Source organism: Solanum lycopersicum, chromosome 7 (assembly GCF_036512215.1).
Source record: "Solanum lycopersicum chromosome 7, SLM_r2.1".
Taxonomy (NCBI): domain Eukaryota; kingdom Viridiplantae; phylum Streptophyta; class Magnoliopsida; order Solanales; family Solanaceae; genus Solanum; species Solanum lycopersicum.
In genome coordinates, this window is record NC_090806.1 from 60,330,793 (window position 1) to 60,402,881 (window position 72,089).

At 32.8% G+C, this 72,089-nt stretch overlaps 5 protein-coding genes, 1 long non-coding RNA gene and 1 pseudogene across 6 annotated transcripts; 5 read left to right on the forward strand and 2 right to left on the reverse strand.

Annotated features, from left to right (window-relative positions):
- Positions 1–2,625: 2,625 nt before the first annotated feature.
- Positions 2,626–25,672, reverse strand: LOC101245183 (rRNA (cytosine-C(5))-methyltransferase NOP2C). The gene is made up of 13 exons (XM_004243560.5): positions 25,539–25,672; positions 25,344–25,462; positions 24,193–24,553; positions 22,494–22,641; positions 20,757–20,894; positions 19,245–19,307; positions 18,123–18,244; positions 14,410–14,611; positions 13,721–13,932; positions 5,621–5,721; positions 3,957–4,038; positions 3,805–3,866; positions 2,626–2,993 (listed from the first exon to the last, which is right to left on the reverse strand). Exons 1-13 carry the CDS (start codon positions 25,614–25,616, stop codon positions 2,846–2,848), a joined length of 1,836 nt encoding a protein of 611 aa, XP_004243608.2. The 5' UTR covers positions 25,617–25,672; the 3' UTR covers positions 2,626–2,845.
- A 2,203-nt stretch (positions 25,673–27,875) lies between these two features.
- Positions 27,876–30,296, forward strand: LOC101244683 (2-alkenal reductase (NADP(+)-dependent)-like; annotated as a pseudogene).
- Positions 30,297–32,647: 2,351 nt separating this feature from the next.
- LOC104648421 (uncharacterized) lies at positions 32,648–35,696 on the forward strand. The gene is made up of 3 exons (XR_742427.4): positions 32,648–34,083; positions 34,186–34,333; positions 35,490–35,696. It is a non-coding gene; the product is annotated as an uncharacterized lncRNA (long non-coding RNA).
- Positions 35,697–40,054: 4,358 nt separating this feature from the next.
- Positions 40,055–41,805, forward strand: LOC101244392 (2-alkenal reductase (NADP(+)-dependent)-like). The gene is made up of 6 exons (NM_001322071.1): positions 40,055–40,401; positions 40,489–40,669; positions 40,752–40,918; positions 41,018–41,100; positions 41,183–41,309; positions 41,388–41,805. The coding sequence occupies exons 1-6, from the start codon at positions 40,180–40,182 to the stop codon at positions 41,640–41,642; spliced, it is 1,035 nt and encodes a 344-aa protein (NP_001309000.1). The 5' UTR covers positions 40,055–40,179; the 3' UTR covers positions 41,643–41,805.
- Positions 41,806–51,015: 9,210 nt separating this feature from the next.
- On the forward strand, positions 51,016–53,279 carry LOC101244095 (aspartyl protease family protein 2). Its single transcript, XM_004243557.4, has one exon. It carries the CDS (start codon positions 51,419–51,421, stop codon positions 53,066–53,068), a length of 1,650 nt encoding a protein of 549 aa, XP_004243605.1. The 5' UTR covers positions 51,016–51,418; the 3' UTR covers positions 53,069–53,279.
- Positions 53,280–54,016: 737 nt separating this feature from the next.
- On the reverse strand, positions 54,017–56,227 carry LOC101267139 (probable glycosyltransferase At5g03795). Its single transcript, XM_004243834.4, has 4 exons — positions 55,751–56,227; positions 55,409–55,641; positions 54,976–55,327; positions 54,017–54,844 (listed from the first exon to the last, which is right to left on the reverse strand). The coding sequence occupies exons 1-4, from the start codon at positions 56,033–56,035 to the stop codon at positions 54,188–54,190; spliced, it is 1,527 nt and encodes a 508-aa protein (XP_004243882.1). The 5' UTR covers positions 56,036–56,227; the 3' UTR covers positions 54,017–54,187.
- An 11,861-nt stretch (positions 56,228–68,088) lies between these two features.
- On the forward strand, positions 68,089–69,201 carry LOC138337542 (uncharacterized mitochondrial protein AtMg00810-like). The gene is made up of 2 exons (XM_069287458.1): positions 68,089–68,238; positions 68,371–69,201. Exons 1-2 carry the CDS (start codon positions 68,089–68,091, stop codon positions 69,199–69,201), a joined length of 981 nt encoding a protein of 326 aa, XP_069143559.1.
- The last annotated feature ends 2,888 nt before the right edge of the window (positions 69,202–72,089 follow it).

A 72,089-nucleotide genomic window follows, 5' to 3' on the forward strand; every position in this document is an offset into this window, starting at 1 on the left:
GTGCAGGGGGAGAAACCAATGTGTGAGCTCATTAAATCCTTATACAGTTTGAAACAAGCACCTAGACAGTGGAATGTAAAACTCACAGAGGCACTACTTAATCTTGGCTTTGGTCAAAGCCATTTAGATTACTCACTGTTTATAAAAAGGACTGGTGAATCTTTGGTGGTAATTTTGGTATATGTAGATGACATGATGATTACTGGAAATGATCTTAGCTTGATAAAGGATACAAAAGGAATACTACTGAATACTTTCAAGATGAAAGATTTAGGAGATCTAAGATACTTTCTTGGAATTGAGTTTGCTAGGTCACAAGAAGGTATTGTAATGCATCTAAGAAAATACACTTTAGAAATCATTTCTGAAGTAGGACTTGGTGCTAAACCAGTTGGTACACCACTAGATCCATATGTTAAACTAACTACTAAAGAGTATGATGATATGAATGGAAAAGATAAAGAAGACAAGTTACTGGAGGATGCAACAATGTACAAAAGATTAGTGGGCAAGTTATTATATCTGAATGTTACAAGACCAGATATTGCATTTGCTGCTCAAACACTCAGTCAATTTCTTCATCAACCAAAACAATCTCATTTAAATGCTGCACTCAAAGTTGTAAGATACATAAAAAAATCAAGCAGGACAAGGAGTACTACTGTCTAGTAAAAGCTCCAAACAGTTAAAGGTTTACTGTGATGCAGATTGGGGAGCTTGTTTACACACTAGAAGATCAGTTTCAGGTTTTATGGTGAAGATGGAAGAATCATTGATCTCTTGGAAATCAAAGAAACAGGCCACAGTCTCTAGAAGCTCAGCTGAAGCTGAGTATAGAAGTATGGCCAGTGGTATAGCTAAGATTACATGGATAGTTAAGTTGTTTAAAGAATTGGGAGCTAAGATTCAAACTCCAGTCAGTGTTTACAGTGACAGTAAATCAGCAATACAAATTGCTGCTAATCCAGTGTTACATGAAAGAACAAAACACATTGAATTGGATTGTCATTTCATACGTGAGAAGATTCAGCAAGGATTAGTCGAAACAAAGTATCTACATACAAAGGAGCAAGAAGCTGATATGCTAACTAAAGGATTAGGAAAATCTCAACATGAATACTTGTTATCCAAGTTTGGAGTAATGAACTTGTTCATGCCTTCAAACTTGAGGGGAGTATTAAAGAAGGCATTACTTGAATAAGAGGGTATATTTGTAATTAGTAACAAATTAGTTAGGAGTTAGTTAAAGTTGTTATTATATTCTTTATATATGTATGTATATATATAGATAGGTATGTAGATGAAAGTTAGTTAGTTCCGTTTTTCAATTTTCTTGTAGCTTTCAGTTCTGGGAATCTTCCAGAATACTTGAATATACTTCTCCTTCTTCTTCATGCTTCCAATCTGCATTCATGAACACTTCTCGATATGCTCTTTTGGAATAAAGAATAGAACAACATTTGTCTCTTAGCTTAGACCGTAAAGAAAAGAAATCAGAGAGAAATCAAGAAGAAAGAAAAGAAAGGGAAAGAATAACCCAAAAGTGTATAGAACAAAATATCGTTATAACGAGAAAATACCCTCACTTTTGTTTTAAATAACTAAAAAGTGAAATTTGTTCAACTTTTGCTGCGAAATGTGCAATATGATTACATTGTGGTCGTGCTGCCTCTTCATGCTTCTATATAGTAAAAATATAATGTCCTCCTCCAAAATGGTATTTAGTACTTGGTCTGACAAAATACATTCTTACTTCTTACTTGTCCCACCTACTTAGTAATTCTTATATTGAGAAAAAACTCTTCATTAAAATAGATTCGAATTTATCATCCTCATAAAATATTTATACTAACAACCATTTTTTTTTTACGATATTATTTCTTTAACATTCTATTGAACTCTTTTTTTTTTCAAGAATCATAATTCTCATTGAATATCATAATAATTTGAGATCTAAGTGAGATCAACATACATACCTATGGCTTGATTTTGAAAAGTCCAATCCATAGATTTGTCACATATATTCTTAATATGTAATGTTAGATTAATTTATATGTTATTACATAACAAAATGTGTTCTACTATGATATATTTTACAAATTAAAGAATTATTTTTCTGACTAATTATCTATAGAATATGATCAGTCACTAGTATACACTTAGGAATTGAATGTTTGATTGATCACTCAATTTATAATAATTGATCATTTTATTCGTCTTCCAAGAAGTAAACTAATTTTGTCTAGTTAGCTTCTATAGTCATTTTAGCTTGAACCACATAGTTAATGACGTAAAAGTTATAACTTTTAAGAAAATAAACGAAAAATAATACATGAATTAGTTTAGGATCCAACCCAATTTTCAACCGACAAAATCATTGATCAAAATTGGTAAAACATTTTTTTGCAATCATTGAGGTGTCATATGGAAATCATTGATGCTTTAGGGTTAAAGATAAAATTCAAACAGTAGTATCAGTACATGACTTGCGTGAACTCTAAGGTTAGGAAATGAGTCGATTTAGGATATGTTTTCCTAAATAAACTCAAGTACTAAAAAAGACCAATGGAACATCACATACATGGCCTTCCACAATCTAGGCTATGTAAAAATTGATACTCCAGCTAAATAAACAAATAATTAAAGAGAGGTTAAAAATAAAATCAGTACAGGGGTAAAATAAAATAAAATCATGACCAATATGCAAGGTTGAAATATCTTTAATACTCTATCTTGCATTCACAGTTACATTAACTAATTCTGCAACCCACATTCCAGCATGTTGTTGACAACAAGGAGAGGCCTGAACTAATATCATCGAAGTTAATGTAATTTCACTGCCGAATCACCTGTTCCCAGACTTCGCGTCACATTCAACTCGGATATTTTTGGGTCCAACACTGAACTTAGCTATGAAAAATCCTATTGTATCAAGGTCGGATGATGGATCAAATCTCTGAACAAGATCTTCTTCACCGGGCTTTAACCATTCCCTGGAGAATTTAGAAGCAAGAGAGATCAATACCGTCACTAGTGATTAATGCAATACTGGTACAGAAACAGCATCTAACAATGATGTTTATAGGAAGCACTTCTTAGAATGGAGATAAAAATACACTACCTTTCAAATAAATGTACATACTTAGCGAAAATTCTGTTTCTAGATTTGATCTCCTTCAGCCATTAGTCTTTGCAGTTAAAATTTAGAAAAATAGAGATAACTCAAAGGTTCTCTCTTGATCTTTTTGTTGTTAGCTTTTTATGGGCGTGCACACACTTCATTTATTTATTTTTTTGATAACTGTGGTGTCTGGGGCCACGTTGACTAATTCCACGGGATACCTGCTACCTCCCACCAACAAGTACCAAGTAACTACGTCTGCCAAAGGTAGGACAGATGGAAGAATACAGACAAATGTTGACAAATAGAAACTGTACGAAAGCAAGAAACAATTAGACACACTCTCCTATACCATCCAAAAATTTGAATTGTAACTCATCCTATACCATCAAGCAAAGGAAAGAGTGCCTCGCTCACAGAACCAAGACACCAATTTCTCCATTGACAGGACAAGTTCAAAAGAAATCGACCTTCAAGCTTCATCATATTTATTTTAGAAATTACTCAATAGACACTAACACGTCCATCTTATAAGAACATATGAAATCAACGGCAGAACGGAAAAAATAAGCTTAACACAGCTAAAGCACCTGTCACAGGTATAAACTATTTATTCAGCTTTTCAACACACAATTGACAAAATATTTTGCCAAGTAAATACTATGAAATCGCAAGATGCTTACTCAACAAATCCATCAGACAATTGACAACTACCAGTAAGGCCAGGTCCTCCAATTTTTGGATGCTGAAAGACATACAAGGGTTAGAAAAATATGTCAGTGCTAAGCTATAAAAATTTATTCTTTTACATGAATATGCAAGCTTTTAAGCTAACCTGAGATGCCAACGAGAGAAACTCATATTTGTCCAATGCATATCGAACCAATGCTTCATTCTCACCAGGGTTTATCGTACATCTGAAGTTGGAACAAGCACCATCAGTTGTTCATGCTATTAAACATGACAAAGTATTGAAGTTGGAACAACTAACATCCATTGTCCATGCTATTAAACATATGACTAAGTATTGGAAGAGTCAGTCGACCAATCTGCTGAAACATGTGACCATCTCATGAAAAAGTTCAAGTTTTAGGAAAGAGAACATTTCAATTTACTTAATTATATTATGTCTTAACACACTCCATAAAGTTTAACATAATTAAAACGTGTGACATTAAATGGTTGTCTTGAATACAGTGTTGTCAAAGGCTAAAACATTAAAAAGTATTCCAGGTCCATTGATCTTTAAGTGCAACGGAAATCGGAAATGTGGGCTTTAGTAAAGAAAAGGTAAATATATATATATAGTGTTCCCTTAACAATTAATATATCTTTCTGCTAATCATATAATTGTTTAGTATCACTCTATTCAAGATAGAAATTATGCACAATGAGGAGCATGCCATAGTGCCTTAAACTGAACCGCAGCCTAAGAGAAGTGAAGCGACGCGCCTAGCCTGAGCTTCAGGTCTTAAGCACGCCTAAAATGAGCCTTTGATAACACACCTTGAATAATGAGCAAAAGAATAGGAGGAATAGGGAGGTACTGCTGTCAGAAACTAAGAGTGCCATTCACTAATACATGCAATACCACACTCAAGATTTCTCTAGATAATAAGAGTCTTCTCTTTTGGAGATGGAGGAAAAAGAAGTAGCAACACAATCTGCATGTTCCGTTCACAGAGACTTTAGCTTCTAGTTAATAATCCATGGGATGACTATCACACAACTAGACATTCTTTCAATCTCTTCCATGCAGGATTCAGAAAGAAGAGTGAAAATCTTGTATTAGATTCATGCATCACATTCAGAATATCTGTGAATTTGATTCCTTATATTATAACTTCTTCTGTCCTAATTATTAATTTGTACGATGAATTCCACACTTCAATGTCTCATTGAAATCTAGTCTGTGTTCATGTATTTAAAACTAGGACATAAGTCCACCTTAATGTCTCATTCAAATCTACTGTGTTCATGTATTTCACACTAGGACACAAGTCCACCTTAAAGTCTCATTGAAATATGGTATGTGCTCTGCATTTGAACATCAGGACATGAGTCCACATATTGGAAGGCATTTTATGCAACAACTCCCCCATGGATTTTGTATAAACAACCATATCTAGAGTAAAGGAAAACTAAGAATCTTGTTATCCATATGCATTTGGATCACAGGCCACATCAATACTTTACAAAGCCACAATCTCCAACATGAAAGAATTAGGATCTGGTGCTAAGTCATTCATGGAACAAAGGAATAATGTTGAGAAGACTGCATAACAGGGAGTTAGACATTTGAACAATCTAAAAGGAGAGAAGTTAAGATTAAGATAAAGAGATGTTAGCTGGTATATAGGTCACTCAGTAAGAAAAAGGACAGATGGAATGATAATTCTGAATGAACAAAAGCAGTGATGAAATGTGCTATAATGATCTCAATAAGGAAATTTGTCTCAAGTTTTATTAAAGAAAGTCCAGATGCATGTTTGTACTTACGTGGAATAGACAATGACTCCACCTGGACGAACAAGCTGGACAGCTTGGTCAAACATTCGTCTCTGATATTTGGCATTACTCCTCAAGGAATCAACTGTGTCCTGGATATAACAAAGAGAAACATCTTATAAATTAGTTGTCCTGCATATAACAATGGAATTCTCTTCTCAATTTTATTTTTTTTTGAAAATGGTAATGGTGTATTCTTCAGATTAACAATGTACGAGTATACACTTTAGAGTAGTTGTGTTGAAATATGAAGCATGAAATAGGAATAAACTTATTTTGATCAGAATCGGTGTAGATGATCAGAACATCGCCCCCCAACCCATCAGAAACCTCTGGACAAGCAAAAAAAACTTTCAATTTCATTGTCAAATAGAAAATAGGATGTCAAAGAATATCTGCATGACATTGGATTAATGAATTTTTTACCTAAAGAAGGTATCACTGATCCACTTTCATGTCTAAATTGCTTGACACGATATCACATCCCAAGAAGATAAAAGGTTTGACGAGCTATTACTTGAGAGTTACTCATCTTTTACGACTAATTATTCAGATAGACATGGAATATGAAAGGAAAGAGGGGAATTTAAAGGTACTAATCCACCCTTTATAAAATTTATGGAATGCATTTTCAACATTACTAATTTCAAAAAAAAAATACGGGGAATGCATCATTTGGATTGGGTACCTAAAGAAAAGGAAATGCATGGATGCCCTAATACGGAGAGGCTGGCTATGGATGGTTTCAAGAGAAGTAGAGGTAAATGAAAGAAGTATTGGGGTCAGGTGATTAGAGTGGACATGCGCGATTGTAACTTGCCAACGACATGACCTTAGATAGGAGGGTGTGGAGGAACTGAATTAGGTTAGTAGGTAGAATGTGTTGTCTTGTTGTCCGTTCATATTAGTAGTCATACTACTACAATGTAGTTTCTTGTCCTTCGATTTCAATTACTATTTGTTGAATTTCTACTTCGATTATCGTATTGTTTTGTGGTAGTTTTTGTTCAGCTACTAGTTGTTGCTTTGTATTATTTGTTGATTCTTGTACTTGAAGTACCGCGGTTTCACGATATTTTTAATGTTTTTTCCTTAAGTTTAATGTGTGTCCAAAAGCCTTTTTGTATTGATTTTTATATAAGTTTCTCCTTATTTGCAGGAAATCTGTTCAAAGATGAAATCGGAAGTTTTTCAGCGAGAAATGCAGAAGAGACCACCTACAGAGCTTATGACGGTCCGTCAAGTCTGTGACGGTCCGTAGGTGGCATCGTAGTGAGGAGAGAAGCTGCTAAAGGAAGATGGGGAAGTCTGACCTAGTGTGGGATTACGGAAGTCCATGACGGACCGTCATAGCCACGACGGTCCGTCCTACTGGTTCGTCGTAATGATCAGAGAGTAGTCCAGTACCCAAATTCCAAGAAGTTAAAGTATTATTGAACGGAGACCCTCGATGGACCGTCGTGCTTGGAACTGTCCCTCATACCTGTTCGTTGAGGGTAATGAAGAAACCAGCAGAAGAATTTGTGAAGTATGGGACGACGGAGGCCATGACGGCCCGTCGTGACCACTACGGTCCGTCACGAGGTCCGTCGCACAGATGCGTTTGGACAGATTTTCAGTAATTAGAATCCTTCTTTTATTAGGTTTTTGTTTTTATTATAAATAGTTTGAAAAACCTCGTTTTTTGGGTTAGACTTTTCGATAATTTTTAGTTCTCTTGTTCAAGTATTGAAGAATTAATTTCAGTAATTGATACATTTTTTCTGAAATTGATTGTTGGTGTTTTTGTTGATTAATCAAGTGAATTTCTGGATTTTATTTTTTCTCATTAAAGTAAGTGCACGAATTCTTATATTAAATATATGAATAGTGTGATTGTGACCATGGATAACTAAACTTCATAACTAAGGTTATGCAAACTGCTGGTGAAAGATTGTAAATTTTATTTTGATGAATCCTGTCTTAAAGCATTCGTCGAGCTAAAAGAAAAATTGGTGTCTGTACCTATCATTATTTCTCCGGATTGGAACATTCCATTTGATGTGATGTGCGATGCTAGTAGGGTTGCTCTTGGTGTGGTATTGGGACAAAGAAGGAACTAAATCCTTCACCCCATTTACTATGCTAGTAAAGCCCTAAATGAAGCCCAGAAGAACTACACAGTGACTGAGCAAGAACTCCTTGCAGTAGTCTTTGCTCTTGAAAAATTTCGCTCCTATTTGCTAGGTACTACAGTTATAGTGCATACTGACCATTCAGCATTGAGATATTTGATGGCAAAAAAGGATAAAATACCGAGGTTGATTCGTTGGGTATTACTACTACAAGAATTTGACTTTGAGGTAAGGGATAGAAAAGGGATCAAAAATCAAGTTGCCGATCACTTGTCCCGTCTAGAAGATGAAGCTATGAGATAGTTAGGGGATAAGACTGATATTGATGATACTTTCCCCGATGAGCATGTATTGGCTGCCTCACAAGACTTGATTCCATGGTTCGCATATTTTGCGAACTATTTGGCTAGCTATATTGTTCCATCGAACTTGTCCTTTCATCAAAGAAAAAAGTTCATGTACGATGTGAAGAAATTCTTTTGGGATGAACCGTACTTATATAGGAGTTGTGCCGATGGACTTATTCGGCGTTGTGCCAGAAGTGGAGATGTTGAGTGTTTTAGAGGCATGCTATACCTCACCCTTTGGTGGACATCATAGTGGTATCCGAACCGCTCATAAAATATTACAATGTGGTTACTATTGGCCAATTATTCATCAAGATGCTCATGTGTTTGCCAAACCATGTGATAGATGCCAAAGAAATGGGAAAGCATGTATAGATGCCAAAGCATGTGATAGATGCCGACTATTCATCAAGATGCTCTTTGGGCCAACCAGACAGCGTATAAGACTCTCATAGGTATGTCTTCATACCAACTTGTATATGGGAAAGCTTGTCATCTTCCGGATGAATTAGAGCATAAAGCCATGTGGGCTATGAAGAAGTTGAAAATGGATTGGAACAAAGTTGTAGAACAACGGTTAACTGTGTTGAATTTCGCCTGAAAGCTTATGAAAGCTCAGCCCTCTACAAAGAAAAGATGAAGAAGTACCATGACCTAAAAATTGAAAAACGAGAGTTTATGGTTGGGGATTTGGTGCTTTTATACAATTCTAGGTTGCGCTCGTTTCCGAGCAAGCTCAAGTCCAAATGGACTGCCCTTACTTGATTATCCAACTATTCCCTCATGGAGCAGCTGAGTTGGAAACCAAGGAGGGTGTGCGGTTTAAGGTGAATGGACAACAAATAAAAATCTAGATTGGGCATGCTGAATCGGCGAATGAAGTGATCGAGGCATACCATCTTGATGAAGTCTGAGTAATCAAGTGTCTTCAGTCGTGCCTCTACGTTAAATCAGGCGCTGGTTGGGAGGCAACCCAATACGTATCCTCTAACCCAACTATAGTTTTCTTTCTAGTAATGGTAGCATTTTCTTCTAATGAGTTTTAAATTTGCAGGTAGCACATCACCAGGAAATTCTGCAGAGAATCACTCCGCAACATTCACTGACGGATACATCGACGGACCGTCGCATGAATCCGTCGTGCCAGGTACGTTTTTCATTTATTTTCAAAATTAGGGCATCCGCAACGGAACACATGACGGACCGTCGCGGGGACTCGTTGCATCATTAACCAGCAACCCGACCCGACCCGGTTGGGGAATTTTAGAAGTTTTCAACCTTTTAAACTCCCTACCCCTTCATTTAAACCGTTTTTTCCCTCTTTCTCCTATTTCCTCCCTTTTCAACTTTATGCCTTTCTCAATCAACTGATCCACGTCACTTCACAAAATCCCCAAATCTCCTTTCTACTGATCGGAGTCTGATGTTGTGTTTCTCCTCTTGATAGCTGAGTATCTCACTTGCTTGTTTTTCTCCTCTTCTCAAGTATGTGTCTCTGATCTCTACCCATTTACACTGCATTTACACTTACCGTGTTGAAGAGAGTGTGGATATCTGGCATGGTAAGGAGACATCCCGTAAGGACCCACCTCTCAGGTGGGTCCTTACGGGAAAAACAAAAATGCAGCGTAAATGGGTAGAGATCAGAGACACATACTTGAGAAGAGGAGAAAAACAAGCAAGTGAGACACTCAGCTATCAAGAGCAAAAACACAGCATCAGACTCCGACCAGTAGAAAGGAGATTTGGGGATTTGGTGAAGTGATGGGGATCAGTTGATTGAGAAAGGCATAAAGTTGGAAAGGGAGGAAAATGGAGAAAGAGGGAAAAAACGGTTTAAATGAAGGGGTGGGGAGTTTAAAAGGTTGAAAACTTTTAAAATTCCCCAGCCGGGTCGGGTTGCTGGTTAATGACTCAACAAGTCCCCGACGATGGTCCATCGCAGATGCGACGGTCCTCATGGGTTCCATCGCGGATGCCCTAATTTTGAAAATAAATGAAAAACGTACCTGGCACGACGAATTCATGCGACGGTCCGTCGTAAGCGTGACGATCCGTCTATATATCCGTCAGTGAATGTTGCAGAGTGATTTTCTGCAGAATTTCCTAGTGATGTGCTACCTGCAAATTTAAAACTCATTAGTAGAAAATGCTAACATTACTAGAAAGAAAACTATAGTTGGGTTAGAGGATACGTATTGGGTTGCCTCCCGACCAGCGCCTGATTTAACGTAGCGGCACGACTGAAGATACTTGATTACTCAGACTTCATCAAGATGGTATGCCTCGATCACTTCATTCGCCGATTCAGCATGCCCAATATAGATTTTTATTTGTTGTCCATTCACCTTAAACCGCACACCCTCCTTGGTTTCCAACTCAGCTGCTCCATGAGGGAATAGTTGGGTAATCAAGTAAGGGCAGTCAATTTAGACTTGAGCTTGCTCGGAAACAAGCGCAACTTAGAATTGTATAAAAGCACCAAATCCCCAACCATAAACTCTCGTTTTTCAATTTTTAGGTCATGGTACTTCTTCATCTTCTCTTGGTAGAGGGCTGAGCTTTCATAAGCTTTCAGGCGAAATTCAACACAGTTAACCATTGTTCTGCAGCTTTGTTCCAATCCATTTTCAACTTCTTCATAGCCCACATGGCTTAATGCTCTAATTCAATCGGAAGATGACAAGTTTTCCCATATACAAGTTGGTATAGGGACATACCTATGGGAGTCTTATACGCTGTCTGGTGGCCCAAAGAGCATCATCAAGCCTCCTTGATCAATTCGTTCTACTAGCGTTCACTGTTTTTGACAATATCTGTTTGATCTCTCTATTTGACACTTCAACTTGCCCACTAGTTTGAGGATGATTAGGAGTGGCCACATTATGGCGAACCCCATATTTCTCCAATAATTCCTTGAACAATTTGTTGCAAAAGTAGGATCCCCCATAACTAATAATTGCCCTTGGGGTACCAAATCGAGAGAATGCACTCTTCCCTTCATTGTTTGCGAGGGCAATAGCTTCCACCCATTTAGATACATAATCAACCGCTACTAAAATATACTTCATTCCATGAGAACTCACAAAAGTACCCATAAAGTCAATAACTCAAACATCAAATAACTCAATCACAAGAATGAGGTTTAGAGGAAGCTCTTGCTTTCTTGAAATGTCGTCATCTCCTTTGCATCTATCACATGCTTTGGCAAACTCATGAGCATCTTGATGAATAGTTGGCCAATAGTAACCACATTGTAATATCTTACGAGCGGTTCGGATACCACTATGATGTCCACCAAAGGGTGAGGAATGGCATGCCTCTAAAACACTCAACATCTCAACTTCTGGTACAACGCCGAATAAGCCCATCGGCGCAGCTCCTATATAAGTATGGTTCATCCCAAAAGAATTTCTTCATATCGTACATGAACTTTTTTCGTTGATGAAAGCACAAGTCTAATGGAACAATATCGCTAGCCAGATAGTTCGCAAAATTTGCGAACCATGGAATCAAGTCTTGTGAGGCTGCCAATACATGCTCATCGGGGAAAGTAGCATCAATATCAGTCTTATCCCTTAACTCTCTCATAGCTTCATCTTCTAGACGGGACAAGTGATCGGCAACTTGATTTTTGATCCCTTTTCTATCCCTTACCTCAAAGTCAAATTCTTGTAGCAGTAATACCCAACGAATCAACCTCGGTTTTGCATCCTTCTTTGCCATCAAATATCTCAATGCGAATGGTCAGTATGCACTATAATTCTAGTACCTAGCAAATAGAAGCGAAATTTTTCAAGAGCAAAGACTACTGCAAGGAGTTCTTGCTCAGTCACTGTGTAGTTCTTCTGGGCTTCATTTAGGGCTTTACTAGCATAGTAAATGGGGTGAAGGATTTAGTTCCTTCTTTGTCCCAATACCACACCAAGAGCAACCCCACTAGCATCGCACACCACCTCAAATGGAATGTTCCAATCCGGAGAAATAATGATAGGTGCAGACACCAATTTTTCTTTTAGCTCGCCGAATGCTTTAATACAGGATTCATCAAAATAAAATTTACAATCTTTCTCCAGCAGTTTGCACAACCCTAGTTATGGAGTTTAGTTATCCATGGTCACAATCACACTATTCATATATTTAATATAAGAATTCATGCACTTACTTTAATGAGAAAAAATAAAATTCAGAAATTCACTTGATTAATCAACAAAAACACCAACAATCAATTTCAGAAAAAATGTATCAATTACTGAAATTAATTCTTCAATACTTGAACAAGAGAACTAAAAATTATCAAAAAAAACTAAAAATTATCAAAAAGTCTAACCCCAAAAACGAGGTTTTTTTTAACTATTTATAATAAAAACAAAAACCTAATAAAAGAAGGATTCTAATTACTGAAAATCTGTCCAAACGCGTCTGAGTCGACGAACCTCGTGACGGACCATAGTGGTCACGACGGGCCGTCATGGCCTCCGTCGTCCCATACTTCACAAATTCTTCTGCTGCTTTCTCATTACCCTCAACGAACAGGTATGACGGACAGTTCCAAGCATGGCGGTCCGTCGAGGGTCTCCGTTCCATAATACTTTAACTTCTTGGAATTTGGGTACTGGACTACTCTCTGATCATTACGACGAACCAGCGGGACGGACCGTCGTAGCTATGACGGTCCGTCATGGACTTCCGTAATCCCACACTAGGTCAGACTTCCCCATCTTTCTTCAGCACCTTCTCTCCTAACTACGATGCCACCTACGGACCGTCATAAGCTCCGTAGGTTTTGTTACTTCCTTTTTTGGACTGCTTTGGACTATATTTCCTTGAGCCGAGAAAATAGCCTCCCCAACTCTGAGGTAGGGGTAAGGTCTACGTAGACTCTAACCTCCCTAGACCCCACTTTATGGGACAACACTGGGTATGTTGTATGTCTACTGGGAGAAAATGTTTATGCCATGTAGCCCATATTTTTAGTTTATTACTCGGTTTAGCCCATATTTGTGTATAAGCACCTTTCATAGACTACTAAACACATTTCTTTTTAAAATGGAAAAAATAAGTCTATGAAAGGTGATTATACCAAAATATGAGTTGATATATCATGTATAATGTTTCCTAGGTATAATGTTGTATTGGGCTACATGGTGTAACATTTTATGTCGGGTTGTATCTTTTTGAAAACTTTCCCATACAAAATATCATTAAAAATCTTGTGTCTTTCCTGATCTCATCTTGTGGTTTCTCTTCATCTCCCACTTCCTTTCATAATCGTCTTCCACACTAACACCCATTCTCAATTACTAAACACAAGCAATAGTGCTCGTCTATTAAAAGAGAATAGCGTAAGCCATTTTTCGCTCTATATATCATACAATAGTCCATAAAAGGACTGAGAGGAAAGATACACATCAACTTTTATCTTCTTTTTTCCGTCTACTTTTATATGACTATCTCCATGCACCTTGTAACCATTCCTACATAAGCAGAACATGCTATTTCATCCAAACCCAATAAAAAGAAATGGTGGAGAAACTTTTAGCATAGCAAAAAGAGCATGAATACTAGTTTGAATGAAGAAAAGAGGAGCAAGAATTCTTGGAAATGAGACAATTCAGAAACTATCTTACCTCTCCAGCAAAGAGACGAGGTCTTAAACCTAATGCAGAGCAAGGAGCATCAAGCAGCACACGATCAAAGCTATTGGGAGAAAACCCTTTAGACTTTTCAACCCTCCCACCAGCAGTGTGATTCCTTCCTGGCCCATTTTTTAGTTGCCTAATACGTTTTCGTAGTTCAGCTTTACTAGGGTACTGACCATCCTTCAGCTGCAAATCATTGACTGAGAGATTTGTTTAGTTACTCTAGTTAACTGGAACTTTCAGTAAACATTTTTAAACTGAATTTACAGAATATGATCTTGTAAAAATGTTCTTTAATTAAGAGCATCCTGATCTTGTAAAAATGTTCTTGAATTAATATTACAAAATTTAACCAATTAATATCCGTTGTTTATTATACACACATGTAGATCAGTGGATGTAGAGGTGGCAATACTGACCACCAAAATATTATAACCCGCCCACAAGATAATGGGTTAGGCATGGTCAACGCACATCAATCAAGTGGAATCACTAGGAGGGACGCTCCTTGTTTTATGAGATCCCAAAAAATAAACAAGTAGATGCCAAAACCTCTTGACAAGCTAAAAGAAACACCAAAAGATTGTTCTTTTTAAATAGATATACAACAAACAGAATACAACATTAATAACACATCACCGAACTGGCATAAAATTGGAAGTTTTCGAACTACTCACAATTCTTTTCGAATAGCAACTCTGCATCAAATCCATCTATACCAGTGGATAATAAATCTGGTGTTCGCGCATCCTCAGCACTGCATGTGTAAGGCAAACTATCAGATTCAGCTCCATGGCAAACAGACTTCAGCGCGTCAAGCTTATATGTAGTTATACAGCTTAAACCCATCTCAGCCGCTAATTTCTGAATTCCAAGCACCTGTATGATTGTAACACAATTAGATCTCTTCAAAGAAGTGGACCAGCAAAATTTGGCCCTCTTCTGTACAGTTAAAAAATTGGAAAAAGGTTTGAATCGGAGCTGGCGAAGTGCAAAAATTTACAGTTTCTTCTTAGACATAAGAATTTCTTTTTATGTACTTCAGAAGTTCTTTATTTACTAATTATGAAATTATGAGGTATGAGTATTTGGAGCAGAAGATCTTTACCTCAACTGAATGCGCTTTTAAACTCAAATACAAGCATTAGGTAGGCTTTCCTATCAATGCTGGAAGACTTTGGCAATAAGAGTTCTGTTAGGTAGTTTGAATATATATATCATACTTGGTTATGGAATGTAAAAGGTTAGCTGTAAGCAATTGTCAACACACATCTTAATGATATTTTTTTCTCGTGCCTATACTTTTTCTTTTGATATAAAGGTAACTATATATTCACAAAAACAAATTCATCATTCAAACAATGATGAGAGTAACCCACTTTAAAAAAAATCTCAATAATTTCTCTTATGCCGTTATTTCTCACATGATATCAGATCTTTGGGGAGAAACCCTCGTGCGATAATCAGGGACAGTCACCAAGCATTCTTTTTTGGCGACCTCCACCTCAACTGAGGTAGAGACAACTGGTGATTCTGAACTGAGCCCACCCATTTCCAACAGTTCCGATAACCAGATTTACAGATCTGGTCATATTTTCACTTTCCAAACATTTGTCTCCAGGTTCATTGGCTTCTCTAGTTTCTCCTTTTACTGTGTGTGTTGCATGAATGAACAAGCTTTACTCTTCAGATTTATCGCAGGGCACTAGCAGTTTAAGCAACTCTTCGATGGGTTTTTAGACAGAACTGATACTGTTCCCTTCCAGAATATTGATTGTTTACTATTTTGTTTCCCCAGAACTTCTTCAATCCAACCATGTCTTTCAGATTTCACATTTTAGTTCCAAATACACGGGATCGAGAATCCAAGTCTTATGATTACTTTGGAACCCTCAATGGGAAGTTCTATCTATTTAATTTGGGCTCCTTAGTGAGTTGTAGTGCAAGGTCATGTGTCCAAGATCACTAAACTAAAAAGGGAAGCCAGTGTGATGAGAAGGCCAGAGGTCAAAGGGGAAGATTGATACTCGGTTGTGCATATCACATTTTATTTCTTTTTTTGATGAAGAAAAGTAGTTCATTAACAAGCATCAAGCAGACGCAGAATTACAGAATAGACAAAAGGCCTCACAGAGAGAATAAGCAAAAGTTGTTAGCTCCTTTACAATCTTCAAACTAGTATTAGAGAGCTAATAAAGTCGAGAAATTGTTTGGTGCTAAATAGCATATCTCGTTTCTATGATGTGATTCAGATGACTAACTTAAGGAAGCAGAAATTATATGTCTTCTTATTTGGGATTGGTACAGACAGCCATTGAGGAATTTGAGAAGTTGATATCAGTCATTACTAGTGTTGAAAAACAACATTAATAACAAAGGAAATGTTTCTAGTTCTTACACTTATAGGACTTTCTTATTATTATTTTTTTGAGGAAGTTTATATTTTATAGACAAAATATACCAATAGCGTATTTAGTAGTAACTACATCAGGAGTTTACAGTAAGCAAAACCAAAAATCTCTATCATCTATATCCCTCCTAAACTATCTAGAAAGTGAGTAATATCCTTTACCTTTTTGGGAGGACATAAAAGTTGCACCAAAAATAAAAGGTTATAAGACAATTCAACTTCAAACTCTAAAAGGAATGCTCTTGTTTACAAAACATCTTTGGTTTCTTTCCTTCTATATTATCCAGCAGATGCAAACAAGGACAATATTCCATCCGTCGTTGTGGCCTGACATATTTCCTTCTCTATTCCAGCATGTTAGAGCTTCTGAGGTATGCCTTAGCAAGGACTAACTGATACCCCTCAAGTTAAAAAATACTTACCACAGTTTCTCTGTCACTCTACAATGGATGAAGAGAAGAAATCTCTATTTCTCTTTCACAAAAAAAAACACCTTGGAACATAATAGCTTTCCCCTTTTCATTAGATTGTCCCGAGTTAGTATTGCTTGCCTGGCTATCAACCAGGTGAAACAAGCAACCTTGTGAGGTACTCTAACTTTCCATATTTTCTTCCAAGGCCATGGTAAGAGCATTGCAGCTGGCCTATCAAGGTGTCTGTAAACTGATTTTACAGTGAAATTCCCATTATTGGCCCTCAGCCAGTGTAGATTATCTTCATTATTGTGAAGGTTATTGGCCTGCTCCAGAGAATTCCAGAAATTTGTTAGGTTGTCTATCCCCAGCCATTCAACCTTCTCCTGAAAGAGAGATTCCATCTTTGGTTGTCCCTGACATTTGCTACTGTTGCCTCCTGTTGGTTCAGATTATAGATCACAGGGTACAATTGTTTTAAGGGGTATTGACCAACCCACACATCATTTCAGAATGATGTCCTCCTTCCATTTCCTATTACAATTATTAAATTTCCCCACATTTTAGGTCACTGATTCCTGATTGCTCTCCATAGACCTACCCCATAAAGGTTTCTAACTTCCTTAGTGATCCATAAGTCTTCCGTTGTGTATCTGGATTCTGGATGCTATGGCATCTTTCCACAAACCTTGTTCCCCTGAGACAAACCTCCATAGCCACTTCAATAGGAGACTCGGATTCTGTACTTTGAGGTTCTTTATGCCCATTCCCCCTTCTTTTTTATCTTATATTGTTCCTACAGTGGATGGATTCTCTCAATTACTTGCCTTGTCGCTATCTAGTCACATGCTGATCTCATCACCAACCATTGACTCCTCTGTTCTCGTATCTCAAACAATAAAAAATCATACATCTCAGTTTATGTAGAATCGAAGAGAAGTCGTTTTAAATATCTCAACCCCAAGTGTAGCGATTGTAAGAGGATTGGACACATCTGTGAACTATGATATACTTTACATTGTCGACCATCCAAAAATGTTCATGTTGCTCAAACCATCACTGCAGGTAACCAGGGGCGCTTTCTTTATCTGAAGAGGAATATGAGTTCCTTCATTATGGGGGAAGTAAATTAACGTCTCCACAGATGTATAAAATATGCACCTAAATCACTCCATAAAAGCTAGTTCTTCCACTACCAATCATAGGCTAGTAATACCTGGATTTCTCTAAGTCGCCAAAGCAGCACCTGAACAAGTGTCATCTATAAAGATGTATGCCATTGAATAAATTTGCTTCAAGTAAGGGATATGTCAGCTTACATGTCATTGTTTCTATTACTCGAAGTAAAGTGATACACTATTCTTAAGAAAATGCAACCAATGAGCAGATCAGACTTCCATGGTGCAAGTCTCAGCAATTTAAGGACACCTTTAACCCAGGTGACAACCATCCATGTAAAATCATTTCGATTAGCACCACGGAATCCAAAAGACTGTGAAGTTAAAGATGTCCAAGTATTATAGACAATAATACGCTTATAATCACCTGCCAAGTTCAGAAGGTGCACCTTATTATGAGATCTGTCAACAGCAACAACCTCCCCTTTGTCCTTCATAAGGCTTGCTATTGCTGTGGTTTTCCCCCCTGGAGCTGCACACATGTCCAATATTCTCTCTCCTGGTTGAGGATCTAGAACAATTTGTTGTAGGAAGAAGAAACATGTCATTGGAAATGAGAAAAATACTCACTTAACCAAGCTATTTTTTGCAGAAGTTACATGATAGGTTGTATTAGAGTGTTGAGAATAGACAAAAGAAGAAGAAACTTCGTGCATAGAAAAAAAGGGGAATACATCTTCAAGTTCACAAATGCAGGATTTAGATCAAGTTACCTTATTACAAAACCAAAATTCCATTTTCCACACTATAAAATGTCTTAGGCTATAGACTGAGAAATCCAGCAAAAACAACAGCTTAATCACCATAGTCAGAACATAATGTGCATTTGCTAGCAAGTGCCAGCACATGCAATACTTTATCGACACTCAGTAGTTACTCTCGAGTGGTCTTGTTAAAGCTGATGTTTAAGTTGGACAGCATCGCTCAAGATCAATGATTGCCATGTATAGTAGAATTTACAAGAGCAAAAAACAGGTTAATACAAGGGATGGTGAAGTTTGTTAGGGCATTATAGAAGTTTGTTAGGGCATTATACTGATATCAGAACCAAAGAAAGCAAGTATCAAGTCAAGGAGATAAAACTGATGCAGCACCACCATGGATCAGAGTTGAGAGATATAAATTGTACGAAGACGTCTGCATTTCGCTTTACTTTTTAGAGGATTAAATCTTATTCTCAGAGAAATTAATCTTAGAGTTCATCTTTCAGAGGAAACTGGAAACAGCATATGCATTTAATCAATTCACCAATTACATCATTTGATCTTAACGCATAATAATCAACCAAATCAATTGTTTACCATTCCTCTTCAAATTTGAACTGGCACTTAAAACTAATGTGAACTCATTGTTCTTACAATACGAATACTTCAAACTTGCAGCATATAGTCAGTAACCAAGAAACAAAGTTCAAAATGCATGAGATACCATAAGAATATATAGTGTGCATACAATGTAATGATATAGACTCACTGTTACACAAAAGAAAATGCCTGAGAAATTGGGCATACCTAAGGCATGTGCAGTTATTATGCTTGGAAGGTTCTGAAGAAAAATCTCGCCCTCAAGCAAATCTGAAAGCAAGATATTATAATCAATCTCACAACTGCAAAAAGAAGTTGCTATTTACAGAAAATCCAAAATCACTTGAAAGTATATTCCTGTGTATAATGTTTCCTTCTTTTTTTCTTTTCATATTCAGAAAACCATTGTGCAAAAAGACAATAGGCAACACTGACAAAATCACTCATGGAGATGACAAGTGTACAAAGTGTTTCCTTTGTCATAAATAAAGATACTTTTAACGATCAGAAAAGACCTGTTAAGTACACTGATAACAACAAAGGTATGGCTCATTCCTTCTGCATCCCTCACAGCTCTAGACTACTAAAACATTCCATTTTCTTTATACAAGGGAAGTGGCAATAGAATCTACCCAAGAGCTAACTGCAGGAAGCTAGTGATTTGCAATATTGTCGGACTCTAACCAATTGAGTTGAAAATTTGCAAATATGGTATCCCTCCAAAGAGCCTACCTTCTTAAAGTGACCAAATCTAGAAATGGAAACTTATATTGTTTAGTGACTGTGAGTTTGTGACCAGAAATCATCATGTACACTGCTTTTTGACAACTAATGGGACCAATTCACCCCTTCTCCATTCTCAGGAAAATAAATAAGCAACTGACTATCATGATAAACACATTTAGAGAGAGCTTGGAAGGGTCTCTAACGGCAAAATATCATTCATGTAAAATCAATCCTGGGTCTAACCAGAAATTTGGTTTTAATTTGCCTTCCAAGATGTGGCCAGAAAATTTCTCCACATTCTTATTACTGCAATTTAGAAAGGCAAAAAAACTAAAGCTTCTAATACAAAATTAGTAAAATCACACGGAAATAAACTCTATTTTTTCTAACCTCCATGAGAAATGGATGACATCTAATCAGTCATCACAAAGGAGGTGCATCAACTATTACTATACTCTAAAAAGCAAAATCTATGCACCAAACTAACAAAAAACCGCCATATTGGCATACTATACTTCTGTTCTTTCTGATTCTCATCGACATCTTACATCACTTCTGTCATCGTGAACTTGAGTATGTTAAAGTTCCTCATTTCCAGTTCAGAACCATGACTTAGACTAAAAATATCAGCTAAAAGAGTAAATGCGCCACAGGAATTCTCGACAGGGATTAGAAACAGAATCGAAATTGAAACAGTTACCCAAAGAAAAAAGGTAAACCCTTTTTTATCAAGTAAGAAATAATTTCATTCATGATGGGGGAAAAACCCATATATAGGAAGGCAGAGATACTCCAGTCAGACCAGAAGTAAGTAGCAAGTTAAAAAATGCTGGACTGTAGATATTCTTTAAAACGAGATGGTAACAACATTTATTAAGTTGAAGCAGATTCTCATCATCAAGTGTGACAAACCAGAGTATGCCATAAAGATTTATGCACATAATATCCTGTAAATGATTTCAAAAAATACTGGAGAAGGCGAGAAACTTATACCATAAAAGGAGGGTAGTCTGTATACTCTTTCCTTCATATCCACCGCAACCCCCTCAGTAACACGAAACATCCCAGCTCTTGACATCATTGCTGTTGCTTGGCCAATGTAGAAGCCATCTCTTTCAAAATAATAAGGATCTAATCGAAACTGAGATTAGTCACTCAATTGGCTGGATGGATGTCATACAACTTTAAAATAATAAAAAGATGCCATAGATTTTATATACTGCAAAATTTGATTGTGTAAGAGAGAAGACAACATTTCAACAAATCAAGCAGATCTGGAGTATATTTCAGAAAGACCAGAGCATACCTTTTTTGCAAGTAATAAATAAAAAAGAACATAGCAAACTTGTATCCACAAAATCAGACTAGATGAAAAATTATCTTGGTATTTAACCATAAAAATGCAGTATGTCCCACCATAATCATCTGAGAAGGATTCTGAAAACATTAAAAACCTTCCAGATTACATTGGTGTGAGATGAAGCTAATAGTTCAAATATCTTACCGCAAAACTAGATTCTCATTTGCAAGAAATTCGCCAAAATAAGGAGTCAATGACTATCACATTAAGGAGATTCTCATTCATTGAGAAATAAATATCTGAATTTTGTGCATTAAGCGCATACTGTCACCCCAGAAAATGAAACATTTTCTGCATCAACCCAACTGGCTTACACCCAGTTCTAACTCTAGTTGGAAACCAACTGGCTTACCAAGTAGACAAAATCATTTGGGCTACATCTAAAAAGGGGGAATACACAGTCAAGGAAAGTTACGATCTAATAAGTTCACAGGGTGGAATTCTGGAGGATTGGTCATGGAAGCATGTCTGGACTCTGGAGGACCAGGATACCAATCAAACTTACATGCTTGGCCTGGGCAGCTCTCAATAATGCTTACTTGACACTAGATAATGTTAGCAGAAGGAAAATTACTCTAGTAAACAGATGTTATATATGCAAACAAGAATCTTGAGAGTGTAAGCCGCCTATTCACGCACTGCCCTATCACAACGATATTTTGAACTTCTTCTTATCTTTATATGGCCTTTCCTGGAGCATGCCCAGGTCGAAGAAGGAGTCCTGCATCAGCTGAATCTCTTGGAGAGTTGACAAAGCCATCAAAAAAGTCTGGAGGATGATCCCAGCAATCCATTATTGGGTTATCTGGAATGAAAGGAATTGCAGATACTTTGATGGAATTTCAATTCCTACCCACTCTCTAAAGATTAAGTGTTTAGTTTATCTGTTCAGTTGGAATTTTCTTTCACTTGTCAATAGAGTTGACATGTTTTTGGATTTTGTTAGCTCCTTAGCTTTAGCTTAGGCTACTTGCTAGTGCTGAAATTCATTTATTTTTTGCCCTTCTGTACTAAAGCTAATTGGTCACACCTTTTGTAACTTGACATCTTCCTGATGCCCATTCAATAATAAGCTTTAACCTTGTTAAAAAACTACAAATTGATGCAAATGTTACCCATACAAAATCATTAATTAACTGATGCACTGTCATATATGGGCAAAAGTGAAAATGAGGAAACACCAAAAGCAAGACCAAAATGTATACTACAGTGACACGTACATGTCAAGTTTATGTCAAAGAAATAGTAAGTTCCTCAGCAAACTTTTCCACAGAGGAACACATTAATGCCTTTGGGGTCAAATCAGTATAAGAATTCAGAAAGTACCCTTTATTGGATATGAAAAGGTGCTAAACAAGAAGTTAAATTACCTTCCTGTGATCCTTGTAAAACAGTCCCGCGTGTCATTGCAACACCCCATCCACCATCTGGACCATACTGTTCCACAGCAACTGATACTGCAACTGCATCACCTCTTTCAACATGAGCACTGCATGCCAAAACACCAGGCACATACACCTGGGAAATATGACGAGTAGATGGTAAGATTGTGTCAGGTACTAATTTGTAATTTAACAAAAGCACATGCACTCTTTACAAGAAAGTTCTAGCAAATCAAAGAAGAAAATCTCCCGGTGTTCCAATGCCATTGTTTTGGTAATTGCCAACTTGCAGGAACATGCGTCTCCTGTTGGTATATTTGTGCCCCTATAGACAAAAAAAACTAATGCATAATATCAAGTGATATTGAAGGTCAAGATGTCACTAATCTTGACAAAGGTATGAGCCTATTACATAGCTCCAGATAAAATGTGCATAGATGGAGAAGAAGGGTAAGTACTAATTGAAGTACCAGTCAAAATTTACACCCCTGAATAAGACAGTATAAATTAAGAGAAGAACAAATTGTCAAATATGATACTCACATAATTGCATGACCTTAATTCTTAGAAGTCCTCCAATTTATGCAACAGTACATTTCCTTCTTCTATTATGATTTTTTTTCTATTTTTCCTTCTTTGTAAGTTCTTTTCCAGTGCACTTTCTGAAAATACTTCCAAATAGAACTAGAGATGGAATTCAAAAACTTAAACAGCTCTGCTGAAAGCACCGTCACTGGTTCAACGGGAAGGTCAACTAATGATTGATGGATCACTCCCTCCCTATGCATCTCTTAATAACTCTTTCCACTAATCCATTGTTACTGATTCATTCAAGCCATAGACTTTAGACTCTCAATTTCTTTGTCTTATTAGCTCAGGTATATATGTTGTCTGGAAAACAGTCAAGTGTTTTAACATAATAGAGAAGATAATACGTAAGGATGTACAACACTTACACTTTGTTTGGATCATTGTTACCCATTGTTTCATAATGTATTGTATTGTATTGTATTTTATTGTTCTGTATTGTATGTAGATACAATGTTTGGCTAGATTGTATTGTTTGTTGTTGTTTAATAATATTTTAATTGTTTGGTTTGATCATATTGTATTGTATTGTAATTTATAAATTTACAAAATATCCTAATTATTCTAGGTAAGTAAGTTTGACTAGATTTAAATAATTAAGATAAAGGGTAAAATAGTATTCTGAAATATTATGTAAATATATAATTGGAAAAAGAAATTAAGTAACAATGAGAACACACCAAATTGGTTGTTCCATAAAATACGGATTTTCATTGTTACGTAACAACGAAATTTAACAATACAATACAATACATTTTAAGTAACAATCAAAACAAATATTGTAGGCATAGTAACGATACAATACAATACAATGGATAACAATGATCCAAACATAGTGTTAGACACTCTCATATATCAAGAACAGCATCATGAATTTGCATGCACGTACTTAAGCAGCAATATAGACAACTACATACACAACACATCACGTGGTAAAAGTTAGAAATATCATCATGATTTGGCATTTTTCCTCCTATCTACAGGTTGAAATATACCTACTGTCTACGTTACACGGGAGAAAGACAATGAACTTCTCCATTCAACTCAAAGTGAATTCCTATAGCTAACTAGGTTTATATAGGTCTGAACAATTACTCACTTGGGCACCACGAAGAACTGCCTCTGCGCACTTTCGGCTTACAATTACCTCCTTAAGAGGTTTGCCTTCATTGTCCCCATAATGAATTGCATGCGGTCCTGAACCTTTAACAAAAACCACATAATCCAAGCCAGGAAATTGACACTTTGAGATACTTTTGATGGCCTTAAGAGATTCTGCACTTCCAGTGCATTTTAAGGTTGCCTTACAACAGTTATCTGGCTCCCATGTGGTAGAAGATTCTTGAACTGCAACATCGTGCATTCCTCTTTCCTTAAAAATTTCCAAAAGCTTCTCAATAACAGCATCACTTGTTGATTTGAGCGTATTCACACGGATACAAGAGTAACATGATGGGCGCCTAAGAAAAGCATTACCATTTGAATGTTAGAAGGAAACATATACAATAACAACATACCACCGAAATCCCACATGAAGGAAACATCTACAACATAAAGGAAATATCAGGGACACTTTTCGTGCCTGCAGTTAAGGCGTTCAAATATAACAAACAAAGCAAAGAAACATGTTTATATATACAGTTGGAAACAAGAAGAAATCGTAACAAAAGGGGGAGTACTTATTTTATTAACGGTGATAGAAATACTCTGTTCAACTTTCTGTACCAAGATGATATTGACAAAAGTAAAATAGTCTAAACTTGTATAGATTGTGAAAGATTGCAACAAGTCTATAACATGAAACAACACAGTAGAAAACTCCTTTGTGCTAATACAATGAATTTTTATCACAAATTTGAATTTAACAACAGCTATACGCTCCAACTTTCCTTACAAGCATCTTCTGCTAAACAAACAAAGGAAATACTCTGAAGCCACATTAATAACGAATATAATTACTAATATTCCTTTACTCTTAATCTCTTATTTATCTCAATCTCATTTTTGCCAAAATTTCTTAGCATTAGATTTGTAATACTGAATAACAGGACCTACAAACACAGAGATTGAGCTCAACTCTATTACATCAAATCTAAGAACTTCTTATCAATTCAAAATACAACTCAACTACTAAATTTAAAGTAAAAGTTATCTAATAAATAACATAACAATAGAAAACGTGTAAAGTGGAAAATGACAGATTGCAAAATGGTAGTAATACGTATAAGATAGATGAGGCAAATAGCATACGTGAGAGCAGTTGAAATCCGAGAGAAATGATCAGCTCCGTAAGCTTTGATGAAGTATTCTTCAACCGTAGGGTTCCATTTCAAAGTTGGACTGTAATGGTAACGCGTTGATTGATCCATCTGTACACAATATCAGCATAAACCGTTTAAACTGTGTGATTACGGCAGAGACAGAGAGAGAAGAGAGTTTTGTTACCTGAGAAATGGAAGTGTTGCTGTGGAGAGTGAAGAAGCTTCTACGAATGGCTTTGATGAAGTCCCTCCCTTTCTGCATTCATTCAATTTACAGGCGGAGGAGGGGGAAAGAGTTTTCCAAAGCATTGCGATGTTTATATACAAACCCGAAACCAGTACTCTCGGGTCATCAATTACCCCAGGAAAGAAAAAAACGGAACTCGGGTCATGTTCAAGCAGAAACTGCATGTATTTAATTTTTAGGAACTTACATAAATATACGAATAAAAAAAATATTTACCATTTATATCATTAATATTTTATTTCACCTGATCATTTTTATTAATATATTTATAATACAGTTTTAATACATACTACAAAGAATAATTTATTATTAACATATAATTCAAGTTTAATTGATAGAAAATTAATTTATCACACATTTTAATACATTTATAATACAATTAGTCAATTTCTTACCAAACAAACAAAATATATTTTTAAAAATAGTATTGCATACTTAATACACTCTTAATACATATTACATATTTAACATAATATTGTTATATGTTGCTATAAATGGTAATAAGTAAAAAGTGTAGCTAAAATCAATAATTATTTATTAAAAAGCTCCTATCCAGGTAATTTTTTCTTTATAATTTTGAGAACGAAAAAAAAATAGGCCTTTAATGAATGGTTAATGTTTTATCTTGGTCCTTAATATATTTTATTGTATAATATATAATGAAAATGTTTATTTTGATCTTTAGTATATTATAGTTCTTAATGTATGATAGAAGATTTTAGTTTGGTCCTTTATCTTCAACCTAATATATTTTTATTTTTTTAAAAAAAAGTGTTAATTTTATTAATGTGGCTAACAAATTTATCATTGTTATCTTTTTTTTTAGCTTCAAAGAAAGAACTTCATAAAATCTAATATCATTCCTCTAATTTCTCCAACAAAATATGTTATTTTATTTTGCTAATGTAATACCCATTTTTGTTTTAAGCAAGAGAAAATGATAGATTTTGTTAGAGAAAGTAAAGAAAAGGGAATTAAATTTCGTGGATTTTTCTTTGAAACTAACAAAGAAGACATTAGCATTGAATTTTAGTAGAAAAAATTACATAAATTAATACATTTTTAAAAATAATTATTGATTTTAGCGATATTTTTTGTTTATTACCATTTATAGCAATACTGTGATAAATATGTAATATGTATTAAAAGTGAATTATGTATGCAATATATTTGAATTATAATTGTTTTTTAAATAACTTATGTTTGTTTGGTAAAATATTGTCACATTGTATTATAAGTGTATTAAATGTGCGATAAATGCATTATCCATCATTAAAACTTGTATTATATGTAAATAATAAATTGTTCTTTATAATATGTATTAAACTTGTACTATAAATGAATTAAGAGTGATTAAGTGAAAAAAAATATTATTGCTATAAATAATAAATATTTTTTTATTATAATTGTTTCAATCGTAAAATGTATTAAGGAAATTAACATTTTTATCATACATTAAGTTTTATTTAAATCAAATGAAATAATTAAGGATCAAAATAAAGCATTACTTAAGGATCAAAATAAAGCATTATTTGTACATTACAGCCATTTTAGCCATTTTCTCGTCAAATTAAAAAAGAAAAATTATTGAAATACACATATTATCTTTTTCTTATTTTTAATATTTTCTTCTATTTTTAAAATTTCTTATTTCTTTAATGTATCTGAATCAATATTTAATGTATTTGAGCTACATATTATGTATCTAGTTTATTTTATAATGTATATGAGGTGCATAATATGTATCCGAGCTAGTTTTTTATGAAATTTGAGCTACATTTTATGCATTCGATATATGTTATAATGTATCCGAACTATATATTATGTATCTGATTTATATTTATTTTTTAAGGAATTAATGTAATTACAAACTAAAGAGGGATAGGTTATAATTAATATTAAAACTATGTGATTCCTAAAATCTATCCATAATACGTGCACATGCACTTATCGACCAAAAATCATTTGCTCCTTCCTTCTCATACGAAAAGAGGGGTCATGATGATATCACATGTACGTACCGCTCCTCGTGGAAAAGATTCCTGGTGAACCGTCATAATTAGTGAATAAGTGTAAGCTTCGTTGCCCGATAATATGGAGTCAGTTGATTCGTATTAACTTGATATAAAATATTAGAATGTAATTTACTAAATTGTTCTTATTAATGATAATTTAGAACTACTATACTTAATGTAAGGAGTATTTAATATTGGACAAATAATATGATACTACTCTTTTCCATTACCACATAATATTAGTTTGGACTATGAAAATCCAGCACAAGGACCACCACCCCACTAACATCTTATTTGGGGACCGCAAAAATATCAGCACTAATATTTTCAGAGACTGACCCCTTATTACTCAACAATGGCTACAGCGGAAGTGCAGAGCAGAGAGTGGTACGTCGCTAGTTATGCACCAATTGGTGTTCCCAATTCTGACCATATTAAGCTACGCACTCTCACTTTATCGCTACAAGCAGATTCCATCCCACATGGAAATGTAGCATTTCAAATCCTTTATGTCTCCATTGATCCATACGTCCGCACTCAATTGAGTGGTCTCAACGATGGCCTCTATCTTCCTCAAATTTCACTCGGTCAGGTCTACATTTCAATTTACGTATCTAATTTGATTTAGCTTTAAGAAAAATGCTATATTATATCTTGTAATCTTAATTATGTCACTTGCAGGTGATAACAGCATTTGGAATCGGGAAGGTGATTCGATCTAAGGATACAAATTTTTCAGAGGGAGAAATAGTAATGAGCCGTATTTGCCCTGTTGCTGAATTTGGTGTTCTGCCTTCTAATTTGCTTCAGAAAATTAATCATGCCCATGGAGTTGCCTTGCCGGATTATCTTAGTTGCTTAGGTATACTAATTTTTAAAGTTTTACATTTCTCTAATTTTTTTTTTTTAAAAAATTATTTTGATTATAATCCATTCAAATATAATATCTGCAAATATGATTTGAACAAAATGGTTCTAACCCATTAAATAAACTTGTTTTATCTTTTTTTAAAAAAAATTATCCATCCCCACAGACCAACCCCCCCCCCCCCAAAACCTTTCACTACCCTATCCCAAAAAAAAATTTATTTCCAAAAATAAAAAAAATCTAGTTCCAAATGTAAAATTTACCCCCTCCCTCGGACACCCACAGCCCGACCTCCACCTTCGACCAATCGATTCCCAAATTTTTTTATTTTCCCCAAAAAAAAACTAATTTTTATTTTTAAAAAAATTATCCCCACTCCTGCCTACTCACTCACCTTCCACTAACCTACATCTATTTATTTTTTTCAAAAACAAAAAAAATCTATTTTTTCAAAAATAAAAATAAAAATTTGCCCCCTCCCTTAGGAACCCCGGGCTCGGGCCCACCTTCCACCAATCAATCTTGTTTTCCAAAAAAAAATACAATTATTTATATGGACTGGATATGAATTCTCATGTTAATCTATTTTGTCCATATTTATAAGAGTTTAAATAGGTTGAAAACCATATTAAAATCATTTAATAAAAGAAAAGAAATATGAATAAACTGATTTCATTTCACGTATATATGAACTGAAATTGTCACCCCTCGTTATTACATAGGAATGCCTGGAATAACAGCGTGGGTGGGCATAGAAAAAATTGGAAATGCTAAAGAGGGATCAAATGTTTATATATCGGCTGCAGCAGGAGGAGTTGGAATCATAGCTGGACAGCTAGCTAAAGTTAAAGGTTGTCGAGTTGTCGGAAGTGTAGGCTCCGATCATAAGGTATATATAACTCTCTCCATCTGTTTACTTTTACTTGTCCATTATATTAAAAATAAATATTCAAACTATAGTATTATATTGTTATATTTATTTTTGTAGGTCAAGTTGTTGAAAGAGGAGTGTGGGTATGATGAAGCTTTTAATTACCGTATTGAGACAGATTATGATGCTGCATTAACCAAGTAAACTATTTTGATTTTTATAGCCATTTTTTCTCCTTATTTTGGGTTAATAATACCTTACTATAACTTAAAATTTACGTTACTTTTTTATAGATATTTTCCGAATGGAATTGATGTATATTTTGACAATGTTGGTGGTAAAATGCTTGAGGCTGTCCTTAGTCACGTCAACCATGGAGCTCGTATTGCACTTTGTGGAATGATATCAGAGTACAACAAGGTATTTTTGTACTATATATTATAATTATATATTTAATATTCGAAAACTTACTGACTCGACATATCTATGGACTTTGTAGGTTTGGACAGAAAGAGAAGGAGTTAGGAATTTATTGAACATGGTGGGTAAAGAAGTTATGATGAAAGGATTTATGGTTGGTTCATATTATAATACTTTGAGGAATTTGTAAAGGAGATGGAAGTTCACTTGAAAGAAGGTAAAATAAAGTCTAAGCACAAAATCTATAATGGTATTGAGAACTTTTTGGAGAGTTTAACATCTATATTTAGTAGCTCCAATGTTGGAAAAGTAATTCTTCAAGTTACTCCTTAAAAGTAATTCTCATAATCATTAAACAAGCAAAAAAATAGACAATGTATGTATCTATTTATGCTTGTTTACTATTGCTAAATTATTTTTTATGAAAATGTTGTATGACTTCTATAAGAGGAGGTATATGTAATAATGTTTGATTATATTTGTGACAGACTAAAAGATCAACGTTAGTTATATTTGTTGAATATCTAATCTCTATTTAGAATGTCTGTCTGAATATGATTTCAAATAACAATTGAATCAAACAAACAATAAGTGTATATGTTACGACTTATGTATATGCATATGACATATCAAACATGTGTTATAGGTAAGCCATAAACTCAACAAAATGTATATTTTATGTGTATAATATCAAACATGTGTTAAAGCAAGCTACAAATGCAACGGCACCCTCATTCAAGAACAAGGACTATATCTTGTGAAAATTATGTCTCAAATCAACAAAAATCATTTGAAATTTTTGCAACAACGTTGAAGAAATCACGTCTCAAACTTAAGTAACAAAAAAATTCCAAAATCCTAGGTTTCTTTTCTAAAAGATATATATAATATGATTGACGAGATCTATTTTAAGAGATTTATAACAGGAATATGTATTTGTGTATGTATTTGGCCTTGTTTATATGATCACTCAATCGTTTGAAAATAATATAACAAAATTATTTTTTATGTTCTCTTTCCTCATTCTGTATAAGAGGGAGTTCCCTAGAACGACCAAGGTACTATCATAATTTTCCTTTTGAGGTGACCTATTAACATAGTCACTTGCTTGCTCATTAAGTTTCCACGTGGGTTAAACATAAGGCCTAGCTAGGATCGAGCTCAATAAGTTTGAAGGGTCTAAAATTAAATTTTATAGGGAGACCTTATTCTTTATAGTTGTCAATTGTCATATGTAAATTGAGTGACTATAATATATTTAATATAATCCTACAAATGAAGATAAGTAAACAATAAAATAAAATTTATTTCATATAATACTTGAAATTTTAATAATACACCAAAAAATAATTTTGATTTTTTATAAGCACATAATAATAGATTTTGTATAATGCAAAGATTTGTCTATTTGATAGACTTTAGAAATTAGGATATTCAATAAGGATATAGTAAAAGTTAGAAGGGGGGAATAAAAAGGGTAAATGTAAGAATTAGTAATGTGGGTTCATCATAATTGTTAAGATATCAATAAGTCAACAAAATAGGTGATCACATTATAAACGATTCTACAGTTAACTAAACATTATTCTATTTTTTAATTATTGCAAGGAGTTCCACTTTAAATAAAACAAACAATTACTATTGTATTTTTTACTAATTAAAAAGTTTTTTTTCAAATTTATCAATGTATAATATGTAGAAAAAATTTAAAGGTCCAAGCGATTGATTTAGTAGCTTTATGATCAAGACCTGAAACTGAAACTAAACCAATTTTCTTGTTCTGTATTTGTAGTTTGCTCCCATTCTTTCCTTTCTTCCTGCCCATCCCTTTAAAACTTTGTTCATTTTTGCTTCATTTAGGTTTTCTACTCTTTCATACAATTTATTGCTACATTTTTATATTCTATCACATACTTGAAAATAGATGTTTGTTACATGTTATTGTATCTAATTGCAAAATGCAAATGCCGTTTAAGAGAAGACTATCTGATTGCAAAATGCAAGTGTCGTTTGCTTAAAGGCTTCTATTCCATTCGTTTCAAAAAAGGGTGACGTAATTTGAATGATACGAAGTTTAAGAAAAATAAATAAGTTCTTTTTTAAATTTTATGGTTTTAGATTAAAGTTATGTCAAATATATAAAATTGTCCTTTAATCTTGTGCTCTTAAACATGTCACATGAAAAATTAAAGTTAAAATATTACCAAAAAATAAAAAGAATAATTTTTTTTAAAACAGATTAAAAAGAAAATTATGCACCAATATGTGAACAAATTAAGAATAACTTGCTCCTTTCACATCAACCCTTAGCTCCAAAAATTTGCCAAACAAAATGGAGTTTGAAGCCAATTTGTTAAGTTTTTTTTTTTTTTTTTGGACTGAACACAATTATGATCTAACGTCAACAAATTAAATTTTTCATAATTAGCTATCATTAATCACTATATAGAATACTTAGATGTTACAAAACAATCTATATCTATATATATATATATATATATATATATATATAAATGAGGATCATAGAGGTGATGTGACACCTCTCTATGACCTCCATTCATTTTTTTTATCTTTTTTCTTTTATTTGACTTTTTTTCTTATTCGTTTTTTGTGTCGGCTGAATATCAGCCATATGTACAAAGTAATAATCTTTTATTCTTGTCGTGTTGTGTCGGCTCTAAAAAGGCAATTATATAAAAGTCGTAAAATAAATAGTAAGTGTGTCGGCCAATAATAAAGATAGGCCACTAAGTTTTTTGTTTTTAGCGTCGGCCATATGTAAAAAAGCCAAGTGTAAAGTAGGTGTCGGCCATTTTTGGCCAAAGAGGTAAGATTGTTGTATATAAATGGAGGGTTTCCCCTCATAAATAAAATCATCAATCTTCCATCATCTTCTCCTCTCTACAATATTTTCTTTTCCGCTTCCACCCCAATTTTTTTTTATAACTTATACCTCTTTAATTATATAAATTCTATTCTTAAATTAGTATTAATAATATTCATAACTCTCAAACCTTTCATATTCATAACCTCTTAAACCTTTTATATTCATAACTTCTAATTATTTAATGTGAAAGGTTATATTAACACTATAAAATCACACTAAAATTGTATTTGTAGTCATCTCTGGTAGAGAATTAGTGGAAGAAATGTTGCAATAGTTGTAAGCTTTGAGGTGCATTATTTTTTCAAATATTATTTCATATATTACTTTTAATTAGCAAATAAGACTAATATGTCATCATATTTTTATTTCTTCTAGATAAATTATTTTGTTTTGTTATCTTTGAGATTTATTTTATGACTAATAATGTATTTGTTTTGATTTTTCTTGACTCTTGTATATATGATGAAATGATAACATCAAGCGATGAAAATAAGTGGATTTGAGTTAAATATATTGATTATTTGTCCAAAATGATTATGTAGGAGAATTTATGATTAAATGTAATTTTTCCTTATTCTTTATGAGATATAATATGTTATTTTGTTAACTTTGAGATTCATCTTAGGACTAATAATTTATTTGCAATTATTTTTCTTGACTCTTGTATATAGGATAAAATGATAAAATTCAGAGATGGAGATTAATGATTTTTGAGCTATATAGTGTTTATTCTTTATTTTTTTAGGTCCTTAAGAAGTAATGTTTCTATTATATTATTTCCTTTTGAATTATTTTTATTTTGTCAAAAATGATTATATGTGTTTAAATATAATGTTCTCCTTATTCTTTATCTTTTTCTTCTTTTGGTAGATAATTTTTTAACTTATTTAATCAGATTTGCCGATTATAGAAGATATATCTATAGTGAAATACATTAAATCTGAGCAACGTTTGAAAAGTGTTGCCTAAAATATTTTTGGGAACACTTTTTAAATGTAGCCTAATTTTTTAACTTTTCGCAACGATAATATTGGCAACACTTATAAAGTATACCATTTAATGATATAGACTACACTTTATAAGCGTTGTCATAGTATGAAATAAATGGCAACAATTATGTATATATATGGCCACACTTTTAAAGGGTCCTATTTTTATAATTGTAAAACAACATTATAGAAGTGTTGCCTATAGTTTCCCTCCAACATTTTCAAATATTTCACTAAAATATTTGATTCCCTCCAACATTTTCAACTCCCCCTCCTATTATTTTTGGCCAAAGCTGAAGAGTAGCACACAATTTTTCTTCTCCAAAACTTTAAATCGAAGAGTAGAAGATGGAGATCGAAGAAAGGACGTTGAAAACTGAAGAGAAGAGCTGAAGATTGAAGAACTGAAGCTTAAAACAAACTTCATCAAGCGTAAGTACCAATTTTATACAGCTTAAATTCCTTTTCACTCTCTTCTAATCATCTAGTACTAAAAATAGTCAATTAATTGAATTTTTGTTTTGTGTTTAGAAGTAATTGATTAGTTTGAGATTGTTATTGCTGAAGAATCGAAGAGCACTGTGATTTCTCTGAACATGAACTGAAGAAGACGATTTTCCTCTCAGCTTAGTTGTTCAAGATTGGAGAGCTGAAGAAGACGATTTTCTTCAAAGATTTCTGGGTAAACTGCTATTCCATCAGATTTCCTTTTGAAAATTGAAAGAAAATGCTTCAAAAATTTGTTTATATGAAATCTGTCAAAACGCGGCTGGGTCGACGGACCTCGCGACGGGACATCGTGGTCACGACGAGACGTCGTGAACCTCGCGACGGGCCGCCGTGGACCTCGCGACGGACTGTCGTAGTCATGAGAGGCCGTCGTGGTCATGACGGGCCATGGTATTGACGTTGAGAATAACCTTATCTATGAAAATCTACTTATATTTGAACCATTCTACATAAAGTACCTTGTAAAGTTAGAACATGTTCTACTTATATCACCTTCTCGGCATTTAGTATTGACTTGTTTCATGCCACTTTGGATAGAAGATTACTTGGATGTGGCTATCATGTTCCAGTAAGTGTTATTACATTTGTATTTTAATTAGAATTACGCAGACTTGTACTACTTTGTGATTCTTCTTACATCTACATAATCTGTATTTTTCTTGATAAGTTGACCTAATGTATGTTTTTGCTGTGAATCCGATTTTCATGTCTTGAGTTCTCTATGACTAGATCTTTTATATTGTGTTTGTATGTGATGGGATTTAATCGAATTATTATCCAACTCCATCATTATTAATTGTAAACTCATTTTTTTGATACTTTGTGATTTCCTTTAGTGAATTCTATGTCCCAAAAGTTTGTGGAACTGTGATACTTGATCTTTCCTTGAACAATTATCATGTTATTATTTGTAATACTCATGAACTGTGATACTTGCAAGTTTCTTCTGCTGCTTTTCTGATCTTCATGACGAACATGCAGGACGGACCGTCATAGCTACGCCAGTCCGTCACGCTTTCCGTTACAGCTGAACAAGTTTGTTCTGCTACTTATCTGATCTTTATGACGAACATGCAGGACGGACCGTCATGGCTACGACGGTCCGTCACGATTTCCGTTACAGCTGAAATTTCAAATTGATTAATTGTTAAATTTCTTAATTTTGTGTTCTTTCTTGATGGAACAGATTTGTTTACTAGAGGAATTGATATTCAAGCAGTTAACGTTGTTTTGTTAGTTTGCGTGCATCATGGTTATTGTATAACACCAAATATTTTATATTGTTTCTTATGAAGTTTGAACCCTAATGCAATATCTTATTTGTGTAGGGAAATGGAGGTGATCAAATTTGAAGTGGATGATGAAGAGTTTTTGAACTATTGTAAAAGTTTAAATACATATTTGATTTATTGTGTACACATTTAGAATATTGATGTATAAGTATGGGTATGTACACAATACATACTATCTTTTGGTTGTACATGAAATATTTCTCGATGTTTATTTGAAATATATAGCTTCAATTTGATGATTAATTAGTTCATTTTGTGTTTTAGGTCACTTGTATGTATGTAAATATATTATATATATTTGTGCTACATGTAGGCTTATAAATGTTGAAGTTACACTTTGTAAGTGTTGCTCTAGGTAGATAAAAAGTTACACTTTGAAAGTGTTGCAATAGATGACCAATAAAAGGCAACGCTTTTAAGTGTAGTCTAAAAAAAATAGGTGTTGCTAATGCACGTCTTCAAAGCGTGCCCTTATACCTATTTGGCTACGCTTTATAAGTGTTGCCAAAGATGGCAACATTTAAAAAGTGTTGCCTAATGTCAAAGGTTACGCTTCTTTTGGGCAGCTCCTAAAAAGTGTTGCTAAATGTCCAAAAGTGTAGCCTTTTATCAAAGGCCACACTTTTTGCTAGTTTAGGCTACACTTACGTGGTGTTGCTGTAGGCCGAAAATGGTGTAGTGAAATGGTTAGACATTCTTGCATAATTTGAGTTTACAAGGAAAAATAATTTGATATGTCTAATATAATTACAACAAGGAAAAATAATTTGATATGTCTAATATAATTACAACTCTTTCTTTGTTGAATCATACATTTAATATTATTTGTTTATGTTCATGAAGATAGAAATCTTGAATTTTTTTAATAAAAAAACATCTAATTTATTCTCCTTAGACCTCTATATGATTCTTAGATAATTTAACTATATATAATGATAACATTCTTCAAAAATAATTATTTGTTTAGATAAATTCATCTCACTTTTTTATTGATAATATTAGTTTATTGTGTTTGTGACTTATAATATTTTAAAACATAGAAGTAGAAATCGATATGCTACTTAAAGAAATATGTGCATATACTTTTATAATCCGGTGAAACAATTTTTATTAACAAAAATAATAGAACATAAGAATGTAAAGTTAATTTATTATTTTTAAAATACACATGGTTTTATCAAAAATAAATTATTTATTAATATGTAAAATTACAATTCTTAAATTTTTCATTTTTGTTGTTTTTCTTAGAATATTTCAAGTTGTTTATTAATAAGTTTTTATGTTTTCATATTTGTTATTTTTCGGGAGTTCTAAAGTTAATTCAAAATTACGATTAATTTATAATTTTAAAAATTTAATTGGTTTCCTACCTTTCTATTTACTTATAATAAAATATTTGTCTCAATAACTCTAATTTGTTTGTTTTCATTTTCTATAGTTAATGTTCTTTATTAGTGTAATAATGTACAAATATTACTCTTATTATGTTACAAAAGTCATATTATTAATTCTTTTAGTTACTGTGACTTTTTGTTCTTAGGAATTTATTATGTTAAATGTAATATTTATTTAAAATGTGAAATATATTTTTTAATATTTTGTGTTTAAGCCAAACAAAATTAAAAAAAATAAATAGGAATTGTGTATGTGTTATTTTCTTGAATCTTTTTTTCATAGTTAATTCTCTCTTTTGTTTTCTTTTATGTTATTTTTAAATTTTACATTTTTCCCAATATAAATTGTCCCCAAAAAAATTGGATATCTAAACCTAAGTATAATGATGATGATGATAATAATAATAATAATAAGTATGAAATTTAACTAATTAAGATTTTTAAACTTTTCTTTACTTAAAATTTAATTATTAAAAAGTTATTAATACAAATATTAAATTAATCTAATATTGTACAGTAAAAATAATTAAAACATGTGATGATTGAGTCATGACGAGGACAAGTAATAGTAATTGTGGATAATGATTTATAATAGTGTTGGCTAACTATATAGTCATGAATACTAACCATTAATAGCAATCCGAGTTATACATTGCCGAAAAATTATACTAAGAATATAATTTATAAAATTACAAATAAGCAAAAAAAAACGATTAGATTTAAAGTTTACATAAATATATATAAATTATACTAAGAAACTCTCAAATAAAAAAGAAAAAAATGATCACAAGTTTACATTTAAGTAGTTTTAATACTACCCAATTCTTATTAGTTATTACCTTTTCTTTTTCTCTATAAAATTTATTTTTAATTTTTTACTTTTCGAAGTTCACATATATTGATTTCTTAATAAATTTCATATTTAATCTAAATATTTTTCATAGTTTCTCTTCCATAAAATTATGTGATTAACAAAAAATTCTTTTTATTAAAGTAATTATTGATATTAATATGTAATTTTATTTTAATCTTTTTTTATAACCGCGCGAAGCGCGGCTAAGTACACTAGTGAAAAAATAAGTCGAAAATCAATCTCCTTATTAGTGTGATTGATTTAGTGGCCTTCTAATCAAGGCGATCCTGGAACTAAGCCCAACTACTCACGTGTGGCCTTTCCCTAAATTATCTGTATCTTTTGACTACAATTTTCATTTTTTTTCTATTGAGTTTTATTCTGCTATCAGTATCTCAATTTTTTTATCGGAAAAAGGGTTAAAATTTTCCAGGAATTATGTGAAATAGACCATTCATATCCTTCATTACATTTTGGGATAAAAAATATCTCCGTCGTTATCCTAGAAGACCACAAATATTCTCAAGAGTTAACACCCTAATTTTTCAGTGACGTAACAAGCCATATAGGACTAATCCCTCCACCTAAGTGATGCCAACTAAAATTCACTACAAGAGATCTTGACCTTTAGTGGCGACAAAGTCGCCACAAAATCCCAAAATATTGTCAGGGTTATGAGTGACTTTTAGTGGCGACTAAGGCTCCAATAACCATATGCTAATAAAACTATATTTTCAACAAAAAAAATATGACAATTAATTTTTGATTGCAACCTAAATTTCTAAAATAAATAACTTGCAGTACTAATATTAAAAATATCAAATATTATTACGAAAAATCATGAAAATTACTTCTTGATTCACATCTCCTACTATATAATGCATCATTATACATTTTATACATTTACATATGACATAAAAATAAGACATAATATCTTCAAACTCCTACTTAATTGATATCATTTTTGTTTTTCTTTTTTAAAAAAATAATGAAGAAAAAAAATACAAAATTAGAATTTAATGTTAAAAACTTTTAGTGACGATTTCTAGGCTTTTACGGCGACTATTGTCGCCGCTAAAAGTCTAGTTCTTTTGTATTGAATCCTAGTTTGCAATGGTTAGGTGGAAGGATTAGTCCCACGTGGCTTTCGAAGTCAATAAAAATGTGAGGTGTTAACTCTTGAGGGTATATGTAGTCTCTTAGGATAACAATAGGGATATTTTTTATTCCAAAATATAACGAAGGATATAAATGATCTATTTGACATAGTTCAGGGACAATTTTGATTCTTTTCCATTTTCTTGTTATATGTATTTGTTGTTTGCTCCAATTCTTTCCTTTCTTAGTGCCCATCCCTTTAAAAGTTTGTTCTTTTTTGCTTCATTTAGTTTTTTCTACTTTTTCTTGCAATTTATTGCTACATTTTATATTATGCATGTGTTTGTTATGAAGGAAAATATTTCTTAATAAAAAATAATTTCATAGAATTTTTTTTTAAAAATAAACAAGTGTATTTACAACTTATTTTTCATGTTTGATTGGAGCGTAGAAAATATTTTTTAATGTTTGGTTTGTGAATGAAAAAAAATTTTCAAAAAATATCTTTATTTTACTTGAGACTAAAAAAATACTCTTTAGAAAATAATTTCCAATTTGAAAATCAACTCCGATAATTGATCTAGGACCCGACGACAACATTAATAATAGGACAAGACCCCGATGACCGTTTCAAAATTTGACCAGACCCAAAAAAAATAATATTTCAAAAACAATACGTTTTAAAGAAAAATTGTCAGAGTCGCCCGGGGTGGGGGGTGGCGTAAAAACTGAATTTTTTAAAATTTAAAATAATTTCTAAAAATATTTTTTTTTTTTATGGAAATGGCCTAGGTGAGGGATGGGGTAGGGGGTAGCGGAGAGTAGGGGTGACGTAAAAATGAAAAAAATAATTGAATTTGAAATATTTTTTATTTTTTTTTAAATGACAGGGTGGCCTAGGAAGAAGGGGGGAGAGCGGGTAGGGGGTGGCATAAAAATATCTTTTTTAAAAAATGAAATACTTCCCAAAAATAATTTTTTACTTAATATTTTTGACGGGAATAACCTGTGTGAGTGGGATAGGGGGATAAGGATGGCGTAAAAATGAAAAAAATTAAATTTGAAATATAAAATAAAAATAAAAATTGACGAGGGTGTCTAGGTGTGTGGGGCATAAAAGAATGACCTAAAAATTGAAAATTTCCAAATTTTCAAACTATTGAAATTCTCAACTTTTCAAATTCATTCATTTCCCATCAACTCTTGCTACATACCCAACACCTCCTATAAATTGCTTCTTTCATATACGTGAAATTAAGAACTGAAAATAATACTTTGTTGCCTCCACTTACTTTTCCATTTCCTCTGGCCTCTTTGTTTAGTTATCGTAGTAATATTTATCTAATTTTCACAACTATTATTGTTATTGTTACCCAAAAAAATGGCTACGGCAGAATTGGAGAGCAGAGAGTGGTATGTTGCTAGTTATGCACCAACTGGTGTTCCCAATTCTGACCATATTAAGCTACGCACTCTGACTCTATCGATCCCCGATGATCATGTAGCATTCCAAATCCTCTATGTCTCTATTGATCCATACATGCGCACTCAATTGAGTGGCCTCCATGATGGCCTCTCACTTCCTCAAATCCCTCTCGGCCAGGTGTACTACGTACTCACTCTCTGTTTCATTTTATGTATCTTAGTTTGATCGAATATGATTTTTTTTATAATATATGAAAAATTGCAGGTGATAACAGCATTTGGAATCGGGAAGGTGGTTCGATCTAAGGATACAAATTTTTCAGAGGGAGAATTAGTAATGAGCCGTATTTGCCCTGTTGCTGAATTTGGTGTTCTGCCTTCTAATTTGCTTCAGAAAATTAATCATGCCCATGGAGTTGCCTTGCCGGATTATCTTAGTTGCTTAGGTAGACTAATTTTCAAAGTTTTACGTTTCTCAACATATAAACTTCAAATTTTGACTCTGATTTCGTATACGTTATTACATAGGAATGCCAGGCATAACAGCGTGGGTGGGCATAGAGAAGATTGGAAATGCTAAAGCCGGATCTAATGTTTACATATCGGCTGCAGCCGGAGGAGTTGGAATCATAGCTGGACAGCTAGCTAAAGTTAAAGGTTGTCGAGTTGTCGGAAGTGTAGGCTCCGATCATAAGGTATATATAACTCTGTCCATCTGTTTACTTTTACTTGTCCATTATACTAAAAATAAATATTCAAACTATAGTACTATATTGTTATATTTATTTTTATAGGTGAAGTTGTTGAAAGAGGAGTGTGGGTATGATGAAGCTTTTAATTACCGTATAGAGACAGATTACGATGCTGCATTAACCAAGTAAACTATTTTGATTTTTATAGCCCTTTTTTCTCCTTATTTTGGGTTAATAATACCTTACTATTACGTTACTTTCTTATAGATATTTTCCGAATGGAATTGATGTATATTTTGACAATGTTGGTGGTAAAATGCTTGAGGCTGTCCTTAATCACGTCAACCATGGAGCTCGTATTGCACTTTGTGGAATGATATCAGAGTATAACAAGGTATTTTTGTACTATATATCATAATTATATATCTAATATCCGAAACTTACTGACTCGACATATCTATGGACTTTGTAGGTTTGGAAAGAAAGAGAAGGAGTTAGGAATTTATTGAACATGGTGGGTAAAGAAGTTATGATGAAAGGATTTATGGTTGGTTCATATTATAATCACTTTGAGGAATTTGTAAAGGAGATGGAAGTTCACTTGAAAGAAGGCAAAATAAAGTCTAAGCACAAAATCTATAATGGTATTGAGAGCTTTTTGGAGAGTTTAACATCTCTATTTAGTAGCTCCAATGTTGGAAAAGTGATTCTTCAAGTTACTCCTTAAAAGTAATTCTCATAATCATTAAACAAGCAAAAAATAGACAATCTATGTATCTATTTATGCTTGTTTACTATTGCTAAATTATCTTTTATGAAAATGTTGTATGACTTCTATAAGAGGAGATATATATATAAGAACGTTTCATTGTATTTGTGACGGATCAAAAGAAAAGATCGATGTTTGTGACATTTGTTGAGTATCTAGTTTCCCCTTAAAATATTCGTTTGTAATTTTCAAATAATGATTTGAAATATGAATTATGTTGATTTGCAGTTTAAAATTTTGTTTGAATGAACAATTAGGATGTCTTAGTTGTATTTTGCCCTCCTCATAAATATGAAAATTCTACAATTTGTGAAAAACTAACCAAATACAATCTACGATACATCCATTCTCACAAATCGATCACAATTCAATAGCCTTCATTTTGATTTTTGTGTGAAACTAAAGCATGAATCTAATAAGCTTTAGAAACATAAAAGGTTAATTAGCGATCATTTTTCATGCCTTGTATGTTGTTTGATTTCAGTTTACTGTCAGCATTTGCACCATTAATTCAGGATAATTGTATTCCTCCATCTGTGAAGCTCGATAAATCTATTATACCTCACTGCTTAACAGGACAACCATGTGGAGCTTCAACATTAATGCAACAGAAAAAAGAGACATGTAATTGACTTCAACAGGACGGACAACTTGGATGTTTAACTGGCAAGTTAATTTCCTGCGAGTTTTCAGGAAAATCCCCATGTAATTCACAATTTTATTGTAGTATGGAGTGTAACTTGACAAGGAAGTATGGTTCATTCATATTAACTTTTTTAACTCATTCTTGTATCGAACAACCTTCAGAGGTTCCTGTTTCAATTTCAGAGCTGCAGTAACCAGTCCAGACTCTGGTATTAACTTGATCTTGTCAAGAAGCTCAAACTTGTCCAATCTTGCTGCTTTTGCTGCCTGGTGTATATTACCAAGACTTTTCAACATTTTAGGAAAATAATATTGGCATGAACTTGGATAGAGTTGTCAAAAAGGGTCCGTCTAGCCCCACAAAATGTGAAGGCTAGGAGTCAATTGTGTGTGCCGTGTAGTTTTTAGCATACCCTTACCACTGCAATTGGCAAGGGCGTCATGCGGAAGCTTACAATTGCAAATCAAGACTAAGAGCGTAATTTCTCTGAGAACTTCATAGCTCTGCGCTGCCACCCAGGCAATCCCCCAATGCCCACCCCTTGCCACTTTGGAATTTCATTCCCATACTATACTATTCTGGTTTCATAATATTTTGCTAGATAACATATATATATATATATATTTGAAATAAATTTTTTTTAGGAAATCATTTTTGCTTGGTAACAAACACAATCATGTTATTCGCTGAGTAGGTGATCTTAAACTAGTTGTGATTAGTCTTCAAATTGAAGGTAACAATCATTTAATTTCTCTTATCCTGCACCACTTGAAGTTGACTACACGTCTCCGAAATGTTTGTGAAACAATGGAGAAATTGGAATCTTATCAGACAGAAAACTGGTAATTCAGCTGATGTCCTTTTCATAATCACATAGCAAAAAAATGTTGTGAAAGAATGCATGGGGTTGCTGCTTGCAATTATTACAGTTGCTGGTGCGCTAAAAGAATAAAAGGAAGCCTTCGGTGGGAGGATTCCCTCGTACAATTACAAAGATCTGCACCAAAATATATTCTGGGAGTGCTTACATATGTATATCAACCTCTGAAGCTTAAGTTATGATCACTTAGAAAGTGATGAAGCCAGGTACCTGTTTTTGTTTTGTTGCTTGTTTGAGGAAGATAGAGATATTTGGCCTGGATAGTTACTTAGATATGGAATGGGGCTTAGCATGTTTTCTGAGATCAAAATTTTTGTTAGAAACATTGAAAGATCATTTTTCTCAACTCCATCAGTGGCCAGAGGTGTTCTGAATCTCCGAATATTAAAAGACTTCATTTCATCAATGGAGCAAGTGATCACGGAAGAGGAACAACGATATGTTAATTCATAATTAGGTATGTCTTGTGCCGCTATACAACTATTTGTCTCATGTTACAGTGATATTCATATAAAATACTACTTGACTCTGCAGTTTTTATCGCATATTACGGTAGGATTTTATAAACATTTAAGTTCTGAATTCGTCTCTCACACCTAACACTTAATATATATATATATATTTATTTACTCGTGCCATCTTGCATTCTATATCGTTTCGAAAGATTTTAAAGAATACTCATCTGGAGAATAGGTAAATTAGTCCAATTAAGTATTGTTCTGTTTAAATTGTTCAGTGTTGAATCATGCTTGCCCAAGTGTTGCAATTGAACTTGGAATCGAAGTGAATTTGAGTTTAAGAATTCTAAATTTTAAAAAATGTGATTTACTGACATGCATATATTGCTTGGGTGTAAATTCCTAGTTCGAGTAAGTTTTACCAAAAAATATACCTGGTTTAGTTCTAAAGAAAATGAGTTCTTCCTTCTTTTTTTTGTTGGCTTCAATTATTTTCTAAACTAAGAAAAAGAAATACCCAATTAAGAGGTAGAACAAAATTCTTTCATTAAATATTTTAAATAATCTCTTTTCTACTTGTAATAACTTCATGTCATATAAAGATTTTCACTTAAAACATGAATACCGAAGATTGCTATTCTCTTCGGATCACTTTATTTGTCACATTCTTTTATTTATATGTTTTTTTAAGAATTATTACTTCCTCCATTTCAAATAGTAATTACATTTAGCTTACGAGAGTTAATTGGGCAAAAATTAATAATTAAATAAATTGAATTAAATTAATTTGATATTTTAAAATTAAAATTTAAATATTTTAAAAACTAACAAAGTATTTTAAAAATAACATTTTTTCATAACACGCAAAAAATATATCTTAAAATAATATTTATCAAAGTTCATATCATTCCACTGAAAGAAAAAAGAAATTATGAAAAATGTTTTGGGACGAAGAAAGAATGTGTTTTAACTATCATACCCTTATTATTATTTTTAATAATTTGTAATGTTAACGTGTTTAATAATTATTCTCTCATTAATCTATCTACAATAAATAAAAAGACAACTTTCACATACAGCAAACAAAAAATTCATATTTGTATGCTATAGCAAAGTTTGCATAATTGCGCTCTATAGCAAACATAAAACTGTATAATTCGTTATATATATACAATTGTATAATTCGCTGGCCTTTTTCGCTGTAATTGTATAATTCGCTATCCTATTTCACTGCGATTGTATAATGCATAATTGTATAATTCGTTGCTTATTTCGCTGCAATATTTTTATAAAATTTGCTTTGCATACAGTTGAATCGAATTAAAATGTTTGTATATTGCATAATTATAAGTGTACAGGAAACACAATATATACACTTCTGTTGTATAAAGCTAGAGAAAATTATATTTCACTGCAATTGTATAATTCGCAATTGTATAATTCGTTGGCCTTTTTCTCTGCAATATTTGAAGTAAAATGTTTGTAAATTGTATAATTAAGTGTATAACACGAAGATATATATTTTTGCATGTGTATATACAATTTTCTCTCGCTTTATACAAAACAGAAACAGAATTTATACACGTTTGTGTATAAAGCGAGAGAGGCGAACGAGAATGGAGAGTGGCGAGCGAGATTTTTGCGAGAGAGACGCCTGGCAAACTTTAGCTAAAGTTTGCTATTATATACAATTTTTCCTAAATAAAAAGAAATTTAATCGAAGCAATCACTATATTATAGTTGTCTGTTATACTACAATTTTAGAATGTATAATAATTTTGTTCACTTAATGAAATCAATGGATAATTTTTATTTTTAATTTCTAATTTATTTTTATTATTAATCATAATTATTTTATTTATATTTATCAAGACATTATATTTATTATATTCAAATGAAGTAAAATTATTCTTATATTGTTGGACAATAGTGAACAAATATTGTTGGACAGAGTAAGCTAGCGTTTGGCCATAGATTTCCAAATATTCTTGGCAAATATTATTTGAGTGAAAATTTGGGTGAAATTTCACCATGTGTTTGGCCATAAAATTTGGGAAATATATTTCACCTTTTTAGAAAAATATGATTTATACACACAAGTTTTAAAAACTATCAAAACTAACTAAAAGTTTGTATTACAAGTCAATTGAATGTTAGTTACAACAATAACAAATAATGTCCATGACACTGAAGCAATGTGGTAATTTGGAGTGAATGCAACAAGAATTATTCCATACATCGTGAAGTAGATAAAGTACATGACTTTGTTACCTAAAGCCAATTTTTAATAATTTTCATCAACAATCATATCATTATTTAATATTCACTAAATATTTCATCACTATTTTAGTGTTCACGTAAAAAATGATGTAATACAACGCAAGCAAATACTAGAGAGGGTATTTTTGTAAAAGATAAAAGATTGGGGTAAAATTTTAATTTTTAAAATATCCCAAATAATGATATTTGGCCCAAATACTAGAAAAAACTAGTATTTGGAAATTTGGGATATTTGCCAAAAATATTTGTCAAATAATGACAAATTATATGGACAAACATTATTTGCCAAATTTTTCCCAAATATTATTTGGAAAATTTATGACCAAACGGGCCCTAAATATATGACGTCACAATATGTGTTGTTTTCTATGTTAATTAGTCAACGTTATTACTTTCAAAGATAATTATTACTAAGAGCAAAAAAGATATACTAATTAGTAATGTCTTAATTTTTCAAAATGACAATTATCTTAGACCATACTCCCTTCGTATTTTTAATTGTCATGTTGATTAACTCAGCATTTTAAAATAAAAAATTATATATTCAAAAATTATAAAGAAATACTATAATTTACAAATTTTAAATATCAATATGCAAAAAATACGTCTTCAAATAAATTAAAATTTATATAATTTAATTTTCAAAAAAATTCATAACAACTAAAAAGAACGAAAGAAAATATATCTTTAACAGAATCATTAAAGTCTTAACCTATTTTTTATTCCTCACCATCATAGTGTTTGAATGCCTATATTTAATAAACAACGACTAGTAGAATAATCTAAATAAAATACAATGTATTCTGCGTATTCTTTGTTTGGTCAAACCTATTGTAGTGGTCAATATAGCTTCATTTTCGTTGTAGTTTACAAAAATTACTTTAAAATGATTACTTCATTAAATAAAGATTTTCACATGACTTTTTAAGAAAAGTTTATTAAAAAAACGATAATTACAGAAATTTGCGAATATTAATTTTTATTTGCAGACAAAATAAAATTTCTCTTAAATGTGGAATGTGTGTCATGACTTGAAGTGTGCCTATAAGAATTAATTAATTTAGGGTCAATCATCAATCTTAATCCCAAAAAAATAAAAATTGAAGATTATTTAGTTATCCTCAGTCAAAGGTAATCTTGTTCAAATGTGTTGGCCCTCAAAAATTCCAAGTGGATTAGTTATTGACTATTCGCATACACTGCTGTCGTCTTTCATTTAGTGTTCGAAATCTATATTAAAGTTCGATATTAAAATTTCAATCGAAGAAAAATACTTTCTATTAAAGATTTTCTTTTTCATGTTTCAATATTCAAATCTAATACTTTTAATTTAGAAAGAAAAAACTTTAATCGTCACACCACAATTTCTTTTATAATAGCACAACCTCATTCTATTTCTTGATAAAATAAATAAATCCAGGGTGTTATATCAAAGTTACCACTCCATTCTCAACTATTGTATCATAAATTTGACACAAAAGTTTCCATTATACGCTCTTTATACGTTGTATAATTCCAAACACGTGTTTCGGGGGGGGGGAGGGGAATCCTCCAGAGTCTTCAAACGGAGAGAAGCCATAGCCCCTATTTTCGGAAAGTCCAAACGAATTTTCGAAACTTACGGGGTTCTGGAGGTATGGAGATGCAACTGCGAAAGGAATGGCAGGAGCGTGCATGACCTCTCCAGTCGAGGGCGGGTTAAGTGTGGGAGGGTAAAGCTTGCAAACATATTTGATGTTTATTATTAAATCAATAAATATAAAAATATATCATATAGTTTTTTTTAAAAAAATTAATTATTAAGATTAAATTATTTAGGTCCCATTTGACGATGAAATTTTTAAAAGATTTTCCTTTCGTTGTATTTAAAACTCAATATTTGACCATTAATAATTTCAAATTTTCCAAACCACCAAAAATCCATTTTTTACTTTTATCAATTTTTCTTTTTCAAATTTACCCTAAAATTTTCTATATATATAAAAAGTTCATCTAAATTATATTTCATGTGTTTTTCAAATATTTATTGCATAAATTATAATCAAATACAATTTCAACTTTGACAACTCTGATTGAAGTGAATTTCATTTTATATTCATGATCAAACACTATTTAATTTGATACAAAATATCAAGTGCTAATATTTATTTTTAAATTCAATATATAAATATATATTTATGGAATGAGAAATGGGTCTGTTCAAATATTTTTTTTCCACATATGATCAACATCATGGAACAACTATAGAAAATAATTGGGGTAAGAGAATTGAATGTAAAAAGCAAATTGTTGGTCGTTTTCTCTTAGTCCTCTATCGGTCCTATTCCTCGCTTCGATAGAACTTTGAATTTTGAATAAGTCTGGACATATATTCTGTATTTAGATTTATGTGATATAATTTAATTTTTTTAAGAGTTAAAATATTTAAATTTAATTGAATATTTGTATATTAAATTATTAATTTTTAAAAATAAAATTTATATATTTATTAATTAAGTACAATGCATTATAAAATAAAATAATTAATAATTAAAAATAATTAAAAATTATCTTATTTAAATCTTGAAAAATGAAACATGTTATACAAAATTGACATGTGAGGGAATACTATATTAATGGCAGACAAACATTAGTATTTAACTATTTATACTTCTACTCTTGGTTTGCAGTTCCACCAATGTTAACATTTTAAAAAATCCGTCATTTTTATTTTTAGTCGATTTTTCTTTACAATAAAGTTTTAAAGGTATCCAATAAAAGTAAAATAGAGATGGCGTCATTAAATAATAATAAATAAATAAATATAATATTTTTTCGTAATGAATCCAAAAAAATATCACAAGACCTAGTTGAGTGTACTGCTCTCAACAAATCAGTTTTATCACTGCACCACAATCCATATTGGTGAAAAAAATTAAATTTACTAATACTAACTAAAGGATGAAAATTGATTTTATCCCTAATTCTAATTTTTCGTCTTTATAAAGGAAAAATCTCAGATTAAACTTCTCAGGCTGATCTTTGACCAAAAAAAAAGAAGAAAAAATTGTTCCCAACAATTGACCAAAAACTAGTGCTCTTTTGATTTGACCAAGTGCCCAAAACACATTGCTTTGCATTAAAATTATATTTCTTTATTTCTAATAAACACCATATTATTACTATATATATATATATAAAAAATCCACATTCTCTTCCTCAAAAGTCAATTCAATTCCTAGTGTAAACAAGCAATTACTTAATTAATGTATATTTATTTTTTATTTAACATGACAATTAATTTGCAATTTAAAAATCTGCATAATTAATATATGTTAAATTATGAATGAATATTTTTTATATCTACTAAAAACACTACATTAAAAATGATTATGAACGATAATTAATCAATGACAATAGTTTAATTGTCGCTAAATATGTACTTTTAGCAAAAATTAACACTCTTTATATATGTCCCTAAAGTCTTTAGCGACATTTGATCCAATCACAATTAACTAATGCCGATAAAGACATCAACACCGATTTTTGATATGTTAATGTGTACATTTATTACCACTAAAAATGTTTCTATTATAATAAAAATGAAACAAGTAGTCTCTCCGTCCCATTTTATGTGACATCATTTTTCATTGGTCCGTCCCAAAAAGCATGTCACATTTTCTTATATGGTAAGTATTTAAAGGTATAATTCCTCTTTTATCCTTGTTTGTCCCACTTAATTTCAAATAATACTCTATTACATTTAGGAGGAGAGAGAAAAATGAGTCTAATTTTGAAGGACAATTTAATAAACAATTCAAAGTCTTCATTTATTTCTTAAACTCCGTGACGAGTCAAATGGTACCACATAAAATGCAACGGAGAGAGTAACATATAAATAACTAAAATATACGTAAATAATATATAATTTTTCTTATAATTATTTTTTGAATTAATAATACTTACATAATTTTAATTAGATATCACTCAAGTTCATAGGGGTTTTATTCAAGTAATTTTCCTCCAAAATGAAGTGAAAAAATAGTAGTTAGATGAAAATTAGCATCATTGCATTGCATGGCAATCACAAGAAGAGACTGACATTGTCAAAGACAGCTATGCAGAAGCTAGGAATTTTTTTAATTATTTTTTTCAAGTTTGCTGTCTGTACAAAAACAATCTTATTAATTACAATAATCTTTTTCCCCATGAACTCACATCATCAAATACACTATTATTCCATTGAAGACCAAATTTTACTTAAAAAATAATTAAATAATTCATCTTTCGATCTCCATTTCAATTGACTTATCATAAATGCTTAAGTTTCACCTTGTTATATAATTGAGTTTCATCTTGCTAAATGCTAATAATATATTATTAATAATGTTTAAATTCAGTTGAAGTTAAAATATTTAATGTTTGAAATTAAATTTTAATAAATTTTGTTTCGAACGACTATTGTTATAAAAGATCGATTACATATTTAAAGAGTGAATCTGAACTTTTTGAGATATTTCACTTCGGGATGAATATAGTTCTTGGAATCAAGAAAAAAACGAAATCATTTTTTTTATATAATAATGTATAAAATTGTTTGTATGCATATATCTTATTATGTTGTAATTGGTTGTACAATATTGTATATGAATATTTTGTATATTATTTCATACCGGATTGAGTTTTGTAATAAAGATTAGTAATGTAAGTTTTGAGCTATCTTTTTACAATGTAAGTTACTTTCGAAATTTCATTACTTTAAGGATATAATATATAAACGTATCATTTTACTTGATTTCAACTAATATCTAGGTCTTCTAATTTTGAATGTGTACGTACAAGTCCACACTTAAACTTGGATAAAGTTGAACAAATAAATATACATATCCTACATAACAATTTGTGTGATATACACTTGAAATGATTTATATTATGCCAGGTGAGATACACACTATGCTATTTAGGATGTGCGTTAATTTTTTTCAAACTTTAAATAAATTTAAATATATTTTTATATTTATTATAGTTATTTTAATGACCGAGTGAAGCGACAAATATATCATTAAAATATAGATGAGGATTGTGGAAAGCGCGTTAAGTGGACACACTGGTAGATGAAAAGCTAGACGACATTCAAAGTCGTTATTCAAACTTCAACTCCTCCATTTTTTTTAAAAATTTTTTCTACGGACAAACCTCATAAACCAACACCCAAATCACCCTCTTTATTGGTGTATAGTACATAGTATTTTTTTTCACTTATTTTTTCCTTAACTTTGTCTCTCCTCCCTTTTCTTTTCTCCATTTCCCCAATACAAATTGAAGTATTTTTGTGTTAAAGTTAGAAAAAGATTGGATTTTTTTCCTGTTTTATTCATCTTTCTGAGTTCTAATCCATATTTTGTTTCTGGGTTCTTGGGGTTTTTTCATTTTGTTGTATTAACTTGAAGGGAAGTTAAAAAAAAAAGGGAGGATTTTTGGAGTATTAGTGATGGTGACAAAGTTTCATTTTTTCAATTTGTTGTTCCTGTTCTTGTTTTCATCTGGTTGTGCGGTGGCATCTGGAGGATTTTACAGTTTTAGAAATATGAATTCGAGTGTTTCTGGGATTGTATTACCTGAGCATCCAAGCTTCAATGGTGTTTCTTCTTCTGCAAACTCAGATTGCAACTATGGGGTTTCTGAGAAATCAACAACTCATTCAATAGCTCAAGAACTAGATGGGTCTGAAGATGTCTCAGATGTTTCTAACCAGCAAAAAGAGGAATCTGTCAAGTTTCATTTAAGGCACAGATCAGAAAAAATTGAGGCTGAAGACTCAGTTTTTAGGGATTTGAGTAGGATTCAGACATTGCATACAAGGATTGTTGAGAAGAAAAATCAGAATACTAATTCAAGACTTGCTAAAAGTAGTGAAAAACATGAGATTGCTTCTGCTCATGCTCCGGTAGCCGCCGCCTCGCCGCCACTGGAATCTCTGTCTTATGAGCTATCTGGGAAGCTCATGGCAACTTTGGAGTCAGGGGTGAGTCTTGGTTCAGGAGAGTATTTCATGGATGTATTTGTGGGTACACCTCCTAAGCATTTTTCTTTGATTCTTGATACTGGTAGTGATCTTAATTGGCTTCAATGTGTTCCTTGTTATGATTGTTTTGAACAAAATGGCCCCCATTATGATCCTAAAGACTCTACTTCTTTTAGAAATATAAGTTGTCATGAACCTAGGTGTCAATTTGTTACATCCCCTGATCCTCCACAGCCTTGTAAGTCTGTGAATCAGACTTGCCCTTATTACTATTGGTATGGTGATAGCTCCAATACGACTGGCGATTTCGCTCTAGAAACGTTTACTGTTAACCTCACGACCCCGAGTGGGAGTGAGTTTAGGAAGGTGGAAGATGTGATGTTTGGTTGTGGTCATTGGAATAGAGGGTTGTTTCATGGTGCTGCTGGTTTGTTAGGACTTGGGAGAGGGCCACTTTCCTTTGCCTCTCAGCTTCAATCTTTGTATGGTCATTCTTTTTCGTACTGCCTTGTGGATAGGAATAGCAATTCTAGTGTAAGCAGCAAATTGATTTTTGGTGAAGATAAGGATCTTTTGAAGCATCCACAATTGAACTTTACTTCATTGGTTGGTGGCAAAGATAACCCTGCAGAGACTTTCTACTATGTGCAGATAAAATCTGTCATAGTTGGAGGAGAGGTACTGAATATACCGAAGGAGACGTGGAATTTGTCTCCAGAAGGTGTTGGTGGTACAATCATTGATTCAGGAACCACATTGAGTTACTTTGCTGAACCAGCCTATGAGATTGTAAAAGAGGCATTTGTCAAGAAGGTCAAGAGCTATCCCATTGTACAACACTTCCCTATTTTGAATCCATGTTACAATGTGTCCGGAGTGAAGAACGTTGAATTTCCCTCGTTTGGAATTGTGTTTGGTGATGGAGCTGTATGGAATTTTCCAGTAGAGAACTACTTCATCAAACTTGAACCCGATATCATTTGTTTGGCAATTCTTGGGACTCCTCGGTCTGCTTTGTCGATAATTGGAAACTATCAACAGCAGAATTTTCATATCTTATATGACACCAAGAGGTCCAGACTGGGATATGCACCAACAAGATGTGCTGATGTTTGATTTTTTTGTCTAGAATTCTTGGGGTGGAAGGTGGGAAAATTGTACACATAGTGGATGGAAAAATAGTGTTCATTCTTTCTTGAACATAAAAATACATTGTAGATTAAACTGTACTTCCCCTTAAATTTTTTAACTGTAGATGATTTTATGTTGCTTGGCAACTATGTAACAGAACTATTATTGAAGATTTATTCACATTTTGAAAGTTGAATCCTTGCATTTATAGTTCAATTTATACTTTGAATCTGGTTGTATGAAGTGCTTATCTGATTCCTAATGGTACTAGTACTACAGTATAAAAAAATCATAGCATCAGCTAATTCATTCCATTCTCTATAGACCTATTGATCCAATCTGCCACGAGACCACGACTGTTTTGCCAAGAACTTCATAACAATAGGCATGAATCGCGTTGTTATAAATGTGTATCAAAAGGAGCAGTTTTTGTTTCTCTATTCCACCATAACCAGCATCCCCGTTGTGTATGAAGTCACTAAGAGTACCTGCAGTCTCTGTAGCAGCTGAACAACCCAAAAGAACATGTTCCAACATCTCCATTGCTGTATTTGCACCCAGAGGCAATGGCAAAAACCTATAGTCCTTGAAACTTCATTGATGAGAAGTCGAAATTCTCCATAATTTAGCTGTTAAGACTTTAGGCCTTATTATATATTGAAGGACCACCATACTTATTTGCTTGTATTCTTTTAGACTCTCTTTCCAATTACATAAAAACTTGTTTTTATGACGATAGACAATAGTGTCCAGCCAGGTTGCTCACTTTAAGTACTAATCTATCGAGCAGCTTACTATAGCTCACGAGCACAGATGTCGAGTAAACCTGTACACTGAAGTTGAAATAGATGGCTCAGTAAGAACTCTAGAGTATAAAGTGTTCTACTGTTCCAGCTGCTTGTGTATGAGCCATAATGGAATACATTGATGAAGTATTGTTAATAGTAGGCATACTTATCCAAAGTTGAGAGCAGTAGTTTTACAAGAATAAAGTGCAAAAGGCAAAACAAGTGTGTAGAAAGCAGAAATGTGAACTACAAATGGTCAAAATTGATCACTTGTGCAGGATTTCCAGCTTGTCAACCTACATTAAAGTGCTTAATCCTAAACTCTTATATTCAATCTTCTTAGCCAAATAGAATGAACAATCATGTGAAAAAGATCAAATCTTTTTGAAGGTCCATTCATCACAAAATGCCTTTGAACTTGTTTCACTCTCCTCTGCATTCTCAAATACTGAGTCTGAGAAATACTCATCAGTATCTTCTTGATGTTCGGTATGTCTTCCACAGCCACCTTCACAGAAAAAGCATTCCAGTTCAAGACATCACTAAATGGTGGCACATAACCATCTGAAATCAACACAGGAACACACTCCGCGTAAATTGCTTCAACAACTCTTGGGCTTGCAACCTCATAGCCACTCGGGCACAGGCAAAACTTACTGTTCTTCAACATAGATTCATAAGATTCTCCTGATGGTAGTTCTTCGTAAACTAAAACATCTTGGTCTTTTCCTTTCCATTGTTGCATCAAGTTGTTCCTTATGGCACCATGTAAACCACCAGCAAAGAAAGCAAGAATTGATCGTCTTGATGGAGATGGACCTCCAATGATTCCTATTGTATCATCCGTCTTGAGATTAATTTCAGGTAATGACACATCTTTCTGAGGATTAAATCCTTCTGTAGTATTCGCATTGCATAGAACTCTTATTGAATTGTTGAAGAGATGTGGCACGTATGAAGTCGTGTGTGGTCCCTAAAAAAAGACATTTTTGATCTCAATGGTAGATATCACATAAGAAGGATTTAACTTATACATACTAAAGAATGTTTACTCGCGTATTCTAAACAGTTTCCTGTAGTTCAACTCGATTACAATTTGCTTACCCAATCATGGCAGGAGAGCATGAAGTGATCAGCACCAAGACTTGTATTCCAGAAGGAATGTCTTGAAGAAATGACATGAATATAATCAGCAACTGTTCTACCAATGACATGTCTGCTGTCAGGGCCACCAGAGACATATAAGTATCTAACCATTACAACCACACTAAATGGGAGGAAATAAACTAAGGCCTCATCTGGATTTTTTGTTCTGTACATATTTCCCTTTTCCATTTCATAAATGAACCTTCCTTCTGTTGAATATATACTCCTACATGGACCATTATGGAATATTGGAAGTTCACCTTCCTCATACACATATATCTTGAACTTCTTTTCCATTTCAAGATAGCTCCTAGTAGTACAAACATTAAGTATGTCAATGTAAAATCAACGCGAATACTACTACTATACATACACATAGTAGAACTATTACCTGTGAAAGGCATTTGTGTTCCGATAAATAGGACCTTGAGGAACATAATCAGGATCTTCATGATTCGATATCATGCTTCCATTTCTAGCAGCTTCTCTTATTGATGACCTTGCTTTTGCTAAAATGGCCTCAACCCTTTCCAACCTGTTATACCTTTTAACTATTCCAGTCGTTTCATTGCGATGCTTTTCTCCTTCATTCATTTCATCCTTCCAAATATCTTCAACTCCTTCCTAATAAGGTAGCAAAACAAAGGACAAATCAACATTATTAGATAAGTAACCTCATAATATATATTGAGAACAGACAAAATAATAACAAGAACAAGTGAAATATATATACTCCGGGTCGATTAGAAAATGAGTCTTTTGCTGAGTTGTTGAAAGTAACTAGGCCAACTACTTGCAAATGCTGATCTTTCTCTTCATAACTTGTCAAAGATCTTAATAATCCAACTGATCTCCATGTCCAAGAAGAAGAACTAAATGATAGTACATAAGAACTCTGAGGGCCTAATGTACAAACAAGGACTAAAACAAGAACCAAAGGGATGAAAATCAAGAAAGCCAAAGTATAAGAAAAAGAGGACAAACATGAAGGCAATTGGAGTTTCTTGGGACACCACATCCTATCACTATAGTATGATTCAAAAATTTTAGAGGAAAATAAGCCAAGTACTTAGGTATTGATTTGTTGGTCAGTGATTGTTGCTGCATTTTTTTTTTCACCATAGTGTTGGGAATAGAAAGTCATATGGGAAATTGCAAGTCTTGCTAAGCTTCCTTAAACGTCAAGATTCATAGTTGTATTGGCTTTTGTGTCTTGAATCTTGATCCATTGAGTACTTTATTGTTTTCAAAGTATTTCTCCGTCTAATAATAGTTGTTCACTATATTATGTTGAATAGTTCAACAATATTTGTTCATTTAATGAAATCAATATATGATTTTACTTTTAGTTACTAAGATATCTTCATTACATTTTTCAAGACATCATATTTATCATAGGAAAAATCTTTTTGGCCAGAAGATATTTTACCTTTTGAAACATTTTTATTCTTTTAACTTTAATATATTTTAACAAAAAAATAAAAAAAGATTAGTTTATTTTAAAATAAAATGATATTGTAGTTTTCTTAATTTTCCAGCTAAATTCTAGCTAAATTTTCAGCCATTTAGCACTTCCTTTTAATATATTTAATATGACAATATAATAAAATTAACCTTTTATTTATGATTTCTTAAAAAACGTGCAACATCAATAATAAATCAGTATTATTGGATATAACTTATAAGGAGTATTTGGTGTTTTCCTTAAATGAACTTTACTGTTTTGACCATTTATTATTTTCTATAATCCATGAACTCTTTTAAAATGATTGTTGTACTAGTTCCATAAAGGTTTCATTACATTTTGACCATTTTATTTACAAATTTTTAGCGTTAATTTATGTAATATTGTTTGACTTTACAAAACTTCAGGAAAGAAAAAAATGTCAATAAGGTGGGATAGAAGGAGTACTCCTTTAGTAGATGGGATCACTATATAAAAAATGATTTTTTAACGATAATTAATTAATTACACTAGTTCAATTACTGCTAAATATATTATTTAGAGCGAGACATAACATTCTTTATAAATATTTCTAAGTCTTATAGCGATATTAAATTCAATAACAATTAATTAGTGTCAATACAAACTTTAATATTTTTTTTATAAATACACATATTTATCGTTGCTTAATTGTAGTAGGTGTTAAATCTCCTACCTTATTCATATGATAAGTTCTTTTCTAATTAAAGTATTTTCATATAAGCAAATCAAAAGGAATATATGAATGAAATGCGCGCGTACGTAATATGAGAACATAAGGTGCTAAAAATGAAATTAATATCACCCTTTCTCGTTACTTGAAAAACATAGACATACTTTTGCCAAAAATGTAAGTAAAATCATATTTGTAATTCTTTTTAAGTTTAGAAATGTAATCAAATTTGAGTTGTGACATGCATACAACTGATAGTGTGATGACACACGTACACCCCTAAAAGTTTTTCTTTTTGGCTTAAGTTATATGCGGCCCCTTAAAGATGTTCACATATTTTACTTAGAAATCTCAACTATAGAATGTCCCTATTGAACACCTCAATGGTTCAAAAGTCATGCCTATTAGACACAAAGCTGACATGTCCAAAAACGTATGATTTACCCTCTTTAAGCGTGTAAAGATACTAAAATAATTTTTTCATTAACTTTTACACCTAAATTAAGATTTTCTTAAAAGGAAATAATTAACAAAAATAAAAAAGGAAGAAAGAGTCTTCTTCCCCTACATCCCAATATTCCCTTACGTGCAACTATGCTCAATTCCTTATCCACCATATTCATTTTGTTACGCACATGCACAACCCGCCCCTCTCTCTTTCTCTCATACTTTATGATTCTTCTCTAAATTTTTTTTCTTGTATAGATCTACGTCTCAAATATTTATTCGGTGATTATTTGTTATTAGAAAATGTTATAATCATAAACATTTCACGACTAAAGCCACGAAGGTGATGCACTGCTTATGCCAGTAAAAGAGATAAAATTGAATGAAGGAGAAAAAAAAGGCAATGATTTGCTGGCGTCGTAATTGCCGCCGGCGCCGATGAAGAGGGAATGGGTTAGGCGGGGGGATTAAATAAAAGAAAAAACAAAAATAAGTTTTTATATTTATAAAATTATTTTTAAATTATATAAATAGAGATTTATAAATTATATAAATAGAGATTTTTAAAAAAAATTGAACTCAACCCACGTGTCACCATTTTATTGGTGGGTAGTTTTTTTAGAAAATTCTTTTTAATTTTTTTGGTTAGTAAATAGATCAAAATAGTTGTTTTTCAAAATATCATTTTTAAAATAAATTTTTGGATTTAAATGTCACATGTCATCATTTAATTCATGTCATTGTCATGTCATAGCGAGTGCAGTACACACATCTCATATATTTGGCTGATTGTCAAAAAATTTCAAATAAGTATCAATTTTAAGGGGTATAGGTGTTTAATAGGTACTAATCCTGTTGAGGTGTCTAAAGTAGATGACTTAAGCCTTTTTTTTTTTAATGAAAGGTACCTATTTATTAAACTAATTTTATTAATGATATTTTTTTCTTTTTATATTAATGATATTTTAAAATTCTAAATTTAATTATTGCTATGTTACATAGTTATTTAATATTAAGAAAAATATGAAGAAAAATGCAAAAACTTTCTTAATTTACTAAATGAACAATTAAATTGAAATATTTATTTTTGATATAGGAATCCAATAGAATAAAAGGAAGGAGTGTAATATGCCCTTTAGATCCATAATAAGTGAATTTTGAAATTTTAATACATTCATTAAGAAAAATCACCTAATAATATTAATTAAGACTATAGTTATTTGACTCAATTATCCTAATAAAATCATAGTGAGATGTAAAGAAGTGTATTGTAAGATTATTTTAATACGCATCATTTACTCCCTTTGTCTATTTTTTTGTGTATCTAGTATTAACTCAATTTTTTTTTAAATGACAAATAAAATTATAATTTTACTATATCATCTTTTAAATATAATAAAGTTAATACTTTGAATTCTCTAGTACAACTTACACCAAAACCTACTCTTCTCTCTCTAGAATGAGATCTTCGATCAGTGAAAGCTAATGATGGCATGGAACAAAGGCTGGGGGAGAGGACAAACACAGAAGATGAACATGTCGGCTACCATAGCTGGTCGAGGAGTACCACAAACTGGGGATGCAAAGAAAATCAAAAGCATAAATTGTGAAATTAGGTCTTAGGCCTAACTTAGGCTCCAAAAGTCAGCTCAAAGGAGGAGGATTGCCCAAGCCTTATAAGGAGTCCACATCTCATTAACCACTGATGTAGCACTTTTTGTCATTCTTTTAACACCCTACCTCACGCCCTGCTCTGATACCATGTAAAATTAGGTCTTAGGCCTAACTTATCTCAAAGGGAGGTGGACTGTTCAAGCCTTATAAGAGTTCACCCATCTCATTAACCACATCGTTGGGCTTTTGTCATTCTTTAATATAAATATTTTACAAAGAGTTGTGCCGCTAGAACTCTCGTAGAGAACGTCTACAAACAAACAGAAAGCTACACCGAGTCCCCAATATCGTGGACAGATCTAGTTGAATCAGAAGAGGAAACAACAAAGTCAATATGGAAGGCCCAAATCCCTGCAATAAAGAGAACACCATGGAGCTCAGTGGTAGGAACACCGATAACGGGGGATCTAGATTTGAGCGATGGCAATGAGCAGAATGATAATGTGAAAATCACAATGGAGGATATCAAAAATGATGTAGAAGAATGGAACTGAGCTGTAGTGTGCTATATTTTGGGATCCAACCCGCCATTGACAATGAAGAAATTTTTAAACGGATGGGGAGCTAAAGGAATAGATAAAATTACACAAACAAGTAGATTTTATTCATTGTTCGTAATCATAGCATACAAAACAGAGATAAGGTGGTCGAGGAAGGAATCCAAATGTTTGCTAAAAAGCCAGTGGTTATTAAGCCGTGGAAAACTGGGATTGAGATGAGTAAGATAACAGTGGATAAGTCCAATTTGGATTAGGTTGTCAAACCTAGACCTCAAGTATTGGGGTAACCCAGCGCTCACAAAAAATTGCAGTCCTTGTGAGGAAACCAATCAAAGCAGCTAATGCCACAACAATTAGGGAGAAGTTAATGTTTGCTCGAATGATGATAGAAGTATCCATGAACCAAAAATTTCCCAATCCATCTTATTTAAGAATGAAATCGGATGCATTGTGGAGCAAAAAGTGGAATATGAATGGAAACCAGTGTTATGTGCACATTGCAGGAACTATGGACATGAACAACACTATTGTAAGAAGTTGGCCAAGCAGGAGGAATTCAAGAGGGAAAAGCGATAAATAAGGTTTGAAGAGAAACGCGCATAGATCGAAAAATGGCAAAGGAAAAAATGCAGCAAAAAAAACCGGTATTACCGGGCGTGGCAACAAGCAATACATTTGCGATACTGAAAAATCATAAGCATGGAGGAAGATTAGAGGGAACTTCACACAATTACGAAGGTAAGGATAATATTACAGGTTAAGAGAAAAATGTACCAAATTCCCTCTTCCCCTAAGGAGAGAACAGTTGGAGAAGTACCAATACTTGGAAGGGTTGGGGGCAACCCCTCTCCAAATGGATAATATTGATTTTTGGAACACCAGGAGCTTAAATAGACCAATAAAGCAGGAAGAGATGAACCTATTCCTGCATAATAACAGAATTGGTCTTTTTGGACTCCTGAAGACAAAGGTTAAGAGAGGAAAATCTCAAGGAGCTTCTCTTAATCTTTGTAAGGAATGTGTATTTGGTACAAACATGTCACAACATCATAAAGGAAGGATATGAGTTCTTTGGAAGCCACAATTGGAAGCTGCTTGATTAAAATTGACCTGGAGAAAGCCTATGACACAATGGAATGAGATTTTGTGAAGAGGCACTAAATTTTTTGCCACTTTTTACGAGCTGGATAGTGGAATGTTTAACAACCCTTGCTACACTATTTCTATAAATGAAGACTTGTATCGTAATATTCAAGTGAAAAGAGGACAGAGGCGGGGGAGGGGGGGGATCCTATATCTCCATTATTATTTGTAATCTGCATGGAATACTTCACGAGATTGATGAATCTAGGTGCTGCTGAAGATGAATTTGTATATCACACACAATCCAAAGTTTGAAACTTAATCTTTATGTTTTGCAGATGATGTACTCGTGTTTTGCAAAGGAAATTTCCAATCCATATTACTGATGCTAAGGAGCCTCAAAAGTTTTTCCAACACATTGGGACTACACACAAATGCTGATAAATCTAACATTTATTGTGTCAATGTAGAGAGGCAATGTATTGAAGATGTATGTGAGCTAACTAGGTATCATAGGGGGACTCTACCTTTTCGGTACTTTGAAGTTCACATTTCAGCAAGGAAGATCTCCAAAATTGATTGTGAATCAATGGCTGATAAAATGACTGCTCGAATAAGAAACTGTGGTTCTAGACATCTTTTTTATGCAGGGAGAGTAACGTTAGTCAATGTTGTCCTCCTACACATACATAGCTATTGGTCTGCGATGTTCATTCTGCCAAAACAAGTGCTCAAAAATATTACTGCTACTTGTAGGAATTTTCTATGGTCAGGGAAATTCCACACTAACAAACCTCTATTAATTGCGTGAAATGTGGTATGTCAAGGAAAACGTGAGAGGGGATTGAGATTGACTGAATGCATAACATGGAATGAGGCAGTAGTGGGGAAGTATGTGCGATATATAGCTCAAAAGGCGAATAATTTGTGGGTCAAATGGGCAAATCATGTCTACTTGAAAGATGAAGAATGGTGGGAGTATGAGAGCCCAAGTGATGATTGTTGTATTGGAAGAAAATTTGTCAAATAAAAGATAAATTTTTCCCTGGATACATTCAAAAGGGATGACTTATATATATACACACTATTGGAAGTGGATACAAATGGAGACGTGGGGATCGTGAGAAATGATCATGGAGAAAATGGATTTGGGGCAAAGGAATTCTTCCAAAGCATAGTTTCTTTAGTTGGCTTGCATTACATGGGAGGCTACTAAAAAAAGACAGGCTTTGGAGCATAGGACTAAGCCAAGATAAGAAATGCCTAATATGTGAAATTGAGTGAGAAACAGTAGAGCACTTGTTCTTTGAATGTGTATATTCAAAGACATGTCTGCAGAATATCTTTCAATGAATAGATGGGAGCTGAAGGTCATATGGAGAAGACTTGATATAAGCACAACATGAAGAGGATGCAGAGAGATGACGACGGGGATAATAGCTTCCCTCATTTACAGGATTTGGAAGACACGAAACACTGCTCTTTGGGAGCTCAAAATAGCGCGATCACAAGTGATAACAGATCAAACAAAACAGAAATGCAGGCTGCGAAAAGATTCATTCCTTTATAGGAAGCTAAATCAAAGGCAAAAAGAATGGATAGAGGACTTACTTAAGTGAATAGTTGTTATATTGATGTATATAAAACAGTAGGAAGCATCTAGTTTCAGTTTTTATTTGGCTGCAATGTAATTGTTGGTGTGGAGATCAATAATATATTTTTCTTCAAAAAAGAAGAAGTTAATATTTTGATAAGCACATTGAAAAATAACTATAGTCCATAGAAAAGATAAATTAGAAACCTAAATGATAGATTATACTTAACGTTTCAATCTATTTTTATAATAGCAGACAAAGAAAATACATATTAAACAATAGTAAAGTTAAAAAGAAAAATTTAATACCATTTGATTTCTTAAAAAAGTCACTTATTTCAAAAGAACGCCCCGAGATTGGAGATTGAGGATCATCGCCGCAACGCATGCTATTTTTCAGCACTTCAAAATCCAGTGTCTTAAAGGTAGGAATACAAGTGCGAGACATTTACATAATACAGGGCAAGATGAAAGCTCAGAAATACGAAGCGTAAGCCCCATAATTTTTTCTTGTACATCTTGTTGGGTTTTATTTGCCCTAAATTTCTTACAATAAATAGGTTTTCTTTTAGAAAAAGTTTTGAATTGACTATTCCTTTTTCTAATAGGAAAAGGTTTAGGACTTTATAAATAGAGGAATGTTCCTTTTAACTTAATCAGCATTCACAATGTAGTATTAAAGGCTTTGAGAGTTTTGGTTAGGGGAGAATTTGTGGGCCACAAGCTTGATACGTTATCACTTGTGTGAACCTCTCATGTATTCTGAGTGAATTGGTAGAGGTTGTTTCTCTCTGTATTTTATACTCTCATATTTATAGTGGATTGCTCATCTCCTTTGTGGACGTAGGTCGATTGACCGAACCATGTTAAATCTTTGTGTCTTTTGATATTTCTCGTTGTTTTCTTACTCGTGGTCTTTTGAGGTTTGCTTTTCTAGCTTCCGCGTTTACACCTGCTTATTTCCGGTCCTAACACATCTCACATATGTTTAATTTTATTACTAAGAAAAAATAAGCAAAACTAAAGTATTTAATAATTATACAAATATATTTTAAGAAGCAACCAATAAAGTAGAAAAATATTATAATTATTACTAATTAATGTATTAATAATCAATAATATAAGAAGAAAAATATTATAATTACGATTTGAGAAAAAAGAAAATTAAATTAATATGCACACTGATTATTGTTTATATATTTTCAAGAAGAAAGATAAAATGTATAAGAGTGGTGACAAAAAATGAATAAACTTATTTCAAGAACATAGTGCTATATGAAAGCTTTATCCTATCAATATTAGGCACGATTATTTAAAAAATTATTTATAAAAATGTCAATTTTAGAAGAGTTTATTTATATAATTTTGAAATATTATAGTTCGAGAATGAGAGTTGTTCATTTCTAGTTTCTTCTACTTTTTCTTTTGAGACTATGTTGTAAAGGGTTGTGACCTGTGACCCTTATTGATATTCGATAGTAATAGATAACTTTTTAAGATAATGTCTAGACTTTCATTTAGTTTTATGAAAAGATTTCGATCGTAAAAAGTTTTTGTTGTCTCTTTTTTACAACTTTATGTTTATAATATGCTAAGAGCTTGTATGAAATCCATTCGAGATTGAATACGCCGTGCTATATCTAGGGGATACGCTGGCGTCGAAATATTAACATTTTGCTAGTTGAAATATTCGACGCTTAAAGAACTTTAAACCTTCGTGATGCATATTCGAGAATTTATCATTAGCCTTTTTGTTGAGGCAAATCAGTCTAGTCAATACTCTATTTTATATCTTAATTTGTCACTTTTCATACAAAAATATCTCCAATAAAACAAATTGAAAATAAATAAGTTAAAAAGAGTTACTTAAATTTAGTTTAGTTATAACGCAAATATTTTGTAATTAAGATACAATGGTTACAACAATGTTGATTACAAATTTTAAGGCTTAGTTTCTGTTGTAATATAGAAAAGTTGTAGAAAGGGTAGAATAGTCTTTTTAGTGAAAGTTAGTTATAACTACTTTTCAATTAGTTAGTTACAAAGTTGTTAATAGTTAGTCATGTTAAAGAGCTATCTATATATACAGCTCATTCTTTGTACATGTAAGATACACCATATACAAGAATATACTACTCTTCCTTCTTCTTCTTAACTGCTTCTTCTTCTTCTTCTTCTTAGCTATTCCTTAACTGTTTTTTCTTCTTCTTCCCAACGTCATGAATCCTTCTTCATTAACGAACATGGTATCAGAGCTTTTGCTTCTCAGTAAACACTGATGAAGCTGGAGAATCCACAGAATCAATGAATCACAGTTGATTCATAGATTCACAGTTTTGTTTTTAGAGAAATCACAAGATCAAAGAATCAATTACTGATTCACAGATTCACAAGTTTCTCAAGTGTTGTTGAAAAGATTTTAAGTTCACGTTTGTTGAATTACTGCTGAATCATTGTTTTTCAAATCTCAAATGGCAATTGAAAGTGAAAATGCAGATTCAGTCCAAAACAGATCTTCACAAGTCATGTCTGGACAGAGTCAAGGTATCGATTATAACCATCCTTTATTTCTTAATCCTACTGATGTTAGTGGAATGAGTATTATCTCATTTAAGTTGCTTGGTGTTGAGAATTACACTTTGTGGAGTCGATCTATTAAGATAGCTTTACTAGGAAGAAATAAGATGGGTTTGATTGATGGAACTGCTAGAAAGGAGATGTTTGGTAAGGAAATATGGGGCATGGGAAAGAGTGAATGCTATTGTGTTATCATGGTTAATGAATTCTGTATCCAAGAGTTTACTAAGTGGCATTGCATTTGCTTCTACTGCTTTTGATGTTTGGACTGATCTAAAAGAAAGATTTGATAGAATAGATGGTTCTAGAACTTATAGTCTACACAAAGATATTACTTCACTGCAGCAGGGTACTGTTTTTGTTTCTGTGTATTATACAAAGCTGAAAAGCCTGTGGGATGAGTTTGAGGTGTTGGTGCCATCTCCTTGTTGTAACTGTGAAATATCCAAAGGCTTTGTTGCTCATATGAATAGGCAGAAGTTATACCAGTTTCTAATGGGTTTAAATGACTCCTATCATCAAGCAAGGAGTCAAATCTTGATGATGGATCCATTACCATCAATTAACTATGCCTATGCTATGATAGTTGGTGATGAGAGTCAAAAGGCTGTAGTAAGTGGTGTTAATAGTATTTCAGCTGCATTGGAATCAGTGGCTCTTTATTCTAAAGCAAGTAGCAGCTCCAATATAAGTCAGAAATTGAAAAGAAACACATTGTTGATATGTGATTTTTGCAAATGTAAGGGTCACAGCAAAGAATTTTTTTACAAGATTGTAGGCTACCCTCCTGATTTTAAGTCCAAAAGGAAAGTGCAAGGAACTTCTCCTACATATGGTAATACTGGTAGTAACAACTACAGTCAGGCACAATTAACACATGCTAATCTCACTTATGGAATGAACACCAATGTTCCTCCACCAGGATGGGGAAATATACGTGAGCACTGTCAATCTTCATCAGAGATTAACACTCCCAGTGTTAACAGAACAATGAGTTCAGCAGAGAAAGAGGTTCAACAGTTGCTTCAAGGATGTAAATTTACTATGGATCAATATGATCACATTCTAAAAATGATTCAACAAAAGTCTGAGCCTACAACTTCAATGTGTAATACTGCAAGCAATACAGGTAAAACATCTTTTGTTTCTGCACATAGTAATATGTGGATTATAGATACTGGTGCAACAAACCATATGGTGTCTAGTTTGAATATGTTGACTAAAATTACTGTGCATGAAGTCTCTAAGCCTGTTTATCTACCAAATGGTTCTACTACTCAGGTGTCTCACATTGGGTCTTGTAGTCTATCAACAAGGAGTGTTATATCAAATGTGCTTCACATACCTGATTTCAAGTATAACTTGCTATCAGTAAGTCAGATTACCAAGGAACTAGGGTGTTCTGTTACCTTTTTTCCTCATTTTTGTGTCTTCCAGGAACTCTACAGTGGGAAGGTGAAAGAAGTTAGTAAAGAGGAAGGAGGATTGTACTTGTTAATAAAGCATTTGACTACTCAGTATAATGATCAAGAAAAGGAAGTTGAGGCTGCATTTGCTGCTAATGATGTCAAGGAGACAGACATGGTGTTATGGCATAGAAGATTGGGTCATGTATCATCAACAGTGCTTGCAAAGATGTTTTCAGTGAATAAGCAAAGTGCATGTAGCATTTCTAAGTGCCTTGTATGTCCATTTGCTAAACAAACAAGGAATGTGTTTCCTAATAGTAGCATTAGAAGTACTGCTTCTTTTGAGCTACTTCATATTGATCTTTGGGGTCCTTATAATACACCTACTGTTGATGGCAAGAAGTATTTTCTTACAATTATGGATGATTTTTCAAGAGTAACTTGGCTGTTTTTACTATCACATAAATCTGCTGTGTGTGTTTCCATTCGAATGTTTCTACAATATGTTCAAACTCAGTTTGGAAAGAAGGTTAAAGTGTTGAGGACTGATAATGGTACTGAGTTTGTAAACTCAGAGTGTCATAAGCTATTTACAGAATTGGGAATCTTACATCAAAGATCATGTCCTTACACTCCTCAGCAAAATGGGGTTGCTGAGAGAAAGCATAGACACTTACTTGAAGTTACCAGAGCTTTGAGACTTCAAGCTCATATTCCTATCAGATATTGGGGTCAGTGTATATTGGCTGCTGCATATATCATCAATAGGTTACCAAGTAGTGTTCTACATTTTAATACTCCTTATGAAAGGTTGTATGGTAGTAAACCATCAATATCTCATGTCAAAACTCTAGGATGTTTGTGTTTTGCCAAACTTCTAACACAACATGATAAATTGATGCCTAGATCAAGACCAGCAGTTCTTATGGGTTATTCAGAGTTACAAAAGGGGTATCTACTTCTTGATCTAACTGATAAATCATTCTTCACAAGTAGGGATGTGGTGTTTAGAGAAGATGTGTTTCCTTTTGCAAAGATAGAGCCTTCATTACAAGAAAGAGTGTTTGTGGATCCTATGCAAATTTCAGACATGCTAAGTAGTGATGTACAATGTATAAATCCTGTGATTTCCAGGTGTCCTTCTACTACTGTGTCTCATGAAAATAATGTGTCTCATGAGACTCATACTTTGTCTTCTGTTGATGAGGTAGAACAAGTTCCAACTGATGGTATGGTAGACAATGAGATGAATCAAGAGACTGAAGCTCTTACTACTAATAGAAGATCTGCTAGACAGAAACTCAAACCAACTTGGATGAAAGATTTTGTGTCCTTGACTGTTAACAAAGATGTCATGTACTCTTTAGGAACCTGAGTCCTATCTAGAAGTTGTTCAAGATAAAAGGTGGATAGAGGCCATGCAACATGAAATTCAAGCACTAGAAAGTAATCATACTTGGGAGCTTACTGATCTACCAAAGGGGAAGAAGGCTATTGGGTGTAGATGGATTTATAAGGTTAAATACAAATCATCAGGAGAGATAGAGAGACTCAAAGCAAGGCTAGTGGCTAAAGGCTATTCTCAACAAGAATGAATAGATTACAAGGATACCTTCTCACCTGTTATTAAGATGGTGACAGTCAGAACCATTGTCTCTCTTGCAGCAGCTAGGCATTGGCATATTCATCAGATGAATGTATTCAATGCTTTCCTTCAAGGTGATTTGGATGATGAGATTTATATGCAACTACCTCAGGGATTTGTTGGTCAGGGGGAGAAAGTATGTAGACTAACAAAGTCCCTATATGGTCTGAAACAAGCTCCTAGGCAATGAAATCAAAAGTTGACTGAAGCTCTTAGTAATCTCAAGTTCAAACAAAGCCAACATGACTATTCCTTGTTTATTAATCAGTCAGAAGAAGGAATTATATTAGTGTTGATTTATGTTGATGACATGCTAATTACTGGCAGCAGTCTTAAACTAATAGAAGACACAAAAAAGGCACTACAACAAGCATTCAAGATGAAGGATTTAGTAGTATTAAAATACTTTATAGGCATTGAGTTTACCAGATCAGCAGCTGGCATATTGATGCATCAAAGGAAGTATACACTGGAACTTATAGCTGAGGTTGGATTGACAGCAGCTAAGCCTGCAGGAACACCTATTGACATCAATGTCAAACTAACATCTAAACTATATGATGAGCATGTGAAGAAAGCAGAATCAGATGAACCTTTGATTGATCAAACAACATATCAAAAGATAATAGGCAAGCTGTTGTATTTGAATATGACAAGACCAGATATATCATTCAGTACTCAGACATTGAGTCAATTTTTACAGCAACCAAAAAGGTCTCATCTGGATGCTGCATTAAGGGTGATCAGATACCTAAAGAAACAATCTGGTCAAGGACTGTTGTTGGCAAGTGATTCAGATGGACAAGTTACTGCATTCTGTGATGTTGATTGGGCATCTTGTCCACTCACTAGGAAGTCTGTGACAGGGTATATGGTTAAGATTGGTAGATCATTAACATCATGGAAGGCAAAGAAGCAAACAACAGTATCAAGAAGCTCAGCTGAAGCTGAGTATAAAAGCTTGGCTTCAACTGTTTCAGAATTGATATGGCTGCTTGGATTGTTGAAGGAAGTAGGCACTAAAGTTCAAGTACCAGTTCAAGTTTACAGTGACAGCCAAGGCTGCTATTCAAATAGCTGCCAATCCAGTATACCATGAAAGGACCAAACATATTGAAATCGATTGCCATTTCATAAGAGAAAAGTTACAAAAGGGACTAATCAAAGTAGAGTACATTCATACCAAAGAACAGCCAGCTGATGTATTGACACAAGGGTTATCTAGACTACAACATGAACACTTGTTATCCAAGCTAGGGGTTTTGAATATTTTTGCACCTCCTAGCTTGAAGGGGAGTGTTGTAATATAGAAAAGTTGTAGAAAGGGTAGAATAGTCTTTTTAGTGAAAGTTAGTTATAACTACTTTTCAATTAGTTAGTTACAAAGTTGTTAATAGTTAGGCATGTTAAAGAGCTATATATACAGCTCATTCTTTGTACATGTAAGATACACCATATACAAGAATATACTACTCTTCCTTCTTCTTCTTAACTACTTCTTCTTCTTCTTATTAGCTATTCCTTAACTGTTTTTTCTTCTTCTTCCCAATGTCATGAAGCCTTCTTCATTAACGAACAGTTTCGGAAGAGCGAAGGTTTGAAATATTTTATTTCTTTGATATAATTAATCATTTAGACATGTTTAATATATAATTTATTACTTTATACTTAAACAATTGATGTCTAACTATATAATTTGAGAAACATTTCCTCGAATCGATAAATATTAGCCATTTGTTATAATATAATACATTAGTTTCTGTTTTCAAAAATCTTTTTAGTAAATAATAAGTTTTAAATACTTTGATTTAAAGTTCTGCTGTCTTTTAATTAGAATTAGAATTTTTAAAATTGTATAAGGAAATAATGACCTTTTCTATATTAACGTATATAGTTGTATTTCTCTAGTTTCTATAAGAGGACCTTTACTAAAAAGATAAATTTAATTGTAACTTGAGTTATTAAAACAAAAGGTTGATAATAAAAAAGAAGATATTCCTATGTCACTATACAAGAAATTACAAAAACATATTCTAAAAAAAATTAAAATGATATTTTCCACTATAAATAACGATCTTAACTGTTGTTACTCAAAGGCATCCGTGCTAATTTGACAGTGCTGTTATAGCTAGCGTAGCGGGATTGACGAAAACAAATCCTAAATAAAACTATGTATTTCTTTGATTATTTGCATGATATTATGTGGTGGACTTGGATCGATCGATGCTTACAAATATGTGTTGTTTGTACTGATGCTATTTTGTTATGCCACTTGACATAGTTTGGTTGTAGAATTTTGTAATGTCTCGTAGGTGAAGACGATGATGATCTTCAAAAACTTCTACTCATTTTTCCTTATAATGGAAATTGTGTCTTATTATTTTTTACAATTTGTACTCTTAGAAGCTCTTGTATATATTTAGATTAATTCCTCGGAAAGTGTTAGTGTTTTTTATCTACAAAGGACGTTGTTTTAAATTAAGTTAAGAATATTTCAATATTTAATTAGGATGGTAAATTATGTTTTACCAATTTCTGCATTATCCATTTCAAAAATTAAATGGTAAGAATTCTCCTATCTTGATAGAACAAGTGCTCACATGATCCGATAAATTGAATGGTGACAATATAGTAAATATATAATTTTCTAATTATCACAAATAAAGAGTTCCAACTTTTAAAATTATAGTTTGGGTGTCAAATACATAGGCAGAGCACATTAATTTTCTCTCTCTCAATAACTAATACATATACATACTTGTTGAATCTTATTTTTTTTATATACAAGTATTTTTAAAATAATTTTTTGCGTATAAGAAAGTGAATTCTGAAAAAATGCATACTTATTAAAATATCTATGATATTTTGTTAAGTTTTGACTTCAGGATTGGGCAGACATACTACTTTAACGAAACATTAATTAGGAAATTTATTTCTGAAAAAGAATATCATACATCAAGACATTGCACTATTCACTAATGATGCTCTTAAAGTATCTATGGAGAGAGGTGAGATAAAAGAAATTGTGTTGAGAAAATAGTTATTGAGATTTAAAAATATCGCAATAATTATAGTATTTTATTTCGAATATGAGCAATATAATTTATGAATTCTCAAAAATAAAAATCAAATATAAATTCAAGGGATTGTGAGTTTGCAACCTTGAATTTCGATCAACTTGTTGTTGACTTGTACTTGAATTCAAGGGTCTTTGAGCAATCGAGCTTGATCATGAATAATCTTGATGTACTTGATCTAAGCCTATACTTAAATTTAAGGGCTTTAGAGCTTGTTTTTGATCTTATCATTTTGATCTTGAATTGCTTTTGAACTTGAACGTTTAAATATTTGAATTGAACTTGCAGCTTGATTTACGAGCTCTCTCAGACTTTTTATTACGTCTCTTATATATTACGAGGACCCCTATTTACAGTTATAGAATAGCGGAGTTGTGATCAAGACAAATTTCCTCCGATGAATCAACTTCAAGTGACATATCAAAGTAATAATGATGAAAACAGGTTTCCTTATGCTCAGAACTATCTTCTTGGTACAAGGGGATAGACGAGCGAATAATCTAGTTATTATTCTTCTTTTGTCTAATCTTTAGTACTACTTGAGATTTAATCTTTAGAGTTTCTAATAGAGCGATAACCTTTATAGTCATAATTCTTCCCTCGATTCTTCTGTAATGATGGTCCATCCCATTGATTTCACTAATGAACTATTGATCCTAATATGTCTTTTGCCTAACAAGATCCGTCTAGCTCTCTCTCCTTTTTATCTATCTCAATAGGAAATTAGAACTACTAAATGCTTGAGCTAAGACATCTATGTTTGTAGATAATCCCCAACTCAAAGAGGGTACAAATGCCATAATGACAACCTTAGTCCAACTTTACAAAGTTGACATTCAATGAGCCAACTACTTCTCATTAAGATCATTTAGCACGTTATTTCTAAAGCGCACACTTCACCAAAGCAACA

What these genes read in the sequence shown, in the direction of transcription:
- LOC101245183 (XM_004243560.5), bottom strand. Translation starts at nt 25,616, where the DNA reads ATGCAGAAAGGGAGGGACTTCATCAAAGCCATTCGTAGAAGCTTCTTC. An exon ending in CGGATTTCAACTGCTCTCAC is followed by an intron (nt 24,554 to 25,343) that starts GTATGCTATTTG and finishes TGCTTTTCTTAG; the next exon opens with GCGCCCATCATGTTACTCTT. An exon ending in CAGACTACCCTCCTTTTATG is followed by an intron (nt 19,308 to 20,756) that starts GTATAAGTTTCT and finishes TCTTGCTTTCAG; the next exon opens with ATTTGCTTGAGGGCGAGATT.
- LOC101244392 (NM_001322071.1), top strand. Translation starts at nt 40,180, where the DNA reads ATGGCTACGGCAGAATTGGAGAGCAGAGAGTGGTATGTTGCTAGTTAT. An exon ending in GTGTAGGCTCCGATCATAAG is followed by an intron (nt 40,919 to 41,017) that starts GTATATATAACT and finishes TTATTTTTATAG; the next exon opens with GTGAAGTTGTTGAAAGAGGA. An exon ending in TGATATCAGAGTATAACAAG is followed by an intron (nt 41,310 to 41,387) that starts GTATTTTTGTAC and finishes TGGACTTTGTAG; the next exon opens with GTTTGGAAAGAAAGAGAAGG.
- LOC101244095 (XM_004243557.4), top strand. Translation starts at nt 51,419, where the DNA reads ATGGTGACAAAGTTTCATTTTTTCAATTTGTTGTTCCTGTTCTTGTTT.
- LOC101267139 (XM_004243834.4), bottom strand. Translation starts at nt 56,035, where the DNA reads ATGTGGTGTCCCAAGAAACTCCAATTGCCTTCATGTTTGTCCTCTTTT. An exon ending in CATTTTCTAATCGACCCGGA is followed by an intron (nt 55,642 to 55,750) that starts GTATATATATTT and finishes CTACCTTATTAG; the next exon opens with GAAGGAGTTGAAGATATTTG. An exon ending in TGCTCTCCTGCCATGATTGG is followed by an intron (nt 54,845 to 54,975) that starts GTAAGCAAATTG and finishes GTCTTTTTTTAG; the next exon opens with GGACCACACACGACTTCATA.
- LOC138337542 (XM_069287458.1), top strand. Translation starts at nt 68,089, where the DNA reads ATGGTGACAGTCAGAACCATTGTCTCTCTTGCAGCAGCTAGGCATTGG. An exon ending in TTGTTGGTCAGGGGGAGAAA is followed by an intron (nt 68,239 to 68,370) that starts GTATGTAGACTA and finishes TTTATTAATCAG; the next exon opens with TCAGAAGAAGGAATTATATT.